Source organism: Leucoraja erinacea, chromosome 1 (genome assembly GCF_028641065.1).
Source record: "Leucoraja erinacea ecotype New England chromosome 1, Leri_hhj_1, whole genome shotgun sequence".
Taxonomy (NCBI): Eukaryota; Metazoa; Chordata; class Chondrichthyes; order Rajiformes; family Rajidae; genus Leucoraja; species Leucoraja erinaceus.
The window spans coordinates 148,184,570-148,256,658 of record NC_073377.1 but is presented as its reverse complement, the minus strand read 5'-3'; the positions used below and the strand labels follow the sequence as shown (position 1 = coordinate 148,256,658).

The window sequence follows — 72,089 nt, the reverse complement described above, 5'->3', positions numbered from 1 at the left end:
TGGGTTGCATTTCCTGACATCTGACCATCAACTTTTCCCAATGGTTTCCATTACCTCTCTCCTAATCCTAACAGGTGGCCTGTTTGTTCCTGTTTACCACCTCTGGCAACTGGTCTTCACCTGTACTTTCCCTTCCCCTTTCCATGGTCTCGCTCCATCTGCCTTGTCTTTTTTCACTTTAGTCTGTTGCTATTTGTCATTCACTTGGCTCTATGTCCCAATTCCACCCACCCCCCTCTCCTTCCCAATCCTTCACACCTATTCGGTCCACTAATTACCTCCCCTCTTTATACTGATCAGCTCCCCTCTCCACTTTTGTCTGGGTGCAGGGTTTTGACAAATCCTCTTTCCCCTCCACTACCAACAGATGCTGCTCAACCTAATGCCCCTGTCCCACTTAGGAAACCTGAACGGAAACCTCTGGAGACTTTGCGCCCCACCCAAGGTTTCCGTGCGGTTCCCGGAGGTTGCAGGTGGTTGCCGGAGGTTGCAGGTAGTGGAAGCAGGTATGAAGACTGATAAAAACCTCCGGGAACCTCTGCGAACCGCATGGAAACCTCCAGAGGTTTCCGTTCAGGTTTCCTAAATTGGACAGTGGCATACAAGTTCATCCAGCAGATTGTTTGTCGCTCCAAATTCCAGCATCTGCAGGCTCGTGTCTCCAGGTATGTGTCTCACATAATTAGGAATGTCAATACAATTTACAGTGCAGCAAGAGATGTGAAGTATAGCATTAGATTAGTATACAACACTAGTGAGACTTTGTCTGAGTATTGTTTTGGTCTCCATATTTAATGATGCTGCCTGTCCCACTGAGTCACACCAGCATTTTGTGTCTACCTTCGATTTAAACCAGCATCTGCAGATCTTTCCTACCCATAAAGATGTGTTTAGTTTAGTTTAGTTTAGAGATACAGCGCTGAAACAGGCCCTTCGGCCCACCGAGTCCGCACCGATCAGTGATCCCCGCACACTAACACTATCCTACACACGCTAGGGACAATTTACATTTATACCAAGCCAATTAACCTCCAAACCAGCATGTCTTTGGAGTCTAGGAGGAAACCAAAGATCTCAGAGAAAACCCAACCCAGTGATCTAGGAGAAAATGTACAAACTCCGTAAAGACAGCACGCATAGTCGGGATTGAACCCACGTCTCTGGCGCTGAATACGCTGTAAGACAGCAACTCTACCGCTGTGCCACCATGCTTGCACAGGAGACGGAATAGAGAAAGGTCACTAGGTTGATTCTTGGTCGAAGTATAATTGGATGAACGAGATTGCCATACGCTCACATAGGAGAATGGGAGGTGATCTTATTTAAAACATCTTCTGGTGGTGATTGGGGAGGTGGATGCAAAGACAGTATTTTCCCTACTGGGGTATCTAATATTAAATGGCATCGTTACAGAATATGGAGTCGCCATTGATGAGAAGGGATTCCTTCTTTCAGAGACTTGTGAATCCTTTGAATTCCCTGTGCCAGAGACCATTGTAGTAGGTCATCAAATGTACTCAAGGTGGCAATTGCAGACGTTTGGAGAGGAGTAAGGGGAGTGATGTAGATTCCATGTTTGGATCAGCCATGATCTTAGTGCATTACGTGCAAAGGACCAATTGGCTTACTCCTGCTTCTGATTTTTATATTCTTGTTATGTTCTTAATAATAATAATAATAATAATAATAATAATAATAATAATAATAATAATAATAATATCTGCTCTTCAGAGATATGGAAAACAGTACTTTTCGATTATATTACGCTGTGTAAATTTCACCGCACTTCAAGTAACATGATTTATTGTAGATTTGTTACTCATTAGAAATATCTATAAAATCTGTTGAAAATAAATAAAAGGATAATAAATTCTTCTGCTCAGCTTTGCACTTAACACTACATTTTATTAGAAAGAAAACATCGATGAATTACCCAGCTTACATTTTCTGATGTATTCTGCTAACTAAAGCAAATAGCAGATATTAGGCTGCACCAGTCCCTATAATCATGAGTGCTAAAATTGCTGTGAGTCTTATTGCTTAAACAACATTTTCTATGTATAATTAAACCTTAACATCTAGCTATATTATTAAAAAAGGACAGCAATCAAAATAGTAGTATAATCTCATGTCCTGGTTTGAAAACATTTCTAAAACGGTTTGATATATTAGAACAAAAACATTAAATGAGGTGGTCTGGTAAAATATCATTTCAGATCTCTAAAAGAACTTTGGTAAAATATTGCATAATTCATTTTTTTTTAAATGTCATTTACTGCCATTACTGAGGCACAGTATAATTATTCAAAGCGCTTCTCATCACAATTCACAAAGCATTCACGTCCAATTCCACAAGTCCATCAAGAAATACAGTCTCCCAGACAGCAAGATATATTACCCAAGAAGAGAACAATAAAATGAATCAGTAATCCCATTGTTAAATTATAAGTGCAGTTTTGAGCAGTGGTGTTAAAGGGATAGGGAGCATCAGAACCAATTAATAAACAAATCCTCCGTCCTGCAGGGTGTGGCAAATAGTGTACACTGGGCTCTTAAGAGCTGCTCAATTTACAATGCTGCTTTGCTGGTCCTAGTTATAAAACAAATCAATAACATACTGATTTATGACTGCTAATAAGAGATGAAAGTCACAAACATCATTGTTCTGAGCCACAGAACTTATCCATGACAAAGTGCTCTACATTTGTTATGTTCAAATTGTCTTACTAAAATGAGGTAGATTTACTGTGCCGGAAAACATTTTACAGAGGCCATACTTCCAAACATTTCATAATTTAATTTAAGCTCTTTTTTAAAGCAGGGCAATCTATTACATGGTTGATACCACAACTCATAGCTTCCAGATGGAAATTGTTAAATATAATCTACAAAATCAAATTTAAAATAATCAAATCTGAATTTAATAGCATCGCTGAATTTATCTTGCATGTCTATAAAAAACACATGAATTTACTACAACATAGTAAATCCCATTTGTTGCTCTGTAGCAATTATAACCTTAGAGCTGTTGTAAAAATCTGTATGTGAAGACTAAAATTAATTATTTTGTAAATCCAAAACATAATCACTTATATATTTTTTAAGTTGACCAAAATATTAAAAGGCAATAGCTGAATGGATATTTTAGTTGTCTGTTTATTTGGAATGAAGCATGCCATCTTGCAAAATTTATTTAGGTGTTCAAAACAAGGAAAGAGCACTTTCTGGATGAACTAACTTGAAGTATATTTTGAACCACCATAATTAAGTTGAACAAAATATAAAATGTTACCATTATAGCATGGAAATCAAATATCCTCCTAATGATAATTCATGAGAAATGTAGAAATAATGGCGTAGATCTCTTGGGTACAAAACAGTGCAAAACATTATCTCTAAGAAAAATAATGGATTCTGTGGTCAATAACTTCATGTTTGCATATGTGCACGGAATTCTTGTTATCCAGCCAAGCTGTTTTCAAAGCATTTGAAAAAGATATGTCACGTACATGTTATTACATTAGTTTCATTCCTCGATGAATGCCCTTCAGAGTGTTAGTGACAGTTTTTCATTGATTGTTCATTTATCCTATTGATTAACACCTGCTGGACCTATTTATTAGTCCCTGTGAATCCATTTTAAAATTTAGGTTGTTAGTAATGGATAAAGACAGAAGCTACTGCAAAATATATTGGAAAAGTTGTATCTTTATGCATGTGCATTAATCATTGCGTTTGTTCCACAGCTTATTATACAACAGGACTCCAAATTCATTATGGCTTCAATATAAATGTCGACAATGATGTGTAATTATATACACATCACTAAATAATCCTTTCAATACGCATACTGTATAACTTGGCCATTCATCTGTGCAGGTCATGTCCCACTTAGAATGCTAACACAGCAGCAGTAAGGATGTCAAAACGTGGCTTCTGGAGCAAGCAGTACAAATTCAAGCAGCCAAACTAGGTGATGAAAGACAGAGAACTGAACTCAAATGAAAAACCAAAAGATGTTACGATAGCACTAGAAATAACAATATAGCTACATTTTGGATTATTAATCATCAGAGGAGACAAAACAAGCCAGTCCTCAATTCTCTCGAAAATTTTAAAAAAATGGAGTTATGTCTTGACAGAAGACTGACGATTACAGGTGAAGAATTACAAGCATACAAAATAAAAACAGGAATAGACCTTGTTACCTGTCCTAATACAGGAGGATCATGGCTAATCCCGTATCTCATTCACTTTTCCATCTGATCTTAATATTTCTGTCCTATTGGTAGTGAAAATTCAATCTCACTTGAATCCACTCAAAGTCTAAGCATTCACAGCCCCCTGGGATAAGATTTCGAGGAGTTACAACCCTTTGTGTAAAGAAACTTCTCTTTTCAGTCCTGTAGATGGTTCCGATGACTAAACCTTCTAATCCTGGATTCTCCAGCCCCAGTATCTCATGAAATTATGTGATAGAACTAGTTCAATGAGCTGTCTCAACTTTCTAGAGCAGTAATCATCAGCCAATCTTACCAATCTCTCTTCACAGGATGAATTCTTTCCTCCTAAAATCAATCTACTGAATCGTTTGACGTCACCTCCGAGAAACTCTATTCTTCCTTCAATACTGCGATGAAAACGGCATAGTACTTATATTAACTTTTTGCAGTATATGCACCAGCACACCTGGATACTGCTGTTCAATATAATTCATAGGTTTATTATTATTAAAAGCTCATACCGGCCACAAAACATTAATGCCAAAACAAATTAATCGGTCAGTGCCAAATGTACCCATGAAGATTTTGATCATTGGCCGGTGGGTTGTGGATGAAGAGTATGTCAGAAGTCCGTGCTTATTAGTCGGGAGAAGCAGGTAATGGAGTTGGAGGCCTGTGATCATGTGTCAGGTTTGGCAAGGGGGAGTGAAGTGGGGAGGTGGTGGTGCTGACATGGGAATCAGTGAACCCATTAGCACCAACATCATTGCTCTAAATCAAAATGCAAGGATGTGTAACCCTTCCACAAAAAGTTCACGCTGATCCTGATTTCTACTAATCTCAGTCAAACTTAAGTTTAACTGTGTAGGAAGGAGCTGCAGAGGATGGTTTAAACCGAAGATAGGCACAAAGAAGACACAGAGTCTGAAGAAGGGTCTTGACCCGAAACTCTCCAGGGATGCTGCCAATCCCATTGAGCCATTTTGTGTCTATCTTCAGTCAAACTTAAGTTTCACTGTATAGGAAGGAACTGTAGACGTTGGGTTAAACCGAAGATAGACACAAAAGGTAGAGTAACTCAGCGGTTCAGACAGCAACTGTGGAGAAAAGGAATAGGTGACATTTCGGGTTGAGACATTACTGAAGAAGAGTATCGGCCCGAAACGTCACCTATTCCTTTTCTCCAGAGATGGTGTCTGACCCGTTGAGTTACTCCGGTTTTTTTTGCGTCTATCTTAAATTTAACTGTGCTTGAATGGAAGGTTGGACCAAGGAACACCTGGCACTGAACTACCATGGAAGTGGATTTTCCAACATGCCCAGTGAGCCAGGGAAAAGAGCTTCCATTTAAGCCCTCAAAGTGACTTAGCATGAAACTCTAATCAAATCATTTGTACACATTTTCCACCAATATCAAACGAGCTATCCAAACTGCCAACCTGTCTGCACCATTTCCGATTCCAGGACACTGAATTTATTATGGTGAATCCTCCATATCACCCAATCCAAGTCATCTGATTGCCCACCAAAACAATTAGCAATCTAAATCATTAACCAGAGTTCATGTGAGGTGTCCCGGACCATCCAAGATGCAATCTCCACAACTGAAGTTGACTCACATCAAGCTGTCATTTTGAGCCATTTGTTAGCCAGGGCTACAATAAGGTGACAAGGCTCTGTTAATTGTGGCCCAAGAACCACTTCTGCCTTTCATTAATATCATAAACTACACATCATTGCACAGTAAAAACCTGTTATGTTTTATATGTACAATTACTTCAATAGGAACAGAACATTTAATGTTGCAAGGTACACAAAAATGCTGGAGAAACTCAGCAGGTGCAGCAGCATAAATGGAGCGAATGAAATAGGCAACGTTTCGGGCCGAAACCCTTCATCAGACACTGCAGTTCCTTCTTAAACATTTAACGTTGCAAATTTGTTACACGACATTATCAATCCAAAGTTGAACTGCACCACTTTCCAGAGTTTATTGGGGTTTTTTTAAATTAACTACTTTCATGTTGAACTTTCAATACCTATACTGAAATTCATATTGAATGATTGCTGTGGTATGTTAAATATTGCTATGGGAACACTGCTGTGTAAAGTGAAATCCTGGCTCAACTCCAGTATGATGAAACGCTGCCTAGTTTATTTTAAAATGATAAATAGTGGAAGAAATTACACAACTTGTAACTATCTTTAGTGTAGCTAAAAGCAGTGGAAATAGTACTCAATGCGTACTCTAATAAAGACCAATGGGTGTCTGCTTGCTATATTATTAAAATCTGTTCCAAAATTAAAAATCTTGTAAAGCAATAAAAGTTACAACTACTGCAAAACTACTACAAAATTCAATGGCCATTTCTTGGTATTTGTTTCATGCCAAGCATGATATAAAAGATCTAAGAAACTATTTCAAGTACATGATACCTATAATTTTGTGATACCTAAACTTCTTTGATAACTTTCTGGAACAATGTGATGTATGAAAGCAAAATTTAACCTTCATTAAAAAACACACTTAATTTTTTGGTCTCCAAGTGTTCATACGCACAATTGGAAGGAAATGGGCTAATTAGGGACAGTCGGAATGGGTTTACATGGAGCAGGACATATCTTGAAAGATTCTTGAGTTTTCGGACAAAGTCACAAAGGTAGGGCAGTAGATGTTGTCTACATGGACTTCAGTAATTCTCTATAGGCAGCACAGTGGTGCTGTCATGGCAATTTCTTCACTTTCCAATGTCCACATTTCGATCGACATTACTACTCAGGGATGTTGAAGAGATATGGCTTACGCACGAGCAGATAGTAAAAACTTCCATTCGTCATTTCTTGATTAATTGGTCCTTTATTGAAGTAGTACAAACAAAGAAGTGATTCATATCAAGTATTTCTTATTCCGATACAAATTGTAACTTTTCATTCTTACTAACTGTTTCATCCGTGTCATGTCGTGGTAAAAACTGTTGTCTCCACCATCCACCAAGGCTAAATTGACCGCCCACTATCTGGGGCTACACTAGCCTCCTCAGATGTAGACATGCCCTTCTATGTATCAAATCCCACCCACAAGCATACAAAAAAGATAAAACTAGAAATATCTAGACATGGTTATAATATACTAACAGTAACTAACGTAAGCATAAATGGCTCCTACAGGTGCAATGGTAGAGTTGCTGCCTCACAGTGCCATAGACTCGGGTTCGATCCTGAATATAGATGCTGTCTGTATGGAGTTTGTACGTTCGCCCTGACATAGGTTTTATGGACAATAGACACTAGGTGCAGGAGTAGGCCATTAGGCCCTTGGAGCCGGCAGCTGATCATCCACATCAGTACCCTGTTCCTGCTTTCTCACCAAATTCCCTGACTTCACCATCTTTAATGGCTAGTTTTCACGGGGCGACTTGACGCAAGATGTAGCCAGAGTGGAGTGGTCGTGGTCTAGCACGATATCACACGATATAACGGGGGTAGAGTAAAGAGTTCCCACGGTACTCGGCAATTCTGTCATTTGTGCGAGTGACTTGTCCGTCTCCCGATCTTTCCCGTTAATCGTGAATGAACATCGTGGACTGCAGTGTAGTTAATCACGTGGCACAAATGATGTTACTTTGTTGTCACACACCATATTGGTTTTTTTCACGCACAACTCACAGACGGCTCCGCGGTTGGAAGTGGGACCGGCCCCGCGAGGCCGTACGCCTCAAGCCATCACGTTTAGTCGCGCTAGACGCATGCAATCACATGCTGGTGGGACAGGCCCTTAAGTGCATGGGATCAAGAGTGACATCATAATTTGGGTTGAGAACTGGGGCAGAAGTGGAAGGATGTTATTCTGGCGGGATGTCTCTGACCGACAATGTTCTTCAGGGCTCAGTGCTGGAAACCCTATTGCTTGCAAAATCGATAAATGATTTGGACGAACATGTAGATAGGTCAATTAGTAAATTAGCAGATGACACAAAAATGAGTATAGTAGGGACAGTAAGAAAGGCTGTCAAAGGAAACAGCAATATCACTGCAGGCAGTAAAGAAAGCGAATGGCATGTTGGCCTATATAACAAGAGGAATCGAATATAGGAGCAAAGAGGTCCTTCTGCAGTTGTACAGAGCCCTAGTAAGACCACACCTGGAGTATTGTGTGCAGTTCTGGTCTCCTAATTTGAGGAAGGACATTCTTGCTATTGAGGGAGTGCAGCGTAGGTTTACAAGGTCAATTCCCGGGATGGCGAGACTGTCATATGCTGAGAGAATGGAGCGGCTGGGCTTGTACACTCTGGAGTTATGAAGGATGAGAGGATATCTCATTGAAACATATAAGATTGTTAAGGGTTTGGGCACGCTAGAGGCAGGAAACATGTTCCCGATGTTGGGGGAGACCAGAACTAGGGGCCACAGTTTAAGAATAAGGAGTAAGCCATTTAGAACGGAGACGAGGAAACACTTTTTTCTTACAGAGAGTGGTGAGTCTGTTGAATTCTCTGCCTCAGAGGGCGGTGGAGGCAGGTTCTCTGGATGCTTTTAAGAGCTAGATAGGGCTCTTAAAAATAGCGGAGTCAGGGAATATGGGGAGAAGGCAGGAACGGGGTACTGATTGGGGATGATCAGCCATGACCTCATTGAATGGCAGTGCTGGCTCGAAGGGCCGAATGGCCTACTCCTGCACCTATTGTCTATTGTCTATAATGTATAGAATAATTACGGAGACCATATTGGAGAAATGGTAGATTGTTTAATCCATGTGTGAGGTGTTGTACTTTGTTAGATTAAATATAAGAGGGAAGTACTGTATCGAGTTAATGGCAGGACCTTTAAGAGCATTGATGTATACAGGGATCTTGGAGTTCATCCATAGCTCCCTGAAAGACGCAATGCAACTGGATGGAGCGGTAACGGCATACTGTACACTTGCTTTCATTGGTTGGGCCATTGTTTGTAAAAATCTGAAGTCGTGAGGTAGCTTTGTAAAACATCAATTAGGCTGCGTTTGGAGTCCCGTGTGCAGTTCTGGTTGCCCATTACCTAAAGGATATGGAGGTTATGGAGAGGGCACAGAAAAGGTTTACCAAGATGCTGTATAGAACAAGCCAAATAAATTGTCTTGACTACAGTATAATAACTGGGAAAAAATGAATACTAAAATTTTGGAAAGGCCCTATAACCCCCACAATTAAAATGTGGATTATGGAAATGTCGGAGACCCTACACCTGGAAAGAATCAGACTTGTCTTAATGGACAAACAAGAACTTTTTGTTTGAATATGGTCTCCATTCATTGACTATTTGAAGGGGTAGATCAGTTCAGCACGGGTACCTAACTGAAGCTTGAACTCAGGATTAGATAAAAAGTTATATTTTATAATCCACGGACCTATCTCCAATGACGTATTATTAGTAAATCATTCCGTTCTTTTTTTAATCTTGACATTTATGTTTTTTTTCCTCTTTCTTTCTTACTTCCTATCTTTAAAAAAAAACTAGCAGAATCAATACACAATTGATAATATTAATAATGTACGACTGATATACATGAAATGTTTATAATATGTGTTTGCTTCTAATAAAAATATTATATTAAAAAAAAAGAACAGTATCTGAAGAAATAGAAAGTAAATGAAGCAGCTATAATTAGATCACCTGCTCATTATCACTTTGTTTGGGAAAGAACTGCAGATGCTGGTTTAAACCGAAAATAGACACAAAAAGCTGGAGTAACTCAGCAGGACAGGCAGCATCTCTGGAGAGAAGGAATGGGTGACGTTTTGGGTCTTAAGAAGTGTCTCGACCCGAAACATCACCCATTCCTTCTCTGTAAAGATGCTGGGTGTCCCGCTGAGTTACTCCAGCATTTTGTGTCCATCACTTGAGTGACTTTGCTGATGTACATTTTCTACCTTGTCCTTCTTACATTGACTTTTGTTTTCTGCATACATTTTATTGTTGTGGTTTTATTTTTTAAAAATTGGCTGGAAGCACTGTGGTAAATTAAGTTCATCAAACTGACTTCAAAAATGGGAATGACTTCAGAAATTATCGCCAATCATACTCCCAGAATAAATAAAACTCCATTGCCTTTGTCTTTAAAATTACTACATTTCAACTACGATATTTATCAGTGCTTTTCATTTATACACCAGCCACACTTACATTCAAAAAACAAATATATGCTCTTATTTAAACTTTATTTGTTTAGTATTCTGAAGTGTAAATACATTTTGAAACAATTCAGCCTGGTAGACAGACGGCAGAAAAATATCTAAGGTTTTTAATATCCCATTATTGTTTGTTTTTCTTGTTTGGAGTTTGTTTATTTATTTATTTCCAATCTTATACACATGTAACTGAGAGATTAGGTTGCTGATCTCCATGTTGAAAATACTGATGATAAGTTTCTTCCAACATCTTTCACAATTTGGATGTGGCTTTTTGATGATTTGCTAGGAGTACAGATGCTCCCCGATTTACGATGCTTCGACTTACGAATTCTCGACTTTACGATGGTGTAAACGCTCGGTAACGGCAGCGGGCCGCACGTCACATCCGGTCACGTGATCACGTATTAAATGCGTTTTCGACTTAAGATATTTTCGATTTACGATGGGTTTATCGGAACGTAACCCCATCGTAGGTCGAGGAGCAGCTGTATGCTGGTATTATATTAACAAAGTTCACATGCATTCAAATGACAAATTTATCGCAATGATACTATACAATAATATAATATATATTACTATATTATTGTATAAATAGTAATATATAGTAAATATTACTATATTATTGTATAAATAGTTATATAGTAAATATTACTATACAGTAAATGGGTCTTGAATAAATCATTTGTATGTAAATAATTTTATAGCTAAGGTTAAGAGTCAAATTTTGAATGCATCAACTATACCAATTCCTGCATGTTTCGAATTACAAGTCACTTCACAGCTTCACATTTGACCCATAGGTGGTCTGCCACAATTCCACGGTTATCTTTATATCTTTTTTTAAACTGTCTTTCCAATGTTGTTCTGCTTTTTTACATTAAAATTCACATTGGTCACAATGCACAGGCATGTTTTTTGTTCCTATGAGTTGGACTGCTCGCAAGTGCAGAACTGAGAAACATATGTTACTTTGACAGCTTTCATGTATTTTATCTCCACTCCCAGATAGTGTGACATTATTTATGATACTTAGAAGCTAAATATAATTTGAGCGATTTTGGTTAATGCAACTAAGTATTGGCCACATTTTTAATGATGTTTTTGATCTCACAGACACCGGCTCTGGGAAAAAGGAACACTTTGAGTACTTAATGTGAAGACTAAATACTTCTAGATCTGACAGAGCACAGACTGAATGCCTAAATTACAACAAAGCACCACTACTATATCAATGATGGTTTTATTATTTCTGAGTGTGATATCACAAAAACATGTATTGCTGGTAATGTACTGGTTTGAAATCAAGTCATACAGGAATATGGACCGACTCAACAGGAGTGCGATTAAGACTTCTTAAACTCATTTTACATCAATTTCTCAAAGATTATAAAAAGAGTTTCACCCCAATGATCTGGAGAAACCACGTGGTGAAATGTCCAAGTTCGAACACCTCTTTGTTTCTGTTTTTAATATTTTTATTCTACTCCTCCCAGTTAAAAGCAATGCAAACATTTAAATGAGATACAGTTCTGTTTACATTGAAGGATACACTGAATGGATCTTGCTGACATTTTTGGAGGGAAAAAAAAGTTGCAAAACATTTAATTGTTTCTTTAATTCCAAAAGTGTTTCCCTGTGAACATGCAGACGTGGAAGCATATAAAAACGGGGCTGCCTCCATAATTCTGCTATAATGCCCTATTTGGCGGACTCCCAAATAAAATTTGGTGTCACATTATTAATGTGCTGTTTTTGGCACAAGGACCTTACACCACCAGCAAATTCAAATCATATTGTAATATAGTTGGGTATTGCAGCTTAAATAAAATGTGAAACTAAACTATATCAGATTCCATATGTAACAGCACACAAAAATAGTCTATAAATGAACACTACAGAAAAAAGGAAAATGGAAAGGAATACAATAACCAACAAAAGAGCAAAACTGAAATTCAAATAAATTAAATTTAAAGATGTGCATGTCAAAGGACCAAAACATTGTTCATCTAACATGGGTAATATTTAAACTCAGCCAGTGTTAAAATCATTGTACAATATCCATGGCCACATAAGCCATATCATATTTGGAGCAGATTTGGTCATTCGCCCTTGCCAACACACCTAGTCTGTTGTTACTGCATAAAAGTACAAATGATTTCATCAGGCTCTGTCCATATTATTTTTACTTTTGTGTTTGCTTGTTTTTTATGAATGAATGGGTACAAAATATTCAATATGAACATTACCTGCTTTAATATTCCTCAGAAATTTAAAAGTGAGCCATATTGCAACAGTTGTGAAACATGACCCAAATTTTGTCACAAAACCATCCAGGCTTCGAATGATTTCTTACAGATCTTAAACGCGAGAACAAAATATATCTAATGTTCTCATTAATTATGACATCATCAATAAAAAAGTGGGTTTACCCTATTCCTCCCTTGTCACTCCCCCCCCCCCCCCCCCCCCCCCCCCCGCCTCCCCCACCATCCACCTCCACCTCCACAGAAAGGCTGAGCAAAATCTCATTAATGCTTCTCAAGTTCCCGTATCAGAACATTTAGGAAATAAAGCTAATCCAGGAGTTCCATGCAGCAGTCAAACAATTCAGACATGGCGATTGAGATTTAAATTTGGGCATAGAACAGCTAAAGTAATTTATTATAGTGACTCTTTATGAACTGCAGTTTATGTTTACTGTATATATTCTATTGCATCTGACAACAAATGATTTTATGTTCAATTAATTTGACACTTAGTTTATAGCTGAACCACAATCTTATAGAATGCTATGCCTTTTTTTTTTAGCATGAAATAGCCTGCAGAATATCCTAATAAAGCCAGACTGTAGTAATAAGATAACTTCTGGGTTTAGAATCCTTTAATCACTATGTCTCATTATATACAGGTAAGTATTGGACAGGGAAGAAAGCCTACTTTGTAAAGGTCATGAAAACTGCTTATGCTTAGTTCGTGATGCTGAGTCTATCTAGAGTATCTGGAATAAATGAATAATTAGTGTAAATGCCGTGAGCAGATGCTCATTTAAAGTCAATTAACCAAACTTTCATTGACTAAAAGCCCTTAAGATTAAATGGACAAAATAATATGGATGCTTGATAATGTGGAAGCGCAGACTTGGTGGCCAAAGAATGTGTTTCTGTGCTGTGTTACTCCACCATTTTATGCATTCGCAACAAATTAGGGAGGGGGTTATCATGAGATGAGGAAGCAAAATAAAAATCAGCCAGAGTGGACACTTGTTATCATCATCCAGTGATCGATGCGTGAGAATATCTGATGGCACTTACTGTTTGACATAAGAAGAGTGACATTTGCACAGGTTTACAAGGGAAATCCCTGCACCTCCAGCTAAAATGTTATGTCATTTCATGTTATTACACACTAAAAGTGGAGATGAAAGGAAAACTGAGAAAATAATAAATTACAAAAGTGACAAATTGGAGAATACCTGTCAGCTGAACCACATCAAAACCCCAAGTTAATTCCTCACAAATGAAATATGCTCGTACATGATTAATTGTTAGCATATCAAATAGTGAGGGATGCTTTCTCATGTTTGTGTAGCAACCTTCACTGTTGCCATTCAAAAATAATGAAATATAATGCAATATTATTTTGTATCTTTTCCTATAATATGTGTTTTATTCTACTTTTAATTTGTCAAGCTTACTAAATGTAAACTTTTAGAGCAAACATTCACATCACCCCCAATAGTGAACTGCACCAGGTACTGCAGGTAAAGAAGTAAACTCATGTTGAACCTGTTCTACTTGATCATGAAATATGTACAACTGGAATTATTTAATATTGTATGACACTAGCTAAGAATCTGCGTGCATGAAAATAGCCTAACAAAAATCACTGAATACCAAAAAGTTAAAATATTTTTGTAATGAAGATTACAAAGAAATCTGTGCTCATGCTATTGTGATGATGGGAGCCAATGAAGACAAAACTATTGTTCAAGACAATAATATTTGCCAATCCAGTTGACATTTTTACAGCAAGGGCTCTTAAAAATAAACTGGATTGGATTGCAGACAGCACTGATTAATAGAGATAAACTTACTGCAATGAGAAGATTGACAATAGAATACACCCATTATGAACTTATGAAGCAGTGTATACTGTACACAGAAGCCATGTCCAGCGCACTCGTAATGCAATTGACGTGAATGATAATACTGTTACAGTGAAATAAATATTTCCTTGTTGTAAAAGGTGGAACACTAATCGTTTATTATATTGCTCATTAAATATAAATGGAATTCATCATTCAAATCAATAAACTCAATGCCACTGGCCATAAAGTCTTTATCCCCAGCATGTACACAAATGGGCCTCTCACTTACACGATTTTTAGGGTGACTACAGGCGACTGCCACAAAATGTTCAACATGTTGAAAATTTTTCAGTGACAATAGTGACAATTTTTGATGTTGTAGGTTGTCGTAGGTTGACGTAGGTGTCGTAGTTTGTCGCCAGGTGTCGTAGTTTGTCGCCAGGTGTCGTAGGTGAATTCCACCAAAATTAGTCCTTGCTTTCTCTCTCCTTCCCCCTTCCCCTTCCTAGTTCTCCCATTAGTCTTACTCTCTCCACATCCAGTCAATCTTTGTCCCACCCCTTCCCCTGACATCAGTCTGAAGAATGGTCTCTACCAGAAACTTCACCCATTCTTTCTCTCCATAGAGGCTGCCTCGCCCGCTGAGTTACACCAGCATTTTGTGTCTACCTTCCATTCTATCCAAGCCTAGAGTTACTCTAGCAGTTGTGTTTTACCCCTGATTCCAGCATCTGCAGTTCCTTGTGGCAACCATTCACACTTGACATGTATCAGGTAGGGTAGAGCAGACTGAGAGCAGAAAGTTTAAGTTCAAGTTCATGTTCAAGTGAGTTTATTGTCATGTGTCCCTGATAAGACAATGAAATTTTTGCTTTGCTTAACACACAGAACATAGTAGGCATTTACTACAAAACAGATCAGTGTGTCCATATACCATAATATAAATATATACACACATAAACAAATAAACTGATAAAGTGCAAATAGCAGATAATGGGCCACCAATAATCAGAGTTTTGTCCGAGCCAGGTTTAATCGCCTGAAGGCTGTGGGAAAGCAGGACTTGGGCAGTATCCGAGGTCCCCACCTCAGCATACGCTGATAACATTTGATAGCTTGAAGTCTGTCAAAGCCCTTCTCACTATTTTTAGATATTTCTGATATTCAAAGATATTTAAAACCTATGAAGAAGGGTCTCTACCCGAAACATCACCTATTCCTTCGCTGCATCAATGCTGCCTTACCCGCTGAGTTTCTCTAGCATTTTTATCCACCTTCCATATTTCCAGCATCTGCAGTTCCTTCTTAAATAAAACCTATTCAAATCGTTTTCAATAATTGTTAATAATTTATTTCAAAATATTGAATTAAAAATAGATTAAAAGATTAACAAATAATATCAAATATATAAATAATGTATGCTAAACACTAAATGGATTCTACAATGCAGATATCCCATTTGGATCAATCTTTCTATACCAGTTCACCCCAGTGTAAAACTGAGGGCCAGATAGAAATTGTACATCTGACCTTCAGTTTATCATCGTTTTCACAAGTCACAAATTGCTGAGAGCGATGTTAAGTCTAAGTCACATGTTAAGTTGCAAATTGCTGAGAGATGGCGGTTTTGTTTGATCAATAAGCATAATTCAGCCCAAATGAATGGTCAAATAAATGTAAACACCTTTCCACATTTCTGTAGATATAGGAGCCTGCCATTTTGATCCATTTGGTCCATGCAAGCTCACAGCACCTGCATGGTATAAATGGACTCAAGGATACCAGGTGAGAGCCGTATTTTAACTGCAAGGATTAAGTTACTGATATTAAATTATAGTCCCCTATCAAGTCGATGTTGAAGACGTTGATGGAAGACGCATGTGTAGAGACAAAAGAGGAGCTTGCCAGCTGCATGGAGGACAGAGATGTGTGGTGCGTCCGTCACCATGCCCGTCGGAAACCAGGACCACTGCGTCGCTAATGTTTTCAACGATTTAATAAAATAATAAAAATAAATCATAAATGCATTGTTATGCTCTAAAGGTGCATTTTGTAACTTGGAAACCTACAAAGACATTGCACATAGCTGCTTCTGTAACAACATAGAAAACGTCTTAACTTTGGATCATTTTCAATAAGTCAATCCTATTTTGTGAAAAATGGCAGATAGCCACTTATATTTAATTTTATATTTACCCGATCCTACAGATTTTTAGTTTCTTCTTCACTCAAGGAGCTCTAACAGTTTTGGAGTATGCATGCACCTCCCAAACCCTTCAAATGTTTTGCAGACCAACACATGCTGCAATTTAATAATTATACAATGTTGTGAGAGTACTGAGAAATGATTGTTGTAACGAAATAAATAAAATGCTCTCTAGTATCTTCTGTAGTACTTTAATTTAGTTAAAGCTAAATTAAAAATCATCTTTATCAATATAAACTGAATAACCTAACAATTACACCCTTGATGAAAATAACTATAAGTAAGGAGAGAAGGAAATCCGAATGGAAGTACAAGAAACAGCAGATTCCAAAATCTAAAGTAAAAAGTGTTGGAAGAAGTAAAGCAAGTCAGTCAGCATCTGCGGCTGCTCAACGTTGATTTCAAATTTTACTGCACAAACAGGACACACAAGCATCCATGCACAATTTGCAGATTTGCATCAGACAAGCGGCAGAGATGCTGCCATGCAGCGCCAGAGACCCAGGTTCAATCCTGACCACAGGTGCTGTCTGTACGGAGTTTGGACATTCTCCCCGTGACCTTCATGGGTTTTCACCGTGTACTCTAGTTTCCTTCCCACACAGGTTTGTAGGTTAATTGGCTTGGTATAAATATATAAATTGTCCCCAGTGTGTGTAGGATAGTGTTAATGTTCGGGAATTGCTAGTTGGCGCGGACTCAGTGGGCCAAAGGGCCTGTTTCCACGCTGTATCTCTAAACTAAATTAAACTTAACAATGGATGATGTTTCGGGTCGGGACACTTCTTCAGACTCATCAGTCTCATCAGTCTGAAGAAGGGTCTCGACGTGAAACATCACTTATTCCTTTACTCCAGAATTGCTGTCTGTCCCGCTGAGTTACTCCAGCTTTTTGTGTCTATCTTCGGTTTAAACCAGCATCTGCAGTTCCTTCCTAAACTAAATAATGGCCGAAGATAATTAAATACCCATAACAATATTTCCTTTTAATCTGAAGTACAAAATGTGCTGGTAAAGCAGTAATAGTCCTTCTAGATCCACGAAATAACATAAACAAGGCCAACATATCAGTTTTTGCCAATCCACAGGCCAGCTCAGCATGATGCCCAAGTCATTTCCCATTTTACTAAAATTGGTGAGCTAAAATGGAATTAATTTTCAGGTCTAATCCAAAACTCTTCAACCTACAGTGACTATACTCCATAACTATGGTCACCAAAATCTCAGCAGTCAGGCAACAGTATGCAGACTAAGCGCGCATCTGCTCCTGCTCTGACAGAGATCCAACCCATCATCATCTCGTTCACCCAACGTCCGTAAGTCAATGGTCCTCCACCAACCTGTCTCTGTTGTGTAATAATGTCCTGCAACAATAAAGGTTCACAGTGAAACCCTGGATAATATGAATCCATTCTCACACTTCAGTGGTCACCACTCAGTAAAGGCGGACATCAAAGGCGGACTCGCCATCTCCTTCAAAGCACCAACATAGTTTTTAGTTGAATGAGCTGAAGAGAATATCATGAGTAAGACAGGTACAATCTCATGATCACCAGGCAACATTTATCTCTGCCCTCTTGGGTGCTGCTAAGACTTGGTCTTTGTACGGCAAGCAGACATCTCAAGGAATTGGAGAAACACCATCAACATTAACTCTGCTAAAATCTCCATGTTCAATGAAAGGATCATCTAACCAACATCAGTGTCCACTCCCAGGCCAACGTCTATGGCAATGAAGCCGTAACTATATTCACAAGCTCAGTCCGAATTTCCAAACTTTATTTCATATTTGATGATGGGAAGAGAATTCCAGGCAGGAAATACTAGAATGTGCCAAAGTCTTGTAGAAATAAATGCCACATCCCCACAGATTCTTCAGAATCACCAACCCATGACTGCACAAAGTGGGGAAGGGGCTTTTGTTATGATAGCAGGAACCTCAAGACCATGTGAAAACAGTAGGAGGAGTCCACCACCTCAAACAATCTACGGGTGTCAGGGGTTATGGGGAGAAAGCAGGAGAATGGGATTAGCAGAAAGAGATGAGTCAGCCATAATTGAATGGCAGAGTAGACTTGATGGACCGAAAGGTCTAATTCTACTCCTATGATTTAAGATCTAACCCCCCCCCCCCCCCCCCCCCCCCCCCCCACCTCTTCTAATATCTCGAAGATAGGCACAAAATGCTGCAGTAATTCAATGGGACAGGCAGCATCTCTGGAGAGAAAGAATGGGTGACGTTTTGGGTCAAGACCCTTCTTCAGACCTCGCTCCTCTCAAGGAGTCAAGATCAAAGAGTGTTTTATTGTCATGTGTCCCAGATAGAACAATGACATCCTTACTTGCTGCAGCACAACAGAATATGTAAACATAGTACACTATAAACAATATGATAAACGAGAGAAAAAAAAGTTCAGTGTGTATATATACACACATGCCCACAAGTACACACACACACACATCCGCATACACATATATTTATATACACACATACTTTAAAAACAAACAATAGCAGTGCATAGTAATAATAATAATAATAATAATAATAATAATAATAATAATAATAATAACAATAATAATAATAGTCTATTGCAGTTCAGAGCTTTTTTTGAGGTTGTAGTGTTTAATAGCCTGATGGCTGCAGGGAAGAAGCTGTTCATGAACCTGGACGTTACAGTTTTCAGGCTCCTGTACCTTCTTCCCGATGGCAGGGGTGAAATGAGTGTGCGGCCAGGATGATGTGGATCTCTGATGATGCTAGCTGCCTTTTTGAGGTGGGGAGGTCAGAGCCGGTGATGGACTAGGCAATGTTCACCACTTTCTGCAGACTTTTTTGCTCCTGGGTGTTCAATTTGCCGACCAGACCATGGTGTAACCAGTCAATGTGCTCTCTACTGTACACCTGTAGAAGTTCAAGAGAAAGCTGACATACTGAATCTCCGTAATCTTCTCAGGAAGCAGAGGCGTTGATATGCTTTATTTATAATTGCATCAGTGTGCTGGGTCCAGGAAAGATTTTCGGAAATATGCACGTCCAAGAATTTGAAGTTTTTGACTCTCTCCGCCATCGTCCCGTTGAAATAAACAGGATTGTGAGTCCTCATCTTTCCTCTTCCAAAGTCCAGTTCATTGGTTTTACTGATATTGAGAGCCAGGTTGAGAGCTGGCACCATTTGGTCAATCGGTCGATTTCTCACTTCTATACTCTGACTCATCACCATCTGTAATTCATCCAACATTAGTGGTGTCGTCGGCGAACTTGAAGATGGAGTTTGCATTATATCCGACCTCACAGTTGTGAGTATAGAGTGAGTAGAGCAGGGGGCAGAGCACACAGCCTTGAGGTGCTCCTGTAATGATTGTCAATGAGAAAGTATCTCCACCAATTCGAACAGACTGTGGTCTGTGGATGAGGAAGTTGAGGATCTAATTACAGAGGAATGCGCAGAGACCCAGTTCCATGGGCTTGGTAACCAGATTATTTATTTATTTATTTGTTTATTTATTTGTTTTAATTCTTAAAAATCAAAAAATTAATTCAATTATTAAAAATAATATTCACAATACAATAAAACAAAACAGAACCCGCCATCATAATACAAGACAAACAAATATACTATTATACAACTATGTTACAATCCTTGTCAAGGATGTATTCAACTCCTCGCGGTGCCCAGCGGTCCCGGAAATCCCCCAGGCTGCCCGTGGACAGTGTGTAGTCCCTCTCTAACACCACCCAGGCACGGACGTAACCCTGGAAAAGGGGCAGGCAGCTGGCTCGGGCAGAGCCCTCTTCTGCCTGGTGCCGTGACACGCGGATGGCCAGCTTGGCCAGGCCCAGGAGCAACCCAACCAGGACTTCCTCGGCGCTACCATCTCCCCTACGCACAGGGTGTCCGAAGATGAGAATGGTGAGCGTGAAGTGCAGCCAAAAGGCAAGGAGCTGCCCCTTTAGATATTGGAAACGGGGCTGCAACCTCACACACTCCATATACACGTGGTACACAGACTCTTCCAACCCGCAAAAGTGGCAGGCGGCTGGCAAGTCTGTGAACCACGAGAGAAACAGGTTGCAGGGGAGTTCCCGGTGCAGTACCCTCCACCTCAGGTCCCCGATGTAGAGCGGGAGATTTGGTAACCGGCTTGGAGGAGATGATGGAATTGAACGCTGAGCTGTAGTCTATGAACAACAGCCTGACGTAGTGTTTTTATTGTCCAATTGGTCCAGCGCGGAGTGGAGAGCCAGTGAGGTCCTCTACTCTCCTTTTCTAATGTCCAATATCCATGGGGGGCTTTGAAGTTCCTATATTGGCCTCATCAGTCATCTAGTAACACACAAAACTGGGGTGGAAGCAATTCATTCAATTCAAAATACCAAAGCCAAGAACATGAAACTAAAAAAGTCAATTCTGACCTGCACAAACATTTAGCCAAGGGTCATAAAACCACATTTGGAATAATCTTACAAAGGTTCTGACTAAAACAAACTTGATACGTGGTATTTTCCTGTTCTGGATAATTTTTTATTCTCCTTGACCTCCAGCAAGAGAAGTGCATCATTACATTACGTCTTCCTCCTTATTCTTTCACAGTTAACTGCTGCCTGTCACTGGCTCTATCCCAACCCAAACAAACTCTATCCCAATATAATCATTCAACAAAGCTAGTAGTTATTTCTGCTCACTAATCAATTCCCCAAATACTTGATAGTCATTTACTTACGATCTGAGCTCCCATTGCGCAGATATATTTGTCACAAGGGAATGAAGATATATTAGTGGACACAAAATGTTGGAGTAACTCAGCGGGACAGGCAGCTTCTCTGGAGAGAAGGAATGGGTGAAGTTTTGGGTCAAGAACCTTCTTCAGACTGAATACAGTGAAGCCTCACTCTAACAGACAATGGGGGGGGGGGGGGGGGGGGGGGGGGGGGGGGGGGGGGGGGGGTTGGTGTGTGTTATTACTGATTGTCGGCTATAACAGGTAAGGGTTTATCCCCCATTGACATCACTGCCTGGGCACTGGGTCAGAGTCCTGGAGCCCTGTCACAGAGCCCAGTAGGACCTCCCTCACCGCACAGAGCACAGCGGCCCAAAACAGCCAGCCGGCACCACCTTGTCCTGTGCAATAACCACTGCCCCTGATGATTCCAACATTCAGAGATTGAGAGCAGAATGGGAAGTCTGGGGCATTTTGGTGGCAGTGCGGGGTGGAGTGAGAAAACCTAACTGAGATTCCCATGACCAACTGACTGCACAGAGTTCAATTTCAATAACTTGCCAATTTCAATGACCTCTGCAGCATAAAAGCCCTGTGTCACCGTACAAGGTCATTCAAGTGCTTTCCCGAGTTTTAAAAAATCAAACTTGTGGTAAGCACGTAGAATGAACGTAGCAGGTACGTCGGAGCTCGAGGATGTCTCTTAGCGGCGCGTAACCCTAGGCAGGTACTCGGGAAATGCGGTAAGCACGGGAAGACTCATGAAGATTTTTCAACATGTTGAAAAATGTCCACAAGAGCCCCGAGTACTTACGAGCAGCCATTACCGTAAATCTCCAAGTTCAAATTAGGGCAAACTCGGGAGATCTCTTGAATGAACTCGTACAGTGGGACAGGGCTTTAACTAGCAGCCAGTGTTCTTAAAGACACTGTGGTGTCTGATTACTGTGGGGACACTGCTTCGAGACTACGAAATTTTCACATAAAGTGGTCCGTAATAACATGATTCACTGCACACATTACTTTTAAACCAATCATATGATCATGCCTAATCTCATTTCGAACTCATAGTGGTCTGTCATATATTGTGGAACCATATTATTCCAAGTTAAAAGAACTACATAATTTAGTCTATGGACCAAACATTTCTTAAAAATGTACCCAGATAAGGAAACCAAATCTGGGGTCATGTAGTCTGTACAAGTGCACACTTCAAAGAACTGTTGCGCCTTTGTTGTACATCAAATTAAATGAACAAGAATTGAAAGCAACTGAAAAGAATTTTGTGTGAACTATATGATGGCAGAGATTGTGCAATAACTCCAGTGACATCATTTAAACAACTTTCTTCGCACAATTCCATCTGTTCCCAATTATGGAAACATTTCATGCAATATGAAATATGGTATCATCTCCATGAAATTGCATAGTATAAAACAAAAATAAACTTGTTTATTTTTACTCATTTTTAAGTTATTAAATTCCAAAAAGTGGAAAACAGTCACTCATAAACGATATCCGACACTCGATGTGGAAAAAAGTTTTGCATGCAACTTGTTGGAACATGAAACACAAGACTATTGCCCGCAGAAGATCATTTGCTTCGTATTCACACGCTAATATATATAAACATTTGGAAATGACAAGAATATATAGAATTCAATTTAAATACCTATAGTTGGATTTTCAATTCACAAAGCTATGAAGAAACAAATCACATGCCAGTAAGTTTATCAATGTTTTGACACTTGAGGCAAAACAACTCTTTTAAAGTTTATATTGGAAAATCACAAATGAATTCTGCCTGGCCTTTCCCCATATTCATCCTTCAAAGTAGTAAAAGTCCAAGAACATTGATAAAAATTCAGATTTGATTTTAATTGGTTAAGTCTGCATCTAAACCCTTGTGGAATTAAGATAACTGGTCAATCTATTACGATTTCAACCAAGATTGTCAACATTGGACCAACAAAAGCACAAACTGTTGGACCATTTCTTGATTAGTTTTATTACTGCAGCAGCCCTTTAAACATTTCGTCCCCATGATTTCATACACACCCAAAATACGGCTCGGTGGCGCAGCGGTAGAGTGACTGCCGTACAGGGCTTGCAGCGCCAGAGACCCGAGTTTGATCTTGAATGCAGGTGCTGTCTGTACGGAGTTTGTCCGTTTTCCCCGTGACCTGCGTGGGTTTTCTCCGAGATCTTCGGTTAACTCACACATTCCAAAGACGTACAGGTTCATAGGTTAATCGGCTTGCTATAAGTGTAAAATTGTTCCTAGTGTGTGTAGGATAGTGTTAATGTGCAGGGATCACTGTTCGATACGGACTCAGTGGGCCGAAGGGCCTGTTTCCGCGCTGTATCTCTATGCTAAACTAAATTAAACAAGATAAAATTAAAATGTACAAGACCAAAAGGTAACACCTTGAAATAGGTTGAAAGAAACTCACTGTTAAGTCACTTCGTCACACCAATTTACAAATTATTTTATGGAGTTCCCTCAAATTAAATTATTTCCTTGATAAGGTTGTAGGAATTACTGCAAGCAAATCCATGTAGAACCACTTGCTTTATAAATTTTCATGTACCCAGGACGTGTTGCAGCAGGTCATGGTTGCACCATGGTTGCACCATTACAAACATAAGTGGCTCATTTTAATTAACAAAACTCTACAGGGCTACTGGACACCCACAACCAAAGTCAGACTTGTGAAGCTGGAAGTATCACAGATACACTGATACCATTTTTTTTCACATGAATATTGTTTGTAATTTATTGAACTTTTTTAAACAATACTAGACTAAATGGGACCAGTTGGGTCCCATGTTCACAAGGGAGTCCCCCAACGCAATATTCCACCTCTCCACGAATTCCAATATTGGTGGCCAGTGGGGTGGGGAGGGGGGGGGGCTTTCTGGAGTGCTAGTATGGGTGTTGTGGGCCAAAGGGACTGGTTTTGGGCCAGAGGGCTAGTATGGACAATGTGGGCCGAATGGATTATTGGGCTGGCAGCTCAGTCACTCAGGCCTGGTGGGCTGGCAGCTCAGTCACTCAGGCCTGGTGGGCTGGCAGCTCTGTCACTCAGGCCTGGTGGGCTGGCAGCTCAGTCACTCAGGCCTGTTGGGCTGGCAGCTCTGTCACTCAGGCCTGATGGGCTGGCAGCTCAGTCACTCAGGCCTGTTGGGCTGGCAGCTCTGTCACTCAGGCCTGTTGGGCTGGCAGCTCTGTCACTCAGGCCTGGTGGGATGGCAGCTCTGTCACTCAGGCCTGGTGGGCTGGCAGCACTGTTAATCAGGCCTGGTGAGCTGGCAACTCAGTCACTCAGGGCAAGTGGGCTGACAGCTCAGTAAATTAGGCCTGGTGGGCTGGCAGCTCAGTCAATCAGGCCTGATTGGCTGGCAGCTCAGAAACTGCCAGAAATTCTGCACAAAACAGGTGAGAGACTCTGTAAGAGAGAAGGGGGGAGGGTGGGAATCAATTTTAGACATTTTTCATCTTTTTCTTCAGATCACAGCAATGAAGGAGGAACGTCTATCCTGGCCTGGATCTCACAGAGAGCCAATGAAGGGAGGGAGAAAAATACTGGGGTGAGGTTTAATACTTGCAGGGTGAGTACTTACTGATGGGCCAAAGGGTCTCATCCTGGGCTAGTATAGGCTTCTTGGGCCAAATGGCCTCTTTTTAAAAAAATCAGAGTGAAATCTCAGTGAAAGACACTTTTTCTGGACTTTTCCTGGCCTGGCACAGGCCTTTTGGGCCAAAATGCTGCCCCTGGGCTAATATGGGCATTTGGGGCACAAGGGATTGGTTTCTCAGCTAATGGGGGCCTTGTGGGCTAAAATTAGTGGTTTCAGGCAGGCCAAACAACTCATTTCATTTCATTTCCATTTCATTTCAAGCACAAGGCAGGCCAAATCGCTCATTGCATTTTCATTTCACTTCCATTGCCATTGCAGTTTCAAGCACAGGGCATGCCAAACAGCTGATTGCATTTTCATTTCACTTCCATTGCCATTGCAGTTTCAAGCACACGGGGCCAAACAGCTGATTGCATTTTCATTTCACCTCCATTGCCATTGCAATTTCAAGCATAGGGCAGGCGAAGCCAAACTGCTGATTGAATTTTTCATTTCATTTCCATTGCCATTGCAATTTCAAGCACAGGGCAGGACAAGCCAAACAGCTGATTGCATTTTCATTTCATTTCCATTGCCATTGCAGTTTCAAGCACAGGGCAGGCCAATCCAAACATCTCATTGCATTTTCATTTCATTTCCATTGCCATTGCAGTTTCAAGCACAGGGCAGGCCAAGCCAAACAGCTGATTGCATTTTCATTTCATTTCCATTGCCATTGCAGTTTCAAGCACAGGGCAGGCAAGCACAGGGCATTTTCATTTCATTTCCAGGCAGTTTGCACAGGGCAGGCCTAGCCAAACAGCTCATTGCATTTCCATTTCATTCCCATTGCCATTGCAGTTTCAAGCACAGGGCAGGCCAAACAGCTCATTGTATTTTCATTTCATTTCCATTGCAGTTTCAAGAGCAGGGCAGGCCAAACAACTCATTTCATTTTCATTAAGGCTAACAAATCATTTATTACAAGTACATTGCAGACTCACATTTCAGTTGATTCTTAGCCTAGAATGAGATTCGTGGTCCCTCCCTCACGATCTTGCAGAGTCACTAAGTCATGTTCAGGCATTTGGGGTTTTGTAGTCCCCCCCCCCCCCCCCCCCCTGGAAGGGGCGTTACCTTCATCGCTGCGATTTTTAAGCAAGAGGATCGCAAGGTTTTTTAAACACTCATAATTGTATTTTTTTTCATCAATGAGAAAAATCCTCAGGGCCTGCTTAGCAGAGGAGGACTGTGAGTAAGATGGCCAAAAATCATTGCGATATATGGTAGCGTTTTTTCTAAAATCAATATACAGTGCAGGCAGGAAGTGGTCAAGATGACTTAATTATATACATATTCTCTATAAATACTGTGTCTATAGATTTATAATGTTGCTGCAAGTAAGGATTTCATTGTTCCATTTTCCGTAGATATGGCAATTAAACACACTTGACCTGACTATAGAGGTAAAGAGGTGAGGTAGAAGGAGAGAGATGGTATGATGCAATATAAAACATCTTAGTTAATTATCTGCCTGCCCAAGGATTTGTATGTGAGGTGTGGTTGTATGATCAGAGCATCAATACACCACATGGGAAGAAGGGTTGAAGATCAAAGTCTTCATCTGGAGCCTTAATATTTCTGAAATGACAAGCAATGTTAGAAGATGTAGGGGTTTGGTGCACTGGGTTATTTGGAAATGATGGGTGACGTGGAGTTTTCCAAGAAGATAAAGATAAGAAGTTATCTGACAAGGACCCTCGTCCAGCATTGCATCAAAAATAAAAGATGCTGGTAGAAGAACACAATGGGTCAAACAGTACTTGTGGATGGAAATGGACAGACAACGTTTCATCAAAACATTTCTATCCACAGATACATCCTGACCCATTGAGTTTCTCTAGCAGTTTGTCTTTTTGCTAAGGATCCCAGCCTTCTGTATCTTCCCCTTTGCTCTACCTATTGTACATGAGTTTGACTTGAATGTAATTAATATAGCACAAGGGGCGCCATACAATTGGCAGCCCCGCCAACAGTCTGGTTGTTTTTTTTGTCTTTGTTTTATTTTTAATGTGTGTTAAAAATTTGTGTAAACTTTCTCCAGTTTGTTTTATGTGGGGGGAGAGGGAGCGGTCGGGGGAAACCTTTTTTTCAGTTTCTTACCTTGCCGGAGAAGCGATTAATTTTCGGCTCGCATTCTCCGGTTGCTCTGCAACCTTCCATCGATAGAGCTGGAGGCCTCCTCGGACTGACCTTGGCCCCACCGTGGGGCATGGACTTACATCTTAGTCGATCCCTTGCCTGGGATTGCTCCAACCGCAGCCTGTGCTCTTTACATCGGGAGCTCGCAGTCTCGGGAGAGGCCGTGGATGTCGGGAGCTCCAATGTCGCGGAAGGTTCGACCAGCCCCGACGCGGGTTCCATCGTTCCATCGTTCCATTGGGGGGGGGGGGGCTGACATCCCCCCAATACAGGAGCTGATTATCTCAACACGGAGGGCCCACCGCCGGCTACAGGAGTCAAGATTATCCCGTCAATGGAGGGCTCGAGGCCCCCGACCGCGAGAAAACAAAGGGAAGAGAATGAACTTCTTTTTTTTTGCCTGTGATGGATGTTTATGTTAAAATGTGTTTAGTGTGTTCCGTTGCTTTTTATTTGCATGACTGACTTGGCAAATGAAATTCCTCGTATGCTGCAAAACATACTTGGCAAATAAAGTATTATTGTGATTGTGATTGATCTGATCTGACTGGATAGCATGCAAAACAAAGCTTTTCACTGTACCTCTGTACATGGGACAATAATAAACTTAAACCTATCATCTGCAGTAGCTTGTGTCTCTGTCTTCCCCCAAAAAGACCAATTTGTCTCAAAGGGCAATTTAGTCCATGTTCATTGATAATGTTGCCTGATAAGTATCCGCTGTGTTGTTCTCTGTTTAAAATGCAATGAAAGAAGAATTTTTGTAAATAGTAGACAACAGAAGCATTGAACTTGGCCAAGACTGTGACTGGTAAAAAATGATGAGAATTGTTTTTTAATTGGTGATCTACACATCGGACTATATCTTGATTCCCCCCCCCCAAAAAAAACTGGGGTGTTGGCATCATATCAGACGTTACATCACTTAACACTCATATTTAGAAAAAGTACTGTTCCAGGGACTCCGCATCTAATGACTACCTGTGGACATGAGCTCAATTTAGAGCTTTACAGGAAAATTCTGCATGAATATTTATGAAAACCTGAAATAAACAGAAATTGCACAGCAGGTCAGGCAGCATCCATGTACGGAGAAACTAAAGGCTTAAGGCCAACAATGTTTCATCAGAAATAGGGAAAGTTAGAAATCACACATCTGTAAGGTTGCAGAAAAAGACATGGGTTAGAGAGAAAAACAAGGAATGTTGGTGATATGTTGGACACATTGAGAGGCTGAATGACAGAGACAATGTTGAAATACCTGTGTAGAACTTGTTGATTTCATTAAATTTACCACTAACTTCCACCCTGCTCTTAAATTCACCTGCATTATCTCCAACACCTCTCTCTTGATGTCATAAGACTATAAGAACTTAAGTGATGGGAGTAGAATTAGGCCATTTGGCCCATCATGTCTACTCCGCCATTCAATCATGGCTGATCTATCTCTCCCTCCTAACCCCATTCTCCTGCCTTCTCCCCATAACCTCTGACACCCGTACTAATCAAGAATCTATCTCTCTTGGCCTTAAATAATCCACTGACATGGCCTCCACAGTCTACTGCGGCAAAGATTCACCACCCCCTCACTAAAGAAGTTCCTCCTTATCTCCTTCCTTAAAGAACGTCCTTTAATTCTGAGGCTATGACCTCTAGTCCTAGACTTTCCCACTAGTGGAAACATGCTCTCCTCATCCACTCTATCCAAGCCTATTCTGCACGTTTCAATGATGTTCCCCCTCATTCTTCTAAACTCTATCAAGTACAGGCCCAGTGCTGTCAAATGCTCTGTCTCCATCACAGGGGACAGGCTATTGACTGACTTCTACAACAAACCTACCGACTCCCACAGTTATCCAGGCTGAACTACCAAAATTCAAAGAGGCAGGAATGACATAGTCGCATCTGCTACTCACACACAGAAGGGAAAAACTAAATCATACCTTCCATCTGTGTATGTCCCTAGCCAACCTTTTCGAAATTGAGGCCATCAACTTCAGAAGCAAGTCATAGAGTCATACCGCTTGGAAACAGGCCCTTCGGCCCTACTTGCCCACGTCAACCAACATGCACCAAATTCACTCGTCCCACCTGCCTGCATTTGGCCAATCTCCCTCCAAACCTATCCTACACTTGTACCAATCCAAATATTTCTTAAATGTTGTAATAGTACCTACCTCAACGACCTCCTCCAGAAGCTTGTTCCACCCTTTGTGCAAAAAGGTTCCTATTAAATCTTTCTCATCCCCTCACCTTAAACCTAGTCCTCTGGTTCTTTATTTCCCAACGCTTGGTCAAAGACTCTATTTACCCTATCTATTCCCTTCATGATCTTTTACACCTCTATAAAAGGTGTATAGTACACCCTGATTCTCCTGCCCTCCAAAGAATAAAGTCCTAGCCCACTCAATATCTCCCCATAGCGCATGCCTTCGGATATCAACACTTCATTCATTTAGTAGCAGCTAGTCTTTTAACCTCACTGAAATCAATCGAGGAGACTTTATTGCACCTATGCCAGCGAGATCAGAATTCCTATGTTTATATTTGCACACCTGCAATTCGCAAGCCTGCTGACATGTACATTGAGAAGTGTACAGAGGCTGTGGGAGGCAAGGAATGGCGAGGTCATGGGTTGATGCGTTTGTGGAGTGGACAACTGGAGGCCCTGCAGCAGCCAGGGGTCAATTGGATCAGATGCTGAAGGTGGCCCCACAGAGGCGCGGATCAGATGTGGTCTACAACAACACAGAGCGATGGTCTGAATGAGTATTCCTTTAACCAGTCAGACTGATGGATGTTGAAGGAAATACAAATTAAAACAGATTAATTTAATGGGCTGGATCTTTAGTTTGTTTTTTTTTTGCAATAAATGCTGGCATTTACCAGCTTTACTTAAAAAAGCATTCAACAAAGCAGGAAGCATTTGTGGGGAGAAAAACAGAATAGTAATGTCAAGATTTCTTCAATAGAACTGGAACAGTGACAAAACAAGCATGTTTAAAGTTTAAGTTGCGGGGGTGGGGTGGGGTGTGAGTGGCTTGAGGTTGGGAGTGGAGTGGAAAGATCAGAGGAAATGTCTGTGATCGAGTGCAGATTGAAATTAACAGGGTAGCATTACTTTAAAAAAAGTAGGTGGAGGCAGATAAGTTTGGAGGTTTTAAATCATAATATTAAAGATAATGTTTTAATCAAATTTGGTGAAATCTGCTTCAAACTGACTTTTTAAATTCACATTAATGTTGGCTACTGCAAATTAATATCATTTTGGTTTGTTATTAATTACAAAATTAACAGTGATAGTATTAATGACCTGTCTAAAAATATTAAAAACGCAAGATATATTTTCAGAAAACAGTGCTTAGAGTGAATTGAATCTACCTGCAACATCTGCATCTACTCATGACAGTACTGGTTGGAGAAACTACTGATCAATCATTATGGACTCAATTACAGGCTTTATAATGAGGATATACTCTCTGCTGCATGTTGTACAACCACTGCACATTTAACATGACTGAAGGTTTCAAGGTGAAAATCAGCTTTTCCACTTCCAAAATATCCAATTTACTTGGGAAAGTTTTAAGTTTCAAGCAACTATCCAACAAAACTATGAACTCCTCTCCGTCACCAGAGAAATGCTAAAATACCTTTCAATAGAAAGTCAATAGGCCATGCAAAATGGAGCATAAAGTGTGGCAGTCATATTTCTGACTTGTCAAACATATTTTTCCTTCAGGGGGAATTTTGTACAGTGTCTGGAAAATCACAATTGTTGATATAACATTGCAGATTTGTATTTTTATTATATATTACTTCCGCTATGTTCATTTATTTGAAGAACTTTATTCAATACAAAATCTAACATCAAGCCTTGTCAATATACCATACTGCTCCGTACTGAATACGGGTAACATTTTTCTAACTTTAACTAAACCAATGTTATTGCCGCTCATTATATTTATTTCCTTTCTTCTGCTTCCTTCCCCGCCTCAAAAAACTATTATTACATTTCAAGCTTTGAGGAAAGTTAAAAAGATTTAAATATTGTGAAAGCAACCAAAGAATGTAACACTACGAGAAGCAAAAGTGAGAAAGATGAAGAAAGGAAAAAGTAGAACAAAGAGTTGGAGTGGAGAAATATGCAGCACAAATTAGAAAGTACATGGAATGGTTAGCATATAAGAAACAGAGCAGCAGATGGACAGACACTAAATGAATCAAAGACAAATGAAAACCAGAGATAAATGGGGCAAAATAAGAGAGCAAGGGAAAGGAAGAGCTGGAAGGGACAGATGCATGAGATAGAATCCAAATATTAAAAGATTCTGAAGCTGCTCAGCAATAAGATGGTCTCACAGGGCCGCACATGTTTTTATGATATGATATGATATATGATAGAACTTTAGAACTCCCGGAGGAAATTGGTCTGCCAACTGTACACGGAAAACTTGAAATTAAAATTAAATTAAAAGTGAAATAAAGAAAAAAACAAGTGACTGTTGGCTGGCTGCCGTGTGCACAGGGCCTTAACTGGAACAAACAAACAAACAAATATAATTAAGTCGTCCACAGTGTACAGATACAGGATAAAGGGTATAACATTTAATGCAGGATAAAGTCCAGTAAAGTTCAATCGAAGACAGTCTGAAGGTCTCCAATTTGGTAGATGGTAGGACAGGACTGCACTCTAACTGGTGAGAGGACTGTTCAGTTGCCTGATAACAGCTGGGAGGAAATTGTCCCTGAATCTGAAGGTGTGCGTTTTCACACTTCTGTACCCCATGCCTGATGGGAGAGGGGAGAAGCAGGAGTGACCAGGATGGGATTTATCCTAGATTATGCTGGTGGACTTGCCGAGGCAGCATGAAGTGTCGATGGTCCATGGAAGGGAGGTTGGTTTGTGTGATGGTCTGAACTATGTCCACAATTCTCTGCAATTTCTTGTGGTCTTGAATGGAGTTTGTTCCCAAACCATGCTGTGATGCAACCTGATAGAATGCATACTACGGAGCATCTGTGGAAGCTGGTGAGGGTTGTTAGGGACATGCCAAACTTCCAAGCCTTCTAATGGAAGTAGAGGCATTGATGTGCTTTCTTGACCTTTGGTTCGATAAGGCTAGTCCAGGATAAATTGCTTGTGATATTTATTCCTAAGAACTTAAAGCTTTCATCCATCTCTACTTTGGCTGCATCAATATATACCGTGGTGTGTGTACAACTTAACTTCCTGAAGTCGAACATTATCTTCTTGGTCTTGCTGACATTGAGGGAGAAGTTGTTGGCTGGTCACAAGGTCACAAGATCCTCCATCTCCTTCCCACGTCTCATTATTATTTGATATCTGGCCCATGGTAGTGTCATCTGCTAACTTGTACATTGAACTGGGTTGGTATTTTGCTGCACAGTCATGAGTGTACAAGGAGTATAGTAGGGGGCTGAAAACGCATCCTTGCGGGGCACCAGTGTAGAGGATATCATCGAGCATGATTTGTCACCTATCCTCACTGACTGTAGTCTGTTGGTCAATGTCGAGGATTAAGTTGCAGAGATGAGTGCCAGCTCCAAGGTCCACGAGTTTGGAGATGAGTTTGGAAGGGATAATAGTATTGAAGGCAGAGTCTAAATAGCCAGGTATGTGGTATAGGTGTTTGTCTTATCCAGGCGATCCAGGGATGAGTGTGATCCAGGCATCAGCCGTGGACCTGTTGTGGCGGTCATCTGCAGTGGACCGAGGCTTTTTGGTCGGCTGCGATTCTATGTGCATCATGACCAGTCTCAGGAAGCACTTCATAATAGTGGATGTCCAGGCCACTGGAGGGTATTGATTAAGCATGTGATCTAGCTTTTCTTTGGCACCAGCATGATAGTGATTTTCTTGAAACAGGTGGGTACCTCAGAACAGAGTAGAGAGGGATTAAATTTGTCCCCGAACACTCCCTCTAGTTCATCCACGCAGTTCCTAAGAATGCGGCCAGAGACTCCGTACAGGCCAGTTACTTCCCACGGGTTCACCCTCAGAAAGGCCAATCGAAATTCTGCAATAGTGTCTTTGGGATGAGGCACACTCGAGTCTGAGGGGCAGAAGTGATCGCCCTGTTCACCTTCTGCTCAAAGTGAGCAAAGACTCTTAAGGAAGGCATTGTGTATCATTTTCACTTTCACTAAGGGAGAATGCTATCTGCACAGGACTTGGTTCCACCAATGTATTGCTTCTTCAAAGTTTGCCAAAGAGTGATCTATCACATTGACTTTCTATTAATCCCTACTGCAGTAAGTTGTGAAGATGGTCAAACATGCCATGGGGGGTGGGGGGGGGGGGTCAAGCACTTAAGGTAGAAGCCAAAGGGAAATTGTTGAGACAGAAATATTGTGGTGCCCGAAACCAAGGTGGACCATGGAAGGTGGTGGTGGGTGTGGTTTGAAGAAGTGGCCACATTGGAAAAAAGTTATAAAGTGACTTAAAGTAAATTACAAAGAGAAAAACATGTATTTGTCATTTATTTAGAAAGAGACAGGTACCTATCTGCGTTGATCTAGATGGCCCATGCAGTACACCACCTATAATTCTAATTATGAAGTACAGGCTGTGGAATCTCATGGGATTATCATTGCCCGTCAAAAGGGCAACATTTTCCATTTCACTAAGAGTCATTGAGTCATGGAGTGATACAGTGTGTAAACAGGCCCTTCGGCCCAACATGCCCACGCCGGCCAACATGTCCCAGCTACATGAGTCCTCCTACCTGCCTGCGCTTGGTCCATATCCCTCCAAACTTGTCCTATGGATCTACACAATACAACCTCCCCAAAACAAAAATAGATAGTGGTTAAAAACAATAAAAACGAGGTAGTGGTTTCAATCGGCCATGCCTACAATAATTCCGAGGCGAGAGCTGAACCTGCCGCAAAGCCCAACCTTCCCGGGGCAAATGGGGCCGCCCCACTGTGCAACACCTGACAGCCCAGGCGTGAGGCTTCCTTTCACTGCCAAGCAGAGGCGGAGGCAGGGAAGGGATCTACTGCCGGCGATCCACTTGATCTCCGCCACTGCCTCGCCAATCACTGGCCAGCTCCGCTGCACGGTGCCGCAACTTGGGCCTTGCGGGGCGATCCTTAAGTAACTTCGCCGGGAGAACCTTCCTTGTGTTCCTACTTTGACGATGTTCCACAAACGTACATCTTGTACTTTGTTTTTCCATGAGCATGATTTATTTTAAATCCCTCCCCCCTGCCCCCACATGGTAACCTTGCTCAATTTTGTCCATGCCTTCGCTCCTTTGCTGTTGAAATCATCATCATCCCTATATTTCTCGTCTCTTGGTGTGATTATTCCAATGATTAGGTGGAGTCAGGCACTGATCCTGATGTCAACTGCGGCTCTGATGCTCAACACGTTGATTTTTACATTCCCGGTCTCTTTCGTCCCTACCTCTACAATCTCCGCCTATCAAGTAGTCAGCTCTCTGCACTCACTGTGATGATGCTCACAATTAGCCGTGAAAGCTCTAAACTCTGAATTCCTTTCCCAAGCCACTGTTTCCTTCCCTCTTATTCTGCTCCTTAAATGTGTTTAATAAAACCTATCCTTGGCAGAGCTTCTGTACCTCTTCCCCCTTGTCCCTTTGTGTGTATCAGCGTTACATTGTTTGATAACGTTCCTATGAAACATTTTAGAAGACTTTGCGAGGAGTAGATGCTATATAATTGGGAATTTTGCTGGCACAATTTTGAATATCAGTACCAGAACCAAATAACAGCAGATGTTGGTTTATACCTGGTAATAAGCAAAAGGATTTGAGTGTAAGAGCAGGGAGATTCTACTGCAGTTGTACAGAGTCTTGGTGAGTCCACACCTGGAGTATTGCATCCAGTTTTGGTCTCCTAATCCAAGGAAAGACATTCTTGCCTTAGAGGGACTACAGAGAAGGTTCACCAGACTGATTCCTGGGATGGCAGGACTTTCATATGAAGAAAGACTGGATAGACTCAGTTTGTACTCGCTAGAATTTAGAAGATTGAGGGGAGATCTTATAGAAACTTACAAAATTCTTAAGGGGTTAGACAGGCTAGATGCAGGAAGATTGTTCCCGATGTTGGGGAAGTCCAGAACAAGGGGTCATAGTTTAAGGACAAGGGGGAGGTCTTTTAGGACCGAGATGAGAAAAACATTTTTCACACAGAGAGTGGTGAATTCTCTGCCACAGAAGGTAGTTGAGGCCGGTTCATTGGCTATATTTAAGAGGGAGTTAGATGTGGCCCTTGTGGCTAAAGGGATCAGAGGGTATGGAGAGAAGGCAGGTACAGGATACTGAGTTGGATGATCAGCCATGATCATATTGATTGGTGGTGCAGGCTCAAAGGGCCGAATGGCCTACTCCAGCACCTATTTTCTATGTTTCTATACCAAAGATATACACAAAGTGCTGGAGTACTGTGTTACTCTAGTAAAGCTGGTTACTCCAGCACTTGGTGTATAAGACTGTTAAACATGCTCTATTTACTTTCTAGGCCTTCAAGAATTGGGCCTACCTAATGAGGAAAGACAGTGTCATATTGAACTGCATATCATGTTGGGTAATAGCAGTATCTAAACATAGAAAATTAGAAATTAGGTGCAGGAGTAGGCCATTCGGCCCTTCGAATCTGCACCGCCATTCAATATGATCATGGCTGATCATCCAACTCAGTATCCCGTACCTGCCTTCTCTCCATACCCTCTGATCCCCTTAGCCACAAGGGCCACATCTAACTCCCTCTTAAATATAGCCAAAGAACTGGCCTCGACTACCCTCTGTGGCAGAGAGTTCCAGGGATTCACCACTCTCTGTGTGAAAAAAGTTCTTCTCATCTCGGTTTTAAAGGATTTCCCCCTTATCCTTAAGCTATGACCCCTTGTCCTGGACTTCCCCAACATCGGGAACAATCTTCCTGCATCTAGCCTGTCCAACCCCTTAAGAATTTTGTAAGTTTTTATAAGATCCCCTCTCAATCTCCTAAATTCTAGAGAGTATAAACCAAGTCTATCCAGTCTTTCTTCATATGAAAGTCCTGACATCCCAGGAATCAGTTTGGTGAACCTTCTCTGCACTCCCTCTATGGCAATAATGTCCTTCCTCAGATTTGGAGACCAAAACTCCAGGTGTGGTCTCACCAAGACCCTGTACAACTGCAGTAGAACCTTCCTGCTCCTATACTCAAATCCTTTTGCTATGAAAGCTAACATACCATTTGCTTTCTTCACTGCCTGCTGCACCTGCATGCCTACTTTCAATGACTGGTGTACCATGACTCCCAGGTCTCGCTGCATCTCCCCTTTTCCTAGTCGGCCACCATTTAGATAATAGTCTGCTTTCCTGTTTTTGCCACCAAAATGGAAAGCAGGGTCCCAACCCAAAACTTCACCTATCCATGTTATCCTGAGATGCTGGCCGACCTGCTGAACTACTACAACACTCTGTGTCTTCTTTTGTAAACCAGCATCTGCAGTTCCTTGTTTCTAAATAACAACTAGGTTGTTTTAATGAGATAACTACAGCTTCTTCCATTTTCCCCAAATCACAAATTGCTTTACCGATCCATATACCTGTATTAAGATAATTCTCTTGCGCTAACAGTGCACTAACAGGCCGACGTGACATGCACTAACAGGCCGACAAAGTCATTTACTTCCAGATACCCAAGGGACCAATCAACGCTCCCTTCGTAACATAGTTATAATAAAGACCATTCATAGGTCAGCAGTACGAACTGAAAGATTTATTATTGTTGAATGCTGTAACAATCTCATCGTTCCCTTCCTAGTGCATATGACAATTAAACATTCTTGACTCTTGGTGTTGATTGTGTGCATACAAAGTGGGAAATGCAGAAGAATTCTAAAAATGTTGCCACTATACATGAAGAGGCAACTGCATCGTTAAATTTTTAAAACTCCCTCTGTGAATAAGAACAAACGCTGGCCTTTTTATGTGGCTGATTTATGCATTTACAAGAGAATCAATGTTAGAATAGTTTCTGATACGTGGAACAATTATCATTATTTGAAAAGTTCCATATATTTATAAACTTCTCGCTGAAGTGAAATGAGATGAAATGGTTCCAATTCCTTGCATGCAAACAAAGTAGTATATGTTAATCCATACTGTCATGTGCTATCAGTATCCAAGCATATTTGACTGCATCTAATATTAAACATTGCTAAATATTTTCACTGAATCATGGTATACGTACGTCGCACAAGGATGTTATCCCACCTATTCAGTCAGCACTGAATCAGCAATGAATTCCAGTAAGGGCCAAATAGCTCTACAAATGCTTTACTTTCAGATATTTAACCAGCTCCCTTTAGAAATCAGCCTGCATCGCCATCCCTGACAGTGGACTTTAAAGCCTAATAATGAGAAAAATATAATGATTTTCTCGTGTCCCCTTTGATTCTTTTCCCAATCCACTTAATTCTGTGCCACCAATAGGAACAGTTTCTCTGTAACTATGCTGTCTATATCCTATTCAATTCCAATAAAAACACCACTACCTTCTCCAGACTATCCACAACTGAAATTCCTCATTCCTAGAATAATGTTGATGCATTTCATTTGAACCATGCGCATACATCCCCGATCTGTTTTTCTACATTTTGCAGAATTGTGCCCTCTAGTTTATAATAGCTGTCCTGTCCTTCCTCCCAAATGTACAATTTTGCTTCGAACAGTTTTACATTCCAACTGTCCATTCAACACATTAAACCATATCCATTCAATCTATCCATTCAACCCATTTACATCTCCATGAACTTTCCTTGTGGCTCAAGTTTAGATTAATCTGCAGATTTGGAAAGTGTGCTCAGTGTATCCAAGTCCAAGTTATTAGTATGTATTAAGAAAGTGAAAGAGCATCAATTTACACTTTTCTCCAGTTGGAAAAACAACCTTCACCACTACTATTTTTTCCCTGCTATTTAGCAGATTTTCTGTTATTTAACCAGTATACTGTCACAATGCATTTTATTGCATGCCCTTCATTGTTATTGACAAGTCTATTATACAGCACCTTCACAAATACCTTCTGGAAGTCCATATTCACCACATCAACTGCATTCCCCTCATAATCCAATAAATCCACATCAGTTTTTCTATTCTATAAACATTAAGGTGGCACAAAGGCATAGCTGTCACAAAGGTATAGATGGTTGCTGTCTGTGTGATTTCCCCCTGTGATGGATTCAGTTTCCTCTGGGTGTACCAGTTCCCTCCAACATCCCAAAGTGTGTCGGTTTGTAGGTTAATTGCCCTCTGTAAGTTACTCTGCGTGTATCGAGAGTGGATGAAGAAGTGGAATAACATAGATCTGGTATGAATGGGTGATCGTTGGTCAGCATGGATTTGGTGGGCCGAACGGCCTGTTTCCATGCTGTATCTTTCAAACAATCAGTTTGTCCAATTGATTGGTAACTTTGAGTAATTAGACATTTCCCCACCACTGTGGTTGGCCTGACTTCTTGAACAAGAAACATGGTGCCAGAGGTACTCAAATGTCAGACACCATTTGTGGTGGGAAATAGACAGATGATGTTTCAGGTTGGGATCATTCTTCAGGCTAATGGAGTCATTTAGTTTTTGTTCAGTTTGGAGATGCAGTGCAGAAACAGACCCTTTGGTCCACCAAGTCCACGCCGACTGACAATCACCCCATAAACTAACACAGTCCTGGACACTAGGGACAATTTACATTTTTTTTTTACTGAAGCCAATTAACCTACGGACCTGTACATCTTTGGAGTGTGGGAGGAAACCAGAGCACCCGGGGGAAACCCACATGGTCAGAGGGAGAACGGACAAACTCTGTACAGACAGCACCCATTGTCAGGATCAAACCCGGGTCTCTGGCGCTGTAAGGCAGCAACTCTATCCCTGCTGCCCCAGAGAGGAGTAGGGAAAAGAGGGGTAGGAGTGGGAGAAAGCCTGGGAAGTGAGAGGAGGATACAGCTGAGGAAAGATGATTGGCAAATGGGGGATACTGAGAAAGGTGAGAGATGAAATGAGGACAAATGGATGTCAAACATGGAAAGAAAGAGGAGGACTGAAATATAAAGCCAGAGGGAGGGATATGGATAATGGGGATTGGGGAAAAAGGTAGATCAAAGAAAATGCATCTCAGAGTAGGTAGGTGAGGGGAAGGAGGAGAGTGGAAAGAGAATATATGACAAGGTGTGGCGGTTGGAGGGAAAACACTGTGCACATGAGGAGAGGGGTCTGGAGGTTTACTGAAAATTGAGGAATGCAATGTTCCTGCCACTGGGTTGTTGGCTACCCAAGAAGGATATGAGGTGCTGCTCTTCCATTTTGTGTGTGACCTCAATCTAGCAGTAGAGGAGGCTGGTACTTTCCCCACCCCCTTCAGCTCATTTCGTACCATCCCTACTCTGTCACCATTTCTCTTTTATTCCCATCCTCCCCATCCCCCATACTCTTCCACCCATACCCCTCCCTACAGCATAACATTCCACTCCTCCTCTTCCACCTGTATCTGACACCCTTGTGTCTACATGTCACCTATCATCTTTTTCACTACAACCATCCATCGTGCCCATCACCCATCCTCACTTATATCCACCTATGAATGGCCTGGCTTTGCGAATGGTGTCCATGTCTTCGAAAATTGCTCTGTTTTTTTAGATACTGGAATCTTAAGCATAACACAAATGCTGGAGTAACTTAGTAGGTCAGGCAGCATCTGTGGAGGAAATAGATAAGTGTCAGGACCTGACATTTCTGGTCTTGACCCTTCTTCAGAATAATGGAGTGGGGGGGGGGGGGGGGCACTCTTCTCGAGAGGGTGGGGTGCGGCCATCAGTTTGAAGAAGGGCCCTGCCCTGAAATGTTGATCAAGAAACTTTTCAATAACATCATATTGAGATGATGGACCCCCATTATTGCTGTTTACACATCTCGGCTGTTTCCCTGGAATTCTGTTCTGCTTGGTTGCTGACAGCTTTTTGAGTAGCCTCAGTCATGTACTTGCAAGTTGCAACTGTATAATTTCTCAATCCTAATAGATAGATTCTATCATCAACCATTCCAGTATATCCTCTTCCTCTGATGCTGCAACTCCGGCCTTAATTGCTGCGCAAGAAATAATGCAGATATGCCACCTTTGATTTCCATCTCTCGAAAACCGCTATATCCACTAAAAAAAAACGCAGAGCGCGTGGTCAGACTGCGATGACATAAGTTGCGGCTCAAGAAAGAGCTCCTGCACTTCTCACGTCTTTGATTGTCCAAGACTCGGAGAGCGACCTCAAGTTTCCATATGGCACAAAATAGACATTCTACCGGTGCATATATCAGTATATATACCAGTATATAAGTGAGGACATTAGATCATAAGTGATAGATGAAGAATTAGGCCCATCAAGTCACCTCCGCCATTCAATGATGGTTGATCTATTTCCCCCTCCTAATCCCATTATCGTACCTTCTGCCAGTAACCCCCGACACACCTACTAATCCAGAAGTATACAGTAAATACCAGTATATATATATCAATAGAATGTCTATTTGCGCCACAGGGAAACTCTAGATCGTATATATGTATACGATTCTATTCGTATTAAATTAGTTCCTGCATTACTTACCTAGAAGGAACTTTTAAAGTACGCTGGGCTCTGTGCTTCCGCCAAATCTATCCTTAAACTCACCAGGATGGTGTTTTCCGCGCTCCTTTTGCACTCTGCGCCTCTCCTTCCCGCGCTACTTTTTAATTCAATGGAGCGGTTTCCCGCGTTCCCCTTACGACCTTTAAACATTTGACAAAGTACATATCTATTGACAGCATCAATTAGATATTTCGCCTCCTTGCAAACGGAGTGCATTTAAATTCCCACTTTTTTTTTCCATTTCTAGTTAAATATTATTGGTCATTACTTAGGATGCGTTGAGGTTTAAAAAAAATTGAGACTAGCTGAGGTCAGAATACGAGAATGGCCAGGAAATTAAGTTTCCTCTGTGCTTGGTGATATTTTCATACACTGAATTCCTCCCCTCCTCAACACAAAGTGAAACGGTCACGTTAGTGGAAACGCCTGCATACTTTTGAGCACATTCACGCGGCCCCGTAAAATGATAGTGGACATCTGGAGCAGTCAAAAGTGCTACTCACCTGTTTCCCTTACTGAAGGTGAAAATAGAGGACTCGGTGATGGGAACATAGATACGAATTTCTCAGCCGAGAAAATAGCAAAACATGTGTAGAAAGGAACAGCATATGCTGGTATATATCGAAGGTAGACACAAAGTACTGGAGTAACTCGGCGGGTCAGGCAGCATCTCTGGAGAAAAAGGATGGGTGATGTTGCGGGTCGGGACCCTTCTTCACACTCAATTACATGACTCGATTTCTAAATTTCTAATTGATCAATAATATTATGCAGCAGACTTTGTACCACGCTGTCTCGCCCTGCTCATTTAGTTGTTCATATAATTACAGTGGCCATACAGTATTCGATGTAAGTCTCATCTAATGAGACATAAAGATACAAGCAAAACATGAGTGACAAAATGTATAATATCTGATATTGCAAAGTCTGTTTCTCAAAGGTTTTCTTCATCTGAAATACATGGCAACTTGCTACGTTGTGAATCCAAGTACGAACTCATAAAAGAGGCAGATAGCATCGTTACCACTGCCCCATTTCGAATTAAAGAATTGAATTTAAAGTTATTTTTATTGACTCCGTCGATTAAAAAATGCGTTACTTTAAACACGTGCCTGTGGCAGTAAACTCTGAATTCCAGCAGCGAATTGCCATTCGAGTTGGTCCCATTTATATCTAGAAAATTGTAACATAGATGGCAACAAATATGAAGGATCCTGTTAGTGTTGAAAATAATGTACATTATTCGATATATAAACTGTAGTCATTAACAGTCAATCCTAATTAACAGGTCGGTATCACAGATAATTTCGAGCGATAAATTAAACAATGCCCACATATGTTGTTAATTTCTGATGTAAGCACAAACTATTTATCCAATAATCACTGACGCGTTTTCAGAAGTTTTGTTTTAATTTTGCTTTCAATTAAATTAAAATCATACTGAAAGTGGTTTACCGAGTGTCCTGAACTATACAAATGCAAATGAAGGTGCATCCGAAGAATTAGATGATAAATGTTTAATTCCACGCTTCAGAGATTGTTGCCTTCTAAGGGTTGTTGGAAAGGTCCCTTACAGTGCAAAGATCGTTTGGGATGAATGGCTTACAACCTGAAGACGGAGAATTGAAATTACCGTCCTCAGAGCAGTATCAGTTTTATTGAATTGCTTCTGCTAACATCATTCAATGTATTGAAATACCTTTGCGAGACCCAGACCTTCAAAATGCTCTCCGCAGTTTCTGTGACCATTAAATAAGGTGAGTAGCTCATCGCATTAGCGTCAATTACTGTTATAGTCTTTCCATTCTTCCACCATCAAATATAAACTCTGCACGTGTATTTGTGCATATTTCGTGTTGTTGGTTGGAAGTATTTCGCATTTGTTTAAAAAAAAAACGATCGAATGATTGCGTGTTGGGAAAGGCCAAAAAAATCAATCAACGATGACAGTAATACTGCTGGAATGGGAGCAATATCCCGACTAGTCCATAAAAGTTACTGTGTAGAATTTAAACCGGTGCAACTCGCTGAAGTTGCAGCAGTAAATGTTTTGCTGAAACCTATTTCACTTTAACAAGAAAAAGAGCACAATGCAAGTAAACAAGCGTTTGTTCTGGTGCAAAATAATTACCGTTACCTAATATTCTAAAACGGAGCAGCTGCGAGGCATAATCTTCCTGTGATCGTTATTGTATTGTACCCTTAGTTGTAAATTGAACCTTTTAATCAATTAAAGCTTCGAATCTTCTAAATTCAGATACCAACAGTGCCAATAGACTGTTACATTAAATGGAATAACCTACAATGCGTTATAAAATTATCCCTTTCTTTGCCTGTATATCATTCTACTCTTATTTCGCATGTACGATAGCGTAGCGTGCATTGGACTGAGGTGTAGTGTTGTATTCCAATATCATAACCCCATTCTTCGCCACCAAGTCTGTAAGTCGCGGAGAACCCGACGTATGTCTTTCATGTTATTAAGTATGAAGTGCAAATTAGATTTCCTTGATTATTCTGCAGAAATAATGTCATCGGCTTCTATATTCATAGGCGTTTCTTATTTAGTTGGCATGTCCGGACGAGGGTACATCCATAAATAGGATATATAGCTGCTGATAACAGGCCTCTCTGAAAATGTACACGGGCCTCAATTAAACATTTAAGTTAATAACCTATCCCCCATACCAAGTGTCACGAGAAAATCAGCAATAGTGCGATTACAAACGCTAGCGCACACGGGGAGTTGGGTTGCCTGCGGAGTGACACACACACATCTGCTAAAATCTGTCAGATGCCCTGTAATATAAAGTTTCAGTTCTCCGAGACAGGAGAGAGAGTATTGCTGGCATCCAGCGCCATCCCTGTTAAAAGATGCGCGTTTAGAGTAGTCGGTGTGGTGATTAAGATTTTCGCGAGATGGTCAGGTCACCCGCATCTCTCCGAGAGTCCTATCAGAAATTCTCTTCAAGTATCATCTGCGTCGCCAAAGATGACAACACAGCAAATCGATAACTCCTTCAAATGAAAGAGTCTGGTCGCTACCCCCGAGGCTACATATCTCACTTCGCAGCCAGTTGTGAACTTAGCGGATTCCTCTGCACCTTCTCCCTGAGAAAGAAGAGTTCTGATGAAGGTAATTCCTCATTTCACAGAAAAAAATGAGTATTATGTGCGGTTCTCGGGAGATTTTTAAAATATATAAATAAGAATTTGAAACCAATCCAATGATGTTGAGCACCCTTGAAAGGTGTAAAAGGTGCCAATTACCAAACAGACTAATCTATACTTATACCAGTTTAAAAGATAAATGTATTAGGCTGTATACGGATGTACTTCAGAGGCTCGGGTTTCCGTTATGTAAACAGAGGGCGTTCCGGAAGAATAATTTTGAACCTGAGCTTTATTATCCTGTTGGAAATGATTTACTATAATTCAGCAGCAACTGTGTATCTGAGCGAACTTCTTTTTTTTGTTTCCTCGATTTAAACACGGAGCATTGGGAGATAAATCAAAAGCACCATTTAGGTAGGCTGCTGCAGAAGTCAGGGTTTTTTTTTTTGCTGGGTGATTTACACCAACGCAAAGAGCAGGTTTGGCGGGGTTGTGGAAGTGCACTTGGGCAGGCTGCAAGAATTATTCTTTGGATTTTAATGGAATTTAGAGTTCACCAACGTACAACCATGAACATGCGGGCAGAATTGACTTAATCCCCCTAAAAGTTACTATTTTCCGCAGTTTGTATTGAACAAGACACAGGGCTGTTGCAGGTGCACTTAATACTAGTTAAACTCTACGTGGCGAAACCCTATGAGGCTAAAATGGAAAACACCTTGGGTTACTGCTATTTCTAGACACACGTTCAAAGGTCTTTTGTATCAGCTTTTGTTTTAAACATCTAACAAAGATGCAGTAACACATCTGAAAAGGGTGCATAAAGCAGCACTCCTTTCCTTCGTCTAATTATGTTAGGATGTCCAGGTTTACCAGAAATCCTCCTTCCTCCAGCGGCCTGTCTAATGTTTTATCCCTTGGTGATTAAAGGCATTAATTTGTTGTTTAATGGGGGTATGACTAAAAATGTGAAAGAAGGATTAAGGGGACGAAACGTATGTATGGCTCCTTCGACATACTCGAGATCCGATTGAGAAGCATTCTGTATCTTATGTTTCTCTGTGGAATATTTGCATTTTTCACCAGATGCTCATTTAAGCTTCCTGCACAGGCGAATCGAATTAAACACGTATGACAGAATGGCGGGATAGCTGGTCAGTGAGAAAATAAGAAAGGAAGATTACCAAAATTGTTAGTTTTTGTAGCTGGTGTCCATCTTGATTTACCGCCTATTAGTAAATAAACTAATTCATTGAATGGACGACGCGGCTCCTTCTGGTTTTTGTTATACCAAAATGTTTCAAACTTGTCCGTCATCGGCATTTTACATTTTTACACTATTGTAAACATACCCAATATTAATTGTTTGTGTACTATTCCCGGAAAGATGCTATAACCTTAACTCTACCTGGGTATTCCTTACCCCACACCCGGATAACCGTGCCCGAGAATACTGAGGATAAATAAACTCATCCAAACTTTTCCTTGAATTTATTAATTAGGCTCACGCTGAAAATAAATTGTAATAACCCCTCTTTAAATGTATTTAACTAGACACTGCACTGACAATGTCCAACACACATCAATGAATCATTTTATCCATCACCACGCGGATACAACGTTATACCCGGGCAATAGTACACTTAACTGGAATTCTGATCTTGGAATTGTCAGTCATTGTACCTACTACTAGACTAAATTAATATGCATTTGTGGTTGAAAAATCTTCGTGGCAGTAGAGTTAGACCGAAGTTCGCTCTATTCTTAAATAGTAGCTTTCCAGAAAGAAAATGTTTTTCTGATTGCAGGCTGGTACTATTTAAAATTAGCTACCATTTCATAATAAACACAACCACTCATACTTTTTTGATTTAGTCTAATAATCACAAAAACGTATGTGTATTGTTCCCATCTGTCACAATAACAGGGGAAGTATAGGCAAATGGGCAAAAACAAACTCATTTACAAGTAAAATGTATTAGAGATTTAAATTTGTTTCTCGCGAGTCTTTTTATCATTAAATTACAATTGAAATATTTATAAGCTTTCCCTGCAATTTAGCACCAAAGCTCGTGTCTACAAACGAGTTTGCAGAATTGTCTTAAACCTGTACTGTACGTCAACATTTTAGAGGACATGTTTTGTTTTAGTAGTTGAAAATTTGAATCTTACGACAACATAGAGTGTTGCTCTTTGGGGAATCTGTATCCTAAATCCCAAAGGCTCTGATCCTCTCTAGAAAAAAAAACTGTGTTTTATTCCTCTGTCCGACTTATTGCTATATATTGGAATCTACCCTGACGTCACGGCTTTCCAAAATAGACGGGGGAAACAATCTTGAGCGGTGGGGGTTGTGGTGAGGGGTTGAGGTGGCGGGCGAGGGGTAGAGAGAAAGAGGGGAAGGGGAGGGGAGGGGGAAAGAAACGCAAGAAGCCCAAGCGGAAGCTTTACTTGATTTCAGTTTGTATAATCTTTCAATCTTGCATCTGCTGTCGGTAGAAACCCAACGAGAACCCTCCCCAAACAAAAAAGCCTCAGAGCTTCTGTCTGGTAAGTGTAGGCGCCCTTCTTCAGCTGTGAGATAATGCAAGTCTGAGAATTCGTTCCACTTCCCCAATTCCCCGCGTGTGTGATTTGTAACTCGGAACACCATTTTTTTTTTTTACTGCTCTTTACATTTCCCCGCACTATGAAATATGTGATTAGTTCTACGGTTTCACTTTGCTGCAGACCCTGTGTCTGTACTGTTACAGTAAAGGGGAGGGAGGAACAGGAGAGAGAGAGGGAGAGAGAGAGGGAGAGAGAGGGGGAGAGAGAGGGAGAGAGAGAGACAGAGAGAGAGAGAGTAGTCTGGAAAAAAAATGCTATTTCCTTCTAACTACCACTCCGTCCCCCAGTGGCAGTTCTCGGTAAGTTCCATTGGCTCGTTTTGCGTATTTTATTTATATCTATATATGTGTAGATCAGTTTAAAAAGTGTGAAAGCTTTGGGGAACTAGTTTAGCCCGGTTGTAATCTCATCAAACAGTAACAGCTACACCATAGTTGTGTTAGGGTCAGGGTGCTTAAATGCGCGACGATTATTGAGCAAAGTGTAAGGTGGGCCTTGTTATTTCGGCAGAGACGGAACTAAGAACTTTGTCTGTGCTCCGTTGTAGGGCATGTTCGTTTTGGTGAGGGAGAATTACCAGTTTTACAAGGTGTGCGCGATGTTCGCGAAATAAGTCGGTGAGAAATGTGTCCATTGCTACGTCGGTGAGGTTGATTAGTTAGTAACTACGCGTGATCATTCGTGATCATCGATGTGTCTATTCCGTCTGCTTCTACACGATGTTACGAGCTGAAGTTTCTTTTTTAAAGTCTGATAGTATTTGGCCTTCACTCTCACCTGATTTCAGTTTTGCGTTTTGATTCGGACAAATCCCCCAAAGCGCGGATACATCCAGAAGGGACAGATTGTTCGAACTGTTATTCGCAACCGTACTCGCGCAAATCAAGAACTTCGTTACTTGAAATTCGGTCAAATTTAATATATAAGGTTCAGACATAATGTGAATGTCTCTGCATTCGGAAATATAGAAACACGATACGGTGTAAACAGAAATGCACCACCCCAACTTCGCCCAGTTTACTGAAGCTTGGTCGGGTCAATACGGTATTGAGAATGACAGGTTTTAGTTAACGTACAGGAAGAATGCTGGTGACTATTTGATGCTGAAGCTTTGTGACAATTTCACATAAATTGGTTAATTAACGAAGGTTATGGCCTGTACGGTGTGATTTTGACAATCATTGACAAGCATAAGGGTTGTTGTTCTATTCTTTACCTTATTTGCTTAAAAAAAATTAACGCAAATGAAACCAGCGAGGAAGTAAACACGACAAGATCGTTGATTTGATGAGCGGACCAATTACATTTGAAGCTACTCGGTTTCTTAAGATAATTGAGAAGTAAATATATATTGTCTTATAGAATTCCGCGTCTTAAATGTGACGATTGTTAACTGCGAGACGTGGCGTTATCATCTTAATGATATTTATTACCTCAGCGATTTATCTTTAGTGTGGAATGTAGCTTGTGCAGACAATAAGAATTGTTGAAGACAATTAATTGGGCGCAAAATGTCGGTGGATTTTATTAACGTTGTAAACAACTTGTTGAACCCAGACACGAATTGCAGATAAATGCCCAAAATCCTATTGGAGATATCGGCGGTCTGATTTTAGCTTTCATTTTCATGCACTTGTCATTTTATTTGGCTAATTATTCTTGCTGCCGAGCGCAGCAACCCCAGCACTGTTGCAAGGCGACAGTTTAGTTCCAGATAGATTTGAAAAGCTGCGAAAAAAAACGATTACCATGATGATGACATGCAAATTTTTTAAGAATTATCATAAGCAAACATTTGAAGCCTAGACTAATAAAATCCCATCTGTGTTACTTCATATCGAGTTAGTTCACCGCTCTGATAATGAATTTTGTAATATCCCACCGACAGACATCTCAATCAGACACTAATCCTGTGATTTTACTGCGGAATCACTAAATATCCAACAGGCAAACTGTCGTACTTTGGCACTTGTGGCCGTGTCTGTGCCTATAGTTTAGAAACCAAGAAACAGATTAAATCGTGTGAAATTGCTCGGATTTGGGATGAGATTGATTGCAAAAAATTGACAGCCAAGAACCTTCTATTCTTGTTGAAAGTGCGGTAAAATTACTGTTCGCCGGTCGTTTGAGTCCAGCTTGCAAGCAAGCATGGAGCAGCAACATTAATTCACAGTGCAAATTGACTCTTTAATTTATTTATTTTCAACATATTGATAAATAAGTGCAATCTATTAAGCATTTTTTCCACAAAAATCTAAACAAAACAGAAAAATGCTCAAAATCAGCACATGTTATTGATTGCTTTCTGTTTTGTTTCTCGTTGTTATCAAATGGATAATGAACAAAGTTTGATGCACACTGAACCAAGACACCGTATAATTAGCATTAGATTTTGTTTACGTAAATAATTGCCTTCATTAAGAACCAGCCGCTGATTAAACGGGAAATTATTTTTTTTTGTAGGGCAGAATATCAACTATACATTTCTGTTCGTATTTTCCAACATCGTTTGTTCGTGTACACTTTTTTTTCCACCAGGTTGAATCGTTCCATACTCTGACATTGCGTTTTTATGTTATGGCATACAATTTTTACCCCAATGTCTATCGGTGCTACTTAGATTCTGACAATAAATCTTATGCAATTTTCTCCCTAGACAAGTAACTGACTGGGTGTTAGTATGGATTCCAACTGCCGCAAGCATTGCGTCGAATTATGTGAGTAACTATGTTATTTTATTAAAGACACTCCGATATAACTCGGTTCCTGCTAGTGTCGAATTTTTAATATATATAAGTCTTACACGTATTGGGGCATAGTTATTAAAGTGTTGAGCCACGAAAAGCCTATTTCTCCTTGAGGAACGATTTAATGGCAAAACCCATAGCGGCTATTTCACTTTGTATATGACCGTCTAAGTAATATTTGAAGAGCTAAATAACGACTTTATCTTCGCTAAGCTCACAAAACAACACGGTCGACTGCTTAACGTGAGCAACATTATATAAACATTAATACAAACACACATTAATGAAGTTAACTTAAAACATTGAAATCTCTATTTTAGAATCGAACAGAACAAAATATTCCCAAGTACATTGCAACTTGTATTTTTTATGCAAATAAATCAGTGTGCCAAATGGTGGTGTGACATCCAGTGATGGACGAGGACAATTTTCCTTCAACTAAATATTGGCAAGACTAGAGCTTTCACCTTTGTACTTTTTTTGACTAGCTCATGACATCATCCTTCTCCAGGAGGTCTGGCTGAAATGGAACGGGCAAAGCTTGCAGACTTGGTGTTCCACAATGAGCGAGATATGTGTTTTTGAACAGATATTTGACCCATTACTAACGCCGACCATTCCTGCTTCTGTTCCAGTTCCTGTTCTAACCCCTGCAACCGAAGCCCTGCGCCGGTGCCTTTGTCATCTCTAAACCTGACTGATCCAGTGATGGCCTTCAAGAATCCTATGTTTTCCATAAACATAGTCATCCACAATTCTGCTGCTTACTTCATAACTTCCATATTTTCTATTTCACCCAACATTCCTTACTTAGACACAAAATTCTGGAGTAATTCAGCGGGCCAAACAGCATCTCTGGAGAGAAGGAATGGGTGACGTTTCGGGTCGAGACCCTTCTTCTGAACATCACCCATTCCTTCTTCCCAGAGATGCTGCCTGGCCCGCTGGGTTACTCCAGCATGTTCTGTCCATCTTCGTTTTAAACCAGCATCCGCGGTTTCTGCCTAAACATTATTTATTTGCCGACCTACCTTGCCGCCCGAATGAGAAACACCAAATGCGTTCCCTTGTCTCCAAACCATGGTCTCATTCTGTCCCACCCTTGCCATCTTCTCCAGCCATATAAATCGCCAAGTATATTCAATTTTGATTCATTGATCAGTTTTGAATACAATTGCTCCACCATAGGCTACCAAAAAAGTAGCCTTGTAATTTATCCCCGATTACTATTTTCCTACTGAACCGAGCCAAGCATCTTCTAAAATATAACCCGCACTGCAGAATGCATTGTGAGGTGTCTATGTGAATCATTTGGAGCTTCTGCCTTGAACGCTCCAAAGATGAAGGCAAGTTCGCAAGCCCAATAGATTTTCATGGAAGATAGACACAAAATGCTGGAGTAACAGCGGGTCTGGCAACTTCTCTGGAGAAAAGGAACGGGTGACGTTTCGGGTCGAGACCCTTGTGGTTCCGGGGTCTAGCCATGTGGTGGCCTGGAGTTCAGCCGGATAATCGGTAATTTTCATGTCAAGATCATGCAACAAGGTGTTCCAACAAACGTTACCTCTTTCTTTACGATTTTATTTAAAACCAAGACCTTGGGCATGGCCTTTGGTCACCTATCATCGTGCCTACTTTGAGGCCGCAGAGACGTTATCTAAATGGAAGTTGATGTTGCTGTAGTGTATGTTGCATGTGATTGTGTTCTATCTGACATTAATTATGCAGACGGGAAAGGAGAGAGCTTCATGTAGCATAAGGAGAGTTTAATTAACTATGATACTGGAACGTGGCTATCCAGCCTTTTCTATTATTTTTCTTGCAAATACATTGACCACGTTGTACTCCAGCACATTGAAAACATTTCAAGTAAAAGGGCCGGGAGCTGGTAGTGAACACACCCACTCCAGAATGTATATGAGACTATAAGATAAAGTAAGGAGATAAATACTTCAGATGAATCAAACGGTTGCGTGAAGGGTCTTGCGAAAATAATTGGACGAAAACTGTTTTTTTTTTTTAAATATGTTATTTCTAAAGCCTAATGCAGAATATTTATCGAAAGTAAAGGTGGGCAATGTAATTTGGTACTTTGGAATTTTTGTCTCCTCGATAAAAGGTTAGTTAGAATCTGGCTTTTGTAACAACCTTACGCTAACATTACACACGTTGAGTTTGTGCTAAAAGGGAACTTCAGGCGATTTCTGAAAACAGCGAATATAAATATATGAAAGGTGGTTGTTGGGAATACGCATAAATAAAGTGGAACAATTTAAACCAAAACAAAAATGCAACCGTAAAAAATTAAGAGGTCTGGATATCCGATGGCGTTAAATTTTCATTTCTAATAATTCTGAGGTCCTGTGAATTTTATTTCTGTTTCCGTCTCTCAGCGTCGCAGTCAGCTGCAGTGGAATGTTTATTTACGAAAGAAACAGAAGTACGAAAAACAGAAATATGTCCCACAGTGGAAGCTGGAAACAGCAGAAAAGACAGTAAATTCATCAGGCACCCCTTCGACTCAAATGGTAAGCAACACAAAATAGTTCACTGTATAAATATAATCTCTGAGCATAAAACCGTGGATTTATTTTACATTATCAAGGTTAATGCACAATACTGCGCGTAACACCGTTCACCATATTAAACCACAAAACTGAATTCCTTTACATCCTTCGATTTAAAGTGAAAGGAATCTTACACGTACAATCATCACTTTAAAAATTGTGTTAGAGCGACCTCTGCTGCATAGGCGACAAATGAATTGTTTACTAAAGCGTTCTATGATCATTATTCCTCATAAGCGCGAAGCGCAAGTTTAATGTAAAATCAAAATCTTGTTCAATAACATATTTTTCCTGGAGTTGTTTGAACAATGTTCTATTTGACGAAATTGTAGACCAAAAGAATCTAGATAATAAATTGGTGAACATTGTCGCACCTTTAGATTCTACATTCGTTTTTTTGGGTTGTGTTCCTTTTTAAGAAGTATTTGCATATATTGGGCACGATAAAAACATGATATGTGCACGTATAATTTCTGATATATTTTAAAATGCACACATCCATCAGAGTACAATCCAACGATACTATTCTGAAAGACAGTATGTGTCTGATGTAAGTATACCATTGTCAGAGCCGATTTTTTAAAACCATTTTCTGTGTTTCTTTGCCTCGTTGTGTGCTGCGGATTTCCAGTACTACATTGATAGACATAGTCTCTATCAAGTATTTTACAAAACTATGTTAGCCAGCGTTACCCTTTCATTTCCAGATCTCAAGTTGCGGGGCGGAAAAAATATTTTTGCTTTATATTAAATAACTTTTAAATATAATTTGTGTTCAGAGTTTTATGTATTCGTTGATGCTGATGGACTTGCATTTACTAATTAATTTGGCCCAAGTCTGTCTACCTGTGCATATTTGGCTTAACGTTTGCAACCATCGTTCCATAGGATTGACAAACATGCCGTTAATTATTTTAACAAAAAAGAATTAAATAACATGAGCGGTAACATTTATATAGAAACAAAATTTAAGAATAAATGATTGTTATGTACAGTCTATTCAGCAGCAAATTTTGAAATTATTTGTTTAATTATGTTGCCGGTGCCGGTTTTAAAGTGATGGAAATACGTTAATAGTTACCTTTGATGATTTATTATATATTTTTAATTTGATCACAAAAGTTTAAGGTTAAATTTAAGAATACATTCTTACTATAAGAATACATTCTTACTATAAGAATAGATATATTTTATCAGATAGATAGATAGATAGATAGATAGATAGATAGATAGATAGATAGATAGATAGATAGATAGATAGATAGATAGATAGATAGATAGATAGATAGATAGATAACAAAGCGGGTCAGGCAGCATTTCAGGAGAGATAGATGACGTCAGATAGTCACACACACACACACAGAGTGTGGGTTTGTGTCCGTGTAATATTGTCTGCGTTTTGCCAGCCCTATGTGGTCTCATTTTTGCATCTAAGTTTTATATTTACAATTACACATCGCGTGCAAATATTAGTCACTGGCTCATGATGATTTGATTTACTACGCAGGCGGCCTGACAAATTTACACTGGGACTGCTATTCAGTATCTGGGATCCCATATGTTACGTGTTATATAACATTTATTACCTCCAAGCCAGTGAACAACAGCACTAATAGAGATTTAAACTGTTCCCCTTATCACCGAATAATAGACATGAGTTTCGAATGACGTGAGTATTTTGTTTGTAGATAAAGGAATCACACAGTATTTTCTGTTCTAAATCTCAACCATTTGTTCCCTTGGGTTATCCTTTCTCTGGACTAATACTCTATAAAACGTTATGTGTAAAATGTCATTGAAGAGTGGAAAAACTTCCAGCTAAAGTTCTTGGAAATTATTGGACGAGAATAGTGAGATAATGCTTAGGAATACGTAAGTGCATGGCTGCGCTGTTAATTCATCTGTGTATCAGAAAAAACGAAGGGAGGGGGGGGGGGAGAAAGCAACCATACATTGTCAATTATCAATGATAGACATTTGTTTTCCTTATAAGGTATTTTGATTGTCGATCTGTGTTGTACAGTCCGCTTAATATATGCAGCAGTTGTTGGATTGACTCGAGGGAAAACTAGATGTATAATGAAAGCTTATTCGTGAGTAGGAATATACTAATGGAACAATTTGATGTCTTCGTAATCCTTTGTAAAAAGCTTTGTCGTCTTCCTAATATTGACTGAATGGGTAATTAATGGCTCTTCATCTTGGAGAATACCCAGTAATCCAACATAGGAAAAAGACAACAAACCCAAGGTATAAGACAACAAAACCAGCACAAATCTACCCAAACAGTGCCAAACCCATCCACTTAACAGACTACAAGTTCTGGAAGTAATCTTCTAATGTATATGTACAAATACAACCGAAATCAGAGGCCATGTCACAACACTACACACAATATAATTCGATTCCTACAACTCCTTGCGATAAATATAATCTTGATGGATCAGGCAATTTAACAACAATCGACGATTTTTGTAATTTAAGGACCATTTTGTCTTCATTTATATATGTCAGCACACAAAAAATAATAACGCGTATCTGTTTTCCAATCTAAATTTGCTCATAAATTATCCAGAATTGGCCAGCCGTCGTTTGCTAAGTTCTCGGTTGTAAATTAATATATCAAAGATGTTGCAGGTGACATTTGCACCGGCATGCTTTAGGATAGACACAAATGCTGGAGTTCTCGGTTATAAATATATATAGACAAGTAAATATAACTAGATCTTTCACAGAAAGAGACACAGAAGTTCGATGTTCTCCGACCATTAAAATCTGTTTCGCTTTCCACATATACTTCCTAAGATGCTGCGTAGATCAGCATCTGCAGCGCTTTTGCCCTTTTTGATGGTTTAGTATTAACTTTGTTAATGGTATTGAACATAATTAGTTATAATTAGTGGCCATAGATAGTATCCCGTGGAACACTGGTACGCTTTATATAACATTTAAAGCTATACCAGAAACCAGACTAAAACCTGAAACGTCAAAGACACTTGCACCGGCATGCTTTAGGATAGGCACAAATGCTGGAGTAACTCAGCGGGACAGGCAGCATCTCTGAATAGGGTGACGTTTAGGGTCTATACCCTTCTTCAGATACTACTTCTCTCGGCCCATCACGACACGCCACCCATCTCTTCTGTCCAGAGGCGCTATTATCCCGCGGAGTCACTCCAGCATTATGTGTCGATCTTCGATGTAACCGATATCTGCAGTTCCTTCCTACGCATGCTTTAGGATAGACTTGACAAAAAGGATACGAACCGGCCGGGTGATAAGAAAGGGGTGAATAGGGAGATTCATCTCAGATGGACCCATTCTAAGTCCAATCTTCGAATATAATCGTTAGATTTTCTAACATAACCTGACAATAAAAATCAGAAAATCCTGACCAAACTGTCTCGAATGTAGGCAGTCCATGTTGTGGAGCACCTGATATGTGAGGTTACTCTTTGGCGGTGGATACAATTATGTTCAATAGATGCCATCCCTCTATCTTATACACACACGGACCATGGATCGTTTGCTCTTCTGGCCAGGCCAGAATTAATAAATATGGTAACGTTAAAAATAAGATTTTAGTTATTATAAATTATATATATATATATTATTGATCAAGCATGACGTGCCCCGCAACGACACACTAGGCTTTATTAAGATGTATTATTATCATAGAGAAATCGTAAAAGTTAAAGTTGTAACATTAGTTTATATATATTTTCCGCGTCGTATTGAGGACACGCGGTTTTAAAATGAAAACTCAATGAGCGTTATCTTCTTACTGATGGAAAATTAATAAGGTTGTTTTGTCAGCTGACAACCTTCTTAAATATTATTTCACCAGGGAAATTAAAGCTTCGGCTCAGATTATAGCTCGGTATTTTTTGGATTTATGTGGTTTACGGTAACCATGGCAACTAATGCTGAATGTTAGCTCCCCAATTTTCCGCCACGAAACCTCGCAAACCTTTAATCAAATGAGTGGGGACATGTTTTCACCGTGCTGGTGAGTGACAAATGCACGCTCTGTCGCTCTTCGGCTTGTCTGTTTGGGTGCAGGGAGCGGGGTGAGGATGGGGATGGGGGAATAAGGCCGTTTAATGCAAAACATTTTTTTTAATAAGTGTGACAGCTGTTTTTTCCCTCTCTATCACAGCTTTAACTGACCAACACCACGCCATACCTGCCCAAACCAGTCCATATCCCAACGCATACAATCCCGACCAGACGGTGTACACACCACTCATGCCACCAACGTCACCATCCTGCCATTAGAGTGCATGTTTTAACATGGCCCTATTGCAAGCAATCCCACCTCAGTCTACTTTTTTTTGTAATCCAACTCAAACACGAGCAGATTCGAACAGTCTTTGACAAATAAGCAGGACTCTAATCCGGGTTAAAAGTGGTTGATGTCTTTCAGACAATAGGGCTTGACCCAGGAATTACTAAATAGGAAAAAAGTCGGAGCTCTGCGATTAACGCTGTGAACTTGATGGTTTCGTCGACTAACACATAGCCAACAGGTATAAACTGATATTTTCTCAAATTACATCGCCGCTTGATTCCGCAAGTAACAGATGATCTATACTGTTTAAGGTGAATGCGATTCTACATCTAAAACACCACCTGAGATTAATTATGAAATCTTGCAAATTAATAGGTATCTCAAGGAGTACAATTCCACGGGGATTTGTGTTTTAGGGGCTTAAATTGAACAATTACTTCTGTATCTGTAGCCCTGTAAATGTTTCTTCCTTCCTGGTGTGTAAACTGCATTCGCGTGCTCCAAACCGCGCTCTTACTCTAAAACCAAGTGACACTGTGGCTCCGTGGTTGTGATTGGAAGGATAGTGTATAAATTACACAAACTTTCAAAAATGGTGATCATCTCACGCTCGTCATCTTGATATTGACATGCTGTGACATGGTGGAGCAAACATTTCATCAAACATCTCGATTAACACCGAACCTGCTGTTCGTCTGTCGCTACATGTTTTTTTTAGATTAATGTTCATAAAGTATATTGCATCCCACCTGTGCACGACGGTGTGCTATCCTGCCAGTGGACAACGAGTCTAGAATTGCACTGTCTCTGGTTCAGTTCATGCGTGCTGGGTTGACACTTGTGCGCTGGAGAAACAGAAAATTTGTGATCTACATTGCCCGATTAGCATTATGTGGGAAATGATTGCGTCAACTTCACAACGTTTGGTAAATTCCGTTAAGTCAAAATTAATTCCCCATATTTATTCATTGTCATATTAATGGCAATGAACTGAAATATAGATATCAAAATGTGACTAAAGACAATCGACTCTTGAGTTTCTTAACTGTATGTTTTGCACAAATGGACCAAACCATTTGAGGTCAGCGTTTAGTTTAGTTTAGTTTAGAGATACAGCGCGGAAACAGTCCCTTCGGTCCACCGGGTTCGCGCTGATCACCGATCGCCGCATATTAACACACTGGGGACATTTTTTTACAATTACCAAGTCAATTAACCTACAACTTGTACGTCTTTGGAGTCTTTCTTTTTTGGTTCAGATTAGGGATACATTTTGATGATAAACAACACTCACGCCCTTTTTTAATCCAAACAATTGAAACATATCAACGTTGGAATTAAATTGTATCTACTTCTTTCTACCGCTCTCAAGTTCGACAGAAATGGTGTTATTAATTTTAATAGTCATAGGCACTTCAATTCAAGAGGACAGGAAGAATCCGAGATTAACGTGGCATAGTCCCTTGCCATGTTAATAGAAAGGTTCCCGGCCTAAGGACTCGTTGATTTCCTTTTGGGTCATTTCAGAGACCAGAGAAAGGAAATGTTTACTTTACGTCAGTATTTTATGATCATCTGGGAATTAAAAGAAATTCAATAAGAAAACCGACAGAACCCATTTAAATCCTATTTAAGAGATTTAAGCAAATTAGCGTTTTATCAGATTAAAAAACACTACAAATTTAAGAGCGTTTTCTGCTCCAATACTCGCGCGGTTTTGCGGGAAGAATATTTGCTAAATCTCAGGGATATGCGCTCTTCAAACGCAGCTAATGAGCTGAATGCCTATTAATGAAAGACCTTTCGGCTGGGTGGATGTCGGGCTGAGAGTGGCAGGGGAAGGTGGAATGTTTATTGCTGGGTGTTTTGTGCTTGCTGTATTTGATGCAGGTTTGGTGAACTGGTGAACAGGTTTGTTGAGATGCTAAGAGCTGGGAAGTGTCAGTGCGCCCCGTGTCATGACAAATCCTTTATTATTATACCCTCTCCGATATTCTCGAGTAAGGTTAATCGGGTAGAAAGCTTTCCGACTTTGTTTTATAGCTGGCGCAGAGTTGTTTTGCTTGTTGAACCAAGGGTACCCGAAGAACCACCCCTGGACTAAACATATTAGAAGATAGCGCGTTGTTTTGCTCCAAGCTATTGACTCCTCAAGTGTTAAATAATTACAACAATGTTCGGATTGATAATTAGGGTTCAGATGAAGAATTTAAATCGGAGGAAATTCTAGAATGGATACACGATGTCAAATGTATGATACAGTTGTTTAAAAACTTCAACAGCTTTATATGCAATAATCGGACTTCCTTTATTTCACGCGTGTCCTTTCCCGGATATTCCAATTTAATCGGATTATACAGTATTGTAAATATCATTTAATTCTGAAGATCGCAAATTGAAAGACAAACAGCAAATATATAGAACACACGGGCGGCTCATCGACATTCAAATATTGCTAAGGTTTGCTCCCGAAACGCTAACATATCTTCATTTTCCTGATGCCAAATAATCTGTTCAACGTTTCCAATGTTCTTGTTACTTAACAGTAGCGCCAATGCATGATTTTCACACCAGTTATCAAAAGTAACCACACTACTTTAATATCAATCTTAGGTTTAATGCTGTCCTACCATAACTCTCATACATATAATAAACTGCAATTTTAACGCAAACTGCGGAGGAAAACAGCAAGCAGAATTGTACCTATTCTGATATTTTCTTCGCAATTGAATAGAAGGACTAGATGTGAATAGCGCACTGAGGTAGGATTAAACTTGCAACTGTAAAGCATTTCATTATTTTCTGTCCATAATAATATTTATAATCAAGAAATTGGCTTAATTATTTCTAATGAAAATGCAAATCGGCACACGTTTTATGCGTATTTCCCTAAACAATAAAGGTAATTTTTATCTTTATTGATCTTGCCGATCTATTCAAGCCGCACGCTAAATATAAATCGATACACTGGCAATAGGGCTACCGAAGCTTTCTAGGCGCCCTATATGAAACATTTTGTATGTCAATCTCTTAAAGAGTAGATTATCCGCCAGGAAAATGTACCTGTATTATAACATTGGAAATATTCTGTTGGGGGAAACGGCCAATTTATTGCAAACCATTTTAAAACCACACAAAAAAAATCAAGCGACATAAACTATTTACAACGCGCCGTTTGAATAAAAACAGATAATTGATGACTTTGGAGGAAAGAATGTGATCATAACCTGCAATTTTAAACTCCAATTATCAGGACAAATTGAATGGCATTGCAATCATTAAATATTAAGCAGGTTTCTTCTAACTATTAATTTAAAAAAAGGGCAAATGGCAACATGCACGATGTGGAATTGAGGGTGAAAGTGTGCATTATTTTGCTGCTGTGCATCACAAGCGTGCAGTTTAGTTGCTGTCGCTTGCTGAGTGAGGGAGGGAGGGAGACAGGGACATGTCTCAAGGTGCATTGTGGGGCCTCCGCTCTCCTTCCCCCTGGAGCGCCGGTGACGTCACAGAAGCGAGAAAGGGGCGGGCCGTGGGCCGGCGCGGCTCTGATTGGCCGGATGACGTCCGGGCATTCGAAAGGAGCCCCGCCCACCCCCTCGCTGACGGGCCCGGGCCGCTGTCAGTCGGCGTGAGTGACACGGGGTAGGCGGGGCCAGGGAGGTGTATCACTGTGAGCTTTTAGCACAGGCGGCGCCGCTCTTAAAGCCACTGGCGAACTGGGAGCGCGTTTGCGGCAGCAGCAGCCGGCAGCCCCGGGGATCCTTATCTGCATTTACCTGTCCCTGTCACTCGGACGCACACCACATACCATAGTACCAGCCCGGAGCAATTAATTCATTGCAAATCACTGCTTTCTCCTCGGTGACATTTATTTTTTTAAAATTTCAATCGCTGCACTGGCTTAATGAACACAGCAGCAGCAGCACGAAAGTGAAGTCAAAAGAAGAGCTGAAGGTTTGTGCACTGCAGCTCCTGGATCACCCCACCCCCCAGATCATCCATCTCCCGTTCGACTTCCTTATTATAAGGTGGGCTGCGAGGAAAACTGAACCTTCTTTGGAAACGTCTCCGGTCGGGTTGCGTTTATTTATAGATGAACAGTGCAAAAGATCCATTGACTTTGGACCACCTGAGAAATATCAACAGCGGCAATAAACTGGTGCGGGATCAGGCAGCTTTAACGATGGCTTCGGGCTTGCAAGCTGGGCGAACAAGCGAGCCCAAGCACCGGCTCGAGGTGCACACTTTATCGGACACCTCCAGTCCTGACACGGGAGGTAAGGCCTTTTGCATCCAAAAGACACCGCATCGATTTCGCTCCCGTCGGACATTGTGCCACTTCCTTATTTTATGCCACAACTTTGTTGCGGCTCAGGAAATGAAACGCAAGGCGCTCTGGCATCAACGATCATTGATAATAATCATATCATAAGGGATTCTACGTTTCGGATTTATATCTCTGGATTTGTACGGTAAAATGTGTTGTTATATACTGTTTGCCAAATATTAAATTATAGTAGGTTTATTGGATGATACATTTATCATCCCATTCTATCTTGGGTCTACTTGTACCTTTTCGTATAAGAAAACTTGTTTGACGTTAGACAACGTATTGAACATTTTGTTTTATGACAAATAATACGCAGATGCATATGTCATATGTCGCTTAATCACAAAGTATATTCTGCAAATGAGCAAATAAAATCCATGAAAAATGCAAACTAAGTTGTCGGCGTTCAAAGTTTAAGTAAATCCGTAGGTGATGATTTAAACCCCTGATATTGCTGGTTGTACGTAGCTATGAGATATGGAGTTTAATATTTCTGTAGTTCGTAAATGGAACGATTTGTTTGAAGGGATTTGGGGAATCACTGCTCATTATATGGCTCTCATTGTCCTCAGAAAAAGATAAAATTCAACAAAGCAAAAACGATGACACGAATACAGACGACCCATCAAAGAAAAAGAGACAAAGGCGCCAGAGGACGCATTTCACCAGTCAACAGCTACAAGAACTGGAAGCAACTTTTCAAAGAAATCGCTACCCAGATATGTCCACGAGGGAAGAGATTGCAGTTTGGACCAATTTAACTGAAGCTAGAGTTCGGGTAAGTTAACATACAAAACGTCCCCATTCAATTAAAATACAAACGAGCAGAAACACATTAATAATTTTTAGGTTCTCCGTAAATGTTGATGTCGAGGTCTGAACCAAATACATTGAATTAAGCCAGTATATTCCTATTAACGAAATTTCCCGATTTAAAAGGTACCGAGTATTTTACAGTTAGTGAAACAGATTGGCAGCGACTTGTTAAGGTCACATTTTTATGCCATTTCTTGATGACGTCCAATAATAAATCAAGCGAAACTCGCGCATTCTAACCTTACGCCCTCCTAAATTAAAGTGCAATACTGATTTCACACTGGGATACTGTGCGACTTGCTAAATACAGTTTAACATTAGGTGGTCAATGTAAAACACCAGTTGTGTAAACAATGCTGTGTAACAGGCCATTGTGAGAGTTGTCTGCGTTCACATCCCAATACACAAATGTCGCTGCATCCTGAGACGGAGACGTCTCATTCTGCCCAATGTGGATTCGGAGAACCAAGGGAGGTGAATAGGATTTTCCATAAGGTTGACACGGTTCATCAAGCTGCACAACGCCTCCATTAACTGTCAACGTATCTAGATGGATAGGTACACAAAATGCTGGAGAAACTCATCTAGAGGGATAGTCTGATGAAAGTACGTGAATGCTGTTCTTTTGCATTTCTTTAAAAAAAACGTTCAAATTTTGCGTACAAAATTGAGAAATATTTAATTATGTGAAATCTGCGTTCTTGAATGTTCGATTTAGGAAAGAAGCAACATGTTGTACGATTTGAGTGGTTATCTGATTATAATACATCTTGGTACTATTTGAACGACCGGTTTCCAATGCATTTCGTCCGTTCAAATAGTATTACTTATGTTTTGTGTACGCATACCACCAAACCGTAATGTTTTCCATTCGTCTTGTATTTCCGAACACTTTAAGGCATCCTTCAACACATGGCGAATGGAAACGGAACTTTTTGCTTTTATATTCTCCCCATTCTTAATGTGGTATGTGTGAATTATTAATTTACTAACTCTTCCCGATGACAAACAATGTCATCTTGGCGTTGGACCACAATATACCCACTTAGTTATTGGCGCAGTCACAGATTTTAGACATTTATGTAAACATTTTGGTGTTATTGACTCGATGGTTGATTCCAGTTTTAGCTACCTGCATCATTTACCCACACGCATTTGCACTGTGTTGCTTATCAGGTCCAAACAATGCCAGGTATAAAGTGCAGTAAATAATTTCCTTGCCAAATATGGATTTGTAGCTTACTCGCCGCCTTTCATTTTTTTATTGGTGGCGTGCACCTGTTTGGACTTATTATTAAATCTTAAGGTTGTCAACATGGTTCATAAAAAAATATCTGGAACAGATACAAAATAGTTCAGAGAGTTCGAAGCCTGGAAGTTTTGTTGAACGCTTTACTAAATAGATTATTGTCATTTGCTTATTCGAGGCTTGGGCGATTAAGTATTCCATTAATATTAACAGTAGCCTTTGCGATTTTGCAAATGCTGTCTTCAGGTTAGTTTTGGGTGAATTTACCATAAAATTACCAATCCTCTTTCCTAACAAAATATGTGATTTCCTCCGCGAATTAAATAAAAGCACGAACCCACGTGACTAATTCATTTAATTCCCAAAGGACAAACTGGGACAAAATTATGACATGTGCATTTTAATCAGTTATTGTGCAATGTCAGCAGTATTTAGATGTATGCTAGACAAAAGTGCTGGAGAAACTCAGCGGGTGCGGCAGCATCTAAGGAGCGAATGAAATAGGCAACGTTTCGGGCCCGAAACGTTGCCTATTTCCTTCGCTCCATAGATGCTGCCGCACCCGCTGAGTTTCTCCAGCACTTTTGTCTACTTTAGGTGTATGCTGTTGAATCATTTGTTTTCGTACTGCGGCGTGTTTCTAAAAACAAGACTTTTGTTGTTCCCACCCCATCCCCCACTTCTAGGTCTGGTTTAAAAACCGCAGGGCGAAGTGGAGGAAACGGGAACGCAACCAGCAAGCGGAGCTGTGCAAAACTGGCTTTGGACCTCAGTTCAATGGACTGATGCAACCGTACGACGACATGTACCCCGGCTACTCCTACAACAACTGGGCTGCCAAGGGCTTGACATCGGCATCGCTCTCCACGAAGAGCTTCCCTTTCTTTAATTCCATGAACGTGAATCCTTTGTCCTCCCAGACTATGTTCTCCTCTCCCAATTCCATTTCATCCATGAGCATGTCATCCAGCATGGTGCCCTCTGCAGTGACCGGGGTACCAGGCTCCGGTCTCAACAGTCTCAATAACTTGAACAACCTAAGCAACCCATCTCTGAACTCCGCCGTACCAGCAGCGACATGCCCTTACGCTCCGCCGACCCCACCGTACGTCTACCGGGACACTTGTAACTCAAGCTTGGCGAGCCTTAGACTCAAAGCCAAGCAACATTCAAGTTTTGGATACGCCAGTGTTCAGAACCCAGCGTCTAACTTGAGCGCCTGCCAATATGCTGTGGACAGGCCTGTGTGAGAAATAAGAGGAGCCTTTTCAGACTGATGAACTCCAAGAAATAATTTAAAATATAATGGGCACTATGACAACCACTGAACCTGTGTAGCTAAACTCCACAGAAGCGAAGGCGCAAGCGTTACCCCCACCCCCCCCCCCTCTTCCCCATTCCCCTCCCTTAAGACCCCGTTTGAACATACTTTCCATCAGATAAAGAAAACGTTTGACCATTAAAAGAAATACTCTGATTAGTTGACTGGATATCACCTTTATTAATACCATATAAGCTTGTTATTTTTAAGTTCGGCATTGTGATAATTAAAAGAAAAATGTTTGGCGGAAAGAATGTGTATATATCGAAATGTCAAATTAATTTTATAAAAAGCAATTGTTAGTACTATCACGCCAGTGTTTTTTGAAGTTACATAACAATAAAGCATGTCACGTGGAAACTTGAAGGATTATTTCCGTTTAAGAGCAAGGGAATGTATATACTAACGGCAAACACTTGTATGTTTCTAACACTGTCTATTATTACTAATTATGATTATTAAAGTCTGTGTGGATATCAGTTTTAAGACTAGTACCTCCGGTTGTAAGATTCAGTGCTGTTCCGGGGAGAGAAAAAAAAATCATGTACAAGCTATCCTGTATATAAAATTGGCTATGGTATTAAGTGTTTCTTTTCCAAGTAAAAAAGACGAAGCATTGTGCGTTACAGGGACGAAAAAATATACAGTAAAACCATTTTGTCTAATGGGATCGTTTTTGTATTGAAATGCGTTGTGAATATTAATATAACTTCGGAAAAAATATATACGGAACATAAAACAAAAGCTGTTTCTACCCACCTCGGATTTCATACATTCATAGCATGAAAACGCCTACGTTTTTCGCTTCCTCCAATAGACCATGCACCGTATAGCCATCACTGGGATATTCGTGTGCTTTTAAAATTGATTGCGGTGTGAACTCGGCTTTCAGGGGACCTGCATTCTGTTTAGGCAAACAAAACGGTCGAGGAAACAATCTTTCCTGATCAAACTTCTGGCGGGAAGTATTCTCACGTTATGCTTACCTTATTAAGCAAATGAAATCAATCAATACCTATCGACATATGGTTGATATGAAATAATAGGTAAATTAGATTATCTGTGTGGTTGTGGTCAGATAACCCCAAAGGTATACGTTCATAATTTCAGGATGCGTATAGATCACAACGCCTTTTAAAAGACAATTGTAGGTGAAAGGGTATTTTCCAGGATCACGGGTTCAAAGGCCATATTACATTTTTCGATGACTTTATTAGGCCTATGTTACCTTATTAAAGGTCAGACGCTTTGTGTTTGGTTATTAATAATGTTGATCCAGCATTCTCCTGTGTGATGCCTGTTTGCACATTAAATCATACCGGATTATGTCGTGTAGGGTCCATAATGAGAGTGCAAATGAAGATAAATTATACAGTAGGAGAGCAGTCACATGATATGCTTGGAATGACGAGGGGCAGCATACCAAGCAAAAAATAAAAGATATGGTTCTTTTAAATAAAGCACGAATTTCCAGAACACGAGTGGAAGCGCTTCCAGTTAATTTCTTAACACCAGGTAGGAAAACATAAAACTTTATGAAAATGTTTCAAAGTTTCCATCAAAACAGTTCTCACACGGGCGATATAAAATTTATGACACCGATTATAACCAAACTTGATTTTAACAATTGGTGAACGTTTTGATGTTAACTCTTAATATTGAGAGCAGCTAGCAGACTAGTTCAAAATAGCTTCCAATTTACATTACATATGGTCCTCACTTAAATCCGTTCAAAATCCAGAGGAAGACAATAAAAATATCAATGTGTGCTTAGTTATGAGCCATTTTCAGTACTAAACTCAAGGTACTAACCAAATTCCTGCTTGATTACGGATCTAGTCCAGCCTCGTTCGTTTAATAAGCGTGTGTGTATAAAACTCGGCAAGCAGACTAAAATGGCAGTTCAACGCAAGCTGCGAAGCACTGTGCTCCAAATCTAAATGCTCAAACACTTTAAGGGACGTTTAATGAGAGAAAAACGAGCAAACCGGGCAATATTCACCCTCCTCTTGGATTAATCGATTGTTTTATTTTTTTTAATGCAACGAAATGGATTAGATAAAAGTTTGGAAAAACAGGCGAGGAAAGTTTAGAATATAGTTTCTATTTTTGGCGCCACGTTGCCCAGGCATTTTACGTCGCTCAGCGAAACGCGTACGCTGGAAGTCGAGTAGAGATCGTTGCGGGACTTTGGACTGTTTAAGGCTTTCGTTGTAAGTAAACCCTATTCCGTTCGCAGATTTATATTTATCGGGAGCGATCTGGGTTTTCTTTTTTCTGAAATGAAAACTGCAGGGTGCAAACCAACCCTGCAAATGTCCCCCCACCCCACCCCCCTCCCCGGGGCATGTAAAATGCAAGCGTGCAGAAATGTGCAAGAAAACAGAGGGTGCCCCAACAACAGCAGCAGCACACACACATCTTTGCTTTTTTGGTCGCGCTAAGGTGGTTAGCAATTTAGATTTAATAGGTTGCAAATCATTCATGCAAACATCAATCCAATCTGTGTAATGCTTAAAGAGGTTCTTTTAATGCAATATCACAGAGCAAACAAAAACGCCTTTCCCATTTCGATTAATAACGTTTACAAATTGATCGGCCTTTTCTTTTTCCAAACTATACAGTGAATCTTCGGTCGTATATTTTGCTTTCCTCTCGTCTACACTGGACCTGGAATAGATTTCAAAGAGCAAGAAGGCAGAGATTACGGTACCGTGGTGTTTCACTTTTTCCTTCCCGCTGGCGTCCATACATTTGATCAAACACGCAGCCTGATATTTTCTCTCCCCTGCTCCTCGGAGCACCTCACTTGCAATGTGGAATAGCCCTGAAATGAGGTCTCTCTGGTGGTGGTGGCAGAGGGACCAGTTGGGAAAGCCACTTTCCAGTGAAGTGTCTCAGTGGGGAGCGAACAATGGTGTCTGGCTTTGCGGGACCCAATCCACATCCGAATCCACATCGAGCCCATCTGCGTCTCCAGTCCCGTCTAATTTAGCACGCTGCTGTCGACCCGCCGTTTGCAGCGCTGAGCAAACACAATTGAGAAGAGCTTAACACAAGTAAGTGTCTTCAGTATAGGTTACTTATATGAAAAGTATTCGGACTGAAAGCTTTGATTAGTTGAAAATAATGAGATACAAAAAGCTGGAGTAACTCAGCGGGTCAGACAGCATCTGAGATGCTCCAGTTACTCCAGCTTGTTGTATCTATCTATGGTTTAAACCAGCATCTGCAGCTCTTTCCTACACGGTTTAAAATAAGGTTGGATAACACCATTCGGTTTTTAATCAGCGCCGTGTTCTCGATAGTGGATTTAAATCTATCTTTACGGGAAGGACTATTTGCAAGTCTTCTACCTGTAGGTAAGACATGAGAGTTTTTGCAGCGTGTATGTACTACACCATGTAGTGGGTGCAGCCAGGACCCGATTCGTTGCGTTTGTGTTTGTTGATTATTATGTTGCTGCAATTGGTTTCTATAAATAGCAGAAAACCACCACGGTGCGGAAACCCGGTTGCTCTGCCAATGTTGCATTTTCCTGGAAGAGTTGAACATTACAAAGGGTACGCGTTGTATTTACGGACATTTTATGTAAGCTTTCAGCAATGGCCAGATGACCGATCGAGTAAGTATCGCCACCTCACTCACTATAGGATAACCTTTAATTGTACAGATAAAAGGAACAAAGGGATTCTTTGAAATTATTTATAATTGTTCTTCGAGCGAGCTCAACATAGTTCTGGTACACATTACATCAACTGTTCAACAAATATCCATGGGTGGGTTAGAATCCCGCTGGAGAAGTTATGTTTTAATCTATTTTTAGGAGGAAAGAATTAGTCCAAATGCGGGGAACACGGTTAGCACGAAGGTCAACTTTGTTCTTGCGCAAAGGAAAGCCTGTGACCTCTGGAGACATTTGCTGGTGGGATCTAATTAGGAAAATTTGATTCAGGATATTACACTTGGGCTGCTCACGTATCAATTTTGATTTCTCTCACTTCAGGTAGCCCCGGCATTCACTTTCATTCTTATCCCTCCCCCACCCAAGTCGCGTTAGCTTCTCGTTTTCAACCCAAAAACATTGTTACTTTTTTTGCATATCTTTTATTCATTATCTCTCTACATCATCGTCTATATCTCTCGTTTCCCTTGTCCCTAACCAGTCTGAAGAAGGGTCTCGACCCGAAACGTCACCGATTCCTTCTCTCCAGGGATGCTGCCTGTCCCGCTGAGTTACTCCTGATTTGTGTGTCTATCTTCGGTTTAAACTAGCATCTGCAGTTCCTTCCTACACGTTTAATTTCTTGATATTCTTCCTGTAAATCGAGCAAGTGGGAATGTATCCGCCAGTCGCGTTGGTTGTGGCTTTTTCCCGTTAAGTTGTCGGCAATATCCTGCGGAGAGAGAAGTCGCAACTTACAGAGTTTTCTCAGGTAAGAGAATTGGACAAAGTGAAAGTAAGAATAATAGGTTAAAACGCGCGCCCGGCGAGCACAATGAACATCATCTAAAAATCTTTCCACAAGCCTTGCTAAAAGCACCAGATTGGTGAAGACGCTGCACTGCGGCCTTCTTCACGGTTATATTTGTCTTGCACGGCTCAAAATAAAGTTGAGAGATTAACTTTGCTTTTCCCGACTCTATTTACCACGAGCCCATTCGGAGCCCTGGGTTGGGTTTAATTGAAGTGCATGTGATTTTGTTTCTGTGATAGGTAACTTGGTGAAGCCAGCGGAATAGGCTCGCAGGGTTTGCCACTCTGGGAGGATTGAACAAATACTGAGCAGTATTGGGTGAAGGAGCCACAGAGACAACACATGCAGCTGTTTTGGCTGGAACCTCGCATCAGTGTCTTTTATATTACATTTCACGGAAGCGTTGCTGGCGTGTGTCAGAACAACGAAGACTCGACGTTTGCATGTCTTGTTTATTGACTGCTTGTCTCGTAATTTAAAGGGTTGGGTTAAAAGGCTACGGTTGTTAATTAACACTGACCCGAGTCAGAGCAATCTCCCGAGGTTCCCTAACTACACAAAGCAAGAGCTAACTCTTCAACAACAAGCCCACTTAGTGAGCAATTTAACCCTTATTTTGTGCAGAGAAGAAGTTCAGGTGCCAATTTGCACCGAAGATCGACACAAAGCTAAAATAACTCAGCGGGACGCGGGACAGGCAGCGCCTCTGGAGAAAAGCAATAGATGACGTTTCGGGTGGAGACCGTTCTTCAGACCATATTTTGGTTTGCACAAGCATATGTTTACTTGGTGTTTGCAGAAATAAGCAGATAACATTCCTTGTGTTGTGTTTCCTTTGTTAACACATCTGTGTGTTTAGATTGCAGGCAAGCCGCCCAGCGCGGTGCGTAGATCCAATGTTTCGGAGATATAGTAATTATTGAATGGTGTGACTCAAAATAGTACTTGTCCGGTTTACATTAATGACACATGAACATAAATATTTACAATCCTAATGCCTATGGTGTATGTTTGAAAACGTTAGCTCCATTTTTCCTAATATAAATGCTGGTCATTTTCGCTTTCAAGTAACGTATCCGGTCCTGGAAACTGTGAAGAAGGAATCCATCCCCATTGATTCCATGTAGGGCTAAAGCAGACCGACAATGGTCTGACCAAATTAGAATAAATCGAAATATCATCTGGAATAATTGATGTGCAGCTTTATTTTCATCGCGGGGACAGCACCAATAGAAGTGGTAGTCTGAATTAACGTAACGTTTTAAAGAGGGAAAGTCTTTGCCCATTAATCAAGTAGCTGAGTATCCGAATCATTTTGGAGAACAACCTAATGCAACCTTTTAACATATAAACGCCGATCACGTTTGCAGCTTACTTTGGCCAACAAGCTTTGAGTCGGGTATTATTGAATAATTTGACTTTCCAACATGCCGATCGGCAGTCCGTTTTGGAAAAGGAAACTTGACTGTTAGTGCTCATGGAAATCCTACCCCAAAGTACGAAACAGACGAGCGCCATTGTTGCTTTAAGTTACAATTGCAACCTTTACGGGAGTGAAATGGTTAGGAGTCGAATTACAAACTCTAGCGCCGGTGGTCCACCATTGAATCTAAGTAACATACAGAGCTGACCCTTGCTATGTGGCCCTCCGTACACTGCTTTATCGTTACAAAAACACTAAATTGCACTCAAAGAGGAATCGAACAGACACCCAAAAAAATTAAAACCGAAATGACATCTATTTAATAATAGCCGACTATTTGTGAGGACAGAACGCGTGAAAAGGTACTTGCCGGTGTAAAATATCTCAGAGTAGATAGGTGACAGCATCGAGTCGCTGCGGTCCGCTGGAGTTCACGGAGCGGGTTTTATCACAAGTTATCAAAGGACCTTAGTGCCGTGTTACGGTATCGTGTGGGTGGAGTTAGCCATAGATGTAGGCGTTCCACTACTGTGGCCGGAGCAATAAAATACTGTTTCAGATAAAAAATTGGGAGACAACGGCGCTAAATATTTAAAAAAACTCTTAACTGGCAACTACAACTGTAATCTGGACGCCTTCTAAATTATACTCAACATCCACTTGTATTAATTTCCCTTGTGTCGAACGCACCTGAAGCACATAATGTACCTAAAATGCACTGTTCTGGTCCAATTTCTGATTCAACCATTGATGAATCAAGGGCTCCGTTTGATCAAGCGGGTTGGATGCGACCTTTGGTACGTTGCGAGTGCCTGTGTGAAATAGAAAGATAAGTTAACCTTTGTGCTGGTGATTTTTTAACCCGTTATTTTAAGATGGAGATGTACTGATATGCTAATTGTTATACTAGGATTTATGGAAACATGGACCATAACGGTGTTTTCTTTTAGCTAAGTAGGTGGGATTCTAGAGTTTACAGCAAGAATACGCGGGATTCAGACGACCCTGCCAATCGACGTCATTCCTCTTGTTCAACCCACACGTTTGGTACATAATTAAATTGTATTACACATACTCAATCCATCGATTGTTTCGTGTGTGTGTGTGTGTGTGTGTGAGTGACGTTTAGGAAGAAGCAGTGGAGTAAGCACGTTTTTTTCCGGTAGGCTGCCCGCCTTGATACAACTCAACAACCCCACACTGTTCAAACGGATGAAATAATCCGGCCTCACTTCATATTTTTACAATATTTGGTGTGGTAAATATTAGTATTATGCGACAGGATTAAGAAGGATTAGGGGAACATTCATGAATGTGGATCATTAATAAGGGCATGATTGTCGCATGCATTTGAGTCAATAATGTAACTGATAAATAACATATCAGACCAAAGATTTATATACAGCGTATTCATGATTGATAAATGTCATCTGCAAATGGAAAATAACGCGTTTTACTTATGAAAAAGAAATATTTAAGTTCAAAGTAGGTAATAACATGGAAGTATTTTGATGGCAGAGCAGGCGCCGTGTTTCGCAGATTGAATATTTCAAATACTGTAATACAGTGTATGCGGGCGGACGAGTCTATTTTTCCTCACGGGAGTTAAATGATACTTAATATCGGAGCCACAGAATGCTGGAATAACTCGGCGGCCAGGCAGATAAGCCGTTTTTCGGGTCGGGAACCGAAACGTCACCCATTCCTTCCTTCCGGCGATGTCTCACTGAGTTACTCCAGCATTTTGTGTTTTATCTTCGGTTTAAACCAGCATCTGCAGTTCCGTCCTACACATAGTCTGCTCTACTACGTCGAGAGTTCTGCGTCGAAACTCCTCCTGCTCTACGACCCAGTCTGAAGACCGGTCATTCATACCTTTTCTCCAGAGATGCTGCCTGACCCGCTGATTTAGTTACTCCAGTATGTGTGTCTATCTTCCCAAAATTGGAGCTCAGCTTACTGATGTTCAGCGATGCAACAAGAATTGCATTTACTACTTAGTTGAAAATAATTGTTTAATGTGAAGGGAAAAGTTTAAGATGAAGGGGAAAAGATTTATAGGAATCTGAGGGGTAACTTTTTCACACAAAGGGTGGTGGGTGTATGGAGCAAGCTGCCAGTGGAGGTAGTCGAGGCTGGGGCTACCCCAACGTTTAAGAAGCAACTGGACAGGTACATGGATAGGGGTGCAAGGGGGGGGGGGGGGGGGGGGGGGGGGGGGTGTATGCATATGGACTAAACGCGGGCAGGTGGAACTA

General features: G+C 40.6%; 1 protein-coding gene across 17 annotated transcripts; it reads left to right on the top strand.

Annotated features, from left to right (window-relative positions):
• Nucleotides 1–43,686: 43,686 nt before the first annotated feature.
• On the top strand, nucleotides 43,687–70,902 carry pitx2 (paired-like homeodomain 2). Of its 17 annotated transcripts, none has more exons than XM_055645510.1 (7): nucleotides 43,687–44,018; nucleotides 49,263–49,323; nucleotides 51,747–51,881; nucleotides 61,117–61,322; nucleotides 63,296–66,143; nucleotides 66,555–68,366; nucleotides 68,648–69,403. In XM_055645510.1, the coding sequence occupies exons 2-5, from the start codon at nucleotides 49,287–49,289 to the stop codon at nucleotides 63,857–63,859; spliced, it is 942 nt and encodes a 313-aa protein (XP_055501485.1). In that variant the 5' UTR covers nucleotides 43,687–44,018; nucleotides 49,263–49,286; the 3' UTR covers nucleotides 63,860–66,143; nucleotides 66,555–68,366; nucleotides 68,648–69,403. The 17 variants fall into 17 exon arrangements, with proteins under 17 accessions (XP_055501485.1, XP_055501495.1, XP_055501465.1 ...); XM_055645520.1 differs by lacking the exon at nucleotides 43,687–44,018 and adding an exon at nucleotides 46,412–46,546; XM_055645490.1 differs by lacking the exon at nucleotides 43,687–44,018 and adding an exon at nucleotides 46,587–46,905.
• The last annotated feature ends 1,187 nt before the right edge of the window (nucleotides 70,903–72,089 follow it).

Bases quoted from the DNA above. Each gene is read 5' to 3' on its own strand.
- pitx2 (XM_055645479.1), top strand. From the start codon at position 60,308: ATGAACAGTGCAAAAGATCCATTGACTTTGGACCACCTGAGAAATATC. The intron at 60,492-61,116 runs GTAAGGCCTTTT...CATTGTCCTCAG, and splicing joins CTCCAGTCCTGACACGGGAG to AAAAAGATAAAATTCAACAA. The intron at 61,323-63,295 runs GTAAGTTAACAT...CCCCACTTCTAG, and splicing joins TAACTGAAGCTAGAGTTCGG to GTCTGGTTTAAAAACCGCAG.